Here is a 72089-nt window from a genome sequence, read left to right as displayed (position 1 = left end):
TTTCTCCACTTCATCGCTAAAACTTCTTTTCTTCTGTTCTTTTAAGAAAAGGTATCCTAATGCCTGGGAAATAATAGTTCACTGTGGCTTTGATTTGCATTTTTCTAAGTATTAATGTTGAGCACCTGATATATTAGAGTTATGGCTATTTTTTCATTTACTTTTAACTGCTCCTATCTAAATTTTTCTTTTAGAGCTTTACTGAAGTATAATTGACATACAATAAAGTGCATATATTTAAATTATGCAAACTGGTAAGTTTTGACATAAGCATGCACCTTTGAAGCTAGGTGCACACCAAGACAGTGAACATATCCATCAGCCCCAGAGTTTCTTCACATCCCTCAGAACCCCTTCCTCTTACATCTCTTGCCTTAACTCATTCTCAGGCAAGCACAGATCTGCTTTCTATCACAACAGATTGGTTGGCATATTCTACAATTTTATGTAAATGGAAGCATATAGTGTGTACTATTTTGTCTCTCTCTCTTCACTCCACTAATTAATTTAAGGTTCACCCATCCATGTCATGTGTGGCAATTGTTCACTCCTCTTTATTGGTGAGTAATATTCCATTTTATTTATTTATTTATTTATTTATTTTTATTTTAGTCTATTCAACTGTCAATGGGCATTTGGATTACTTTCATTTTTTGGCTATTACCCATAAACATTTTGTGAATAGTCATGTAAGAATCTTTAAATGGACATATGCTTCCATGTCTCTTGGGTAAATATATAGGAATAAAATAGTTGGATCATGCAGAAGGTGTATGTTTAACTTAAAAAAGAAAACTCCATACTGTTATCCAAAGTGTTTCCAAACTTTACTGCCATTTTATATCACATCAACAATATGCAAGAGTTCTTGCTCCTCCACATCCTTGTCAGCACTTCGTATGGTCTGGCTTTTAAATTTTAGCCATTTGATAATGAGTGTTATAATGTCTCACTGTGCTTTAATTTGAATTTCCCTATGACTAATAATGCTGAGTGTTTTTTCATGTGTTCTTTTTCTGTCTTCATATCTTCTTCAGGGAAGAATCTATTCAAATCTTTTGGCACATTTTTTTTGGTTCATTTATTTGTCTTATCATTAAGTTGTGAGATTAGTATGTGGTTTCATGGACATATTATATACATAACACAATGAAGCCAATTCAGTTCAGTTGCTCACTCCTGTTTGACTCTTTGCAACCCAATGGACTGCAGCATACCAGGCTTCCTTGTCCATCACCAACTCCCAAAACTTGCTCAAACTCATGTCCATCAAGTCAGTGATGCCATCTAACCATCCCATCCTCTGTCATCCCCTTCTCCTCCTGCCTTCAATCTTTCCCAGCATCAGGGTCTTTTCTGAGAAGTCAGTTATTCGCATCAGGTGCCAAAGTATTAGAGCTTCAACATCAGTCCTTCCAATAAATATTCAGGACAGATTTCCTTTAGGATTGACTGATTTGATCTTCTTTCTGTCCAACTGTGCCATATATTGTCAGATGTGCTTTGCAAATATTTTTCTCCCACTCCACAATTTTCCTTTTCAATCTTAAGTCTTTTGAAAAGCAAATATTTAACTTTGATACAGTCCAATTAACTGATTTTTTTTTCCTTCTGTAGCTTGTGCTTTTGTGTTTAAGAAGGCTTTATCAAACACAGGTTTTTAATAGCCCCCCCCATGTTTCCTTTATTCATAATTAATATCTTATTTCCAAAAAACACAAGCAAAAATAAAATACCAAAAAAGGAGAAAAAATTTGATTACTCAACCATAACTTGTGCTAGGTTTAACCACCAACTTGATCAAAAAGGAATTCTGAAGCTCAGAAAAAACGATGAGCTTTCACAAAATGAAAATATGATAGATGTGAAGCCCAATCAGTGAAGAAACAGTTAAGAATTAGTTTTTCCCAAAGTTGTCACCAGAAAACATGTTACAGAAACAATAGAGATATAACTGAATATTTTCCCAAGTTGAGAAAAGATCTTATAATTCAGTATAAAAGCCCAAGTATATTCCAAGTAAATGTCAACCAATAGACCAAACATATACATGTTCTGTTAAAGTGCCCAATTAACAGGCTAACATAAGTTCCATCCAGTCTCTAAGCAGGAAAAGCAAGTAAACTGGCTTCTCTACCAAGGAATAGCACTAGGCAGAAGCTTTTCCTTTGTAATACTTAATGACCACAAAATAGCATTTTTAGGGAGAAAAGGCTCTAACCAATAAATGTAACCCAGTTAGTCCTATTCTTTGCCCACATTCAGTTCTCAACAGCAGCCCCGGCCCCTACCCATGCCCTAAAGTTTGGTGGTGTATGCACAGAAACATTACCAGAGTCACAGCTCCCCACACTCCCTACAAGTGCTTCCATGAACACCCCCCTTACAGCCTCGTTTTCACAGCTGGACATCTTTGTCTTTGCATATTAACTGGTTGATGGCTTTTTTTCTGATATTTCAATTTCCTTTTTGACCTTCTCTCTTCCAGCTCTCCCCACAAGGGTGTAGGTTCTAATTCTTATAATAAATCCCTTATCTTATCACCCACAGTGATTCTGTTTCTATGACTGAAGTCCTACCAATAAAACAAGAATAACTTTTTAAATATAAACTTATTAAAGTTTTTAAATTTAATGTATTTTCAAAAAAAGGATAAAATGTGTAAATATTAGTCCTAATAAACAATCTTATGCTGCTAAGTAGCTTCAGTCATGTCCGACTCTGTGCGACCCCATAGATGGCAGCCCACCAGGCTCCCCCATCCCTGGGATTTCTTATAAGTAAATGCTAAGGAAAGTAAGTTTCTTGGTCTTTTGTTTAGATCAAAACACAAACTGAAAAATATTCTGACAATGCTGAAATTGGCTTTCTTTCAATAATGGGACATTTCTTCCCAAACAGAGAGAAGAAATGTCCTATTTTAATTAATGCAAGTGAAAGGGAAAGTCACTCAGTCATGTCCGACACTTTGCGACTCCATGGACTGTATAGTCCATGGAATTCTCCAGGCCAGAATACTGGAGTGGGTAGCCTTTCCCTTCTCCAGGGGATCTTCCAAACCCAGGGATCGAATCCAAGTCTCCTGCATTGCAGACGGATTCTTTACCAGCTGAGCCACAAAAGAAGCCCTTATTATTTTAATTAATAGAAACAAATGAATACTTATTCCTATCTTTATGGATCATTTCCTTAGTCCAAGTGGGTGTCCATAACAGTAATACCATAGATTGTGTGATTTAAATAGCAATCATCTACCATTAAGTATACATGTGTCTCCCCATCCTGAACCCACCTCCCTCCCCACCCTGTCCCTCTACGTTGTCATAGAGCACCAGCTTTGGGTGCCCTGATTTATGCATTGAACTTTATCTTCCAATTAAAATAAATTAATTAACTTAAAAAAAAAAAACAGAAATCATTTATTTCTCATATTTCTAGAAGCTGGAGAGTCCAAGATCAAGGTGTCAACAGACCCAGAGTTTGGTAAGGCCCACTTCCTGGTTCATAGACAACTGTCTTATCACTTTGTCCTCAGGAGGCAGAAAGGACAAAAGAGCTCTCTGGGGTCTCTCTTACAAGGGCATTAATCCCAGTCATGAGAGCTCCACCCTCGTGACCTCATCATCTCCCAAAGGCTCTGCCCCCTACATCATCATATAAAGGGTTAGGATTTCAACATAGGGATTTAGGAGAGACACAAACATTTAGTCCATAACACTAACTACCTACAAGGCTATGATGGACCCTAAGACAGGCCAAAAGAACATCCTGGTTTGGTCTGAGACCCCAAAATAAAGATTATACCTTATTTAATTTCTAACTAAATAAGAATATATACAGAACAGCTATGTTGGGATACTATTACCAAAGCTCTTTGTCCTTTTTCTAAACAAGAGGCCTACCCTAAATACTCAGATGAAATAATTTTTCTAAATAGAAACCAAGCAATGAAAAATATAGTCTTTGCAAAAGACCAGAATTGTGCAATTAATTAATCCTAAGTAGCTTTAATATGTAAGCCTATGTGTGACTCTGGTTGGGGAGAAGATAGGGATCAATTAAATTAAAAGTTATCTCATCAGATCAGTCAGCATGCTTTTGGTTGCAAGGAACAGAATGTCCAAATCAAATTGGTTTTTAAAAACCTAGGGTAGGGACATTTATTGGCTCATGGAGGATGAATTTAAACAGAGCTGGATCTAAGGGCTGAAACCATGTCCTAGGACCCAGCTTCTCCCCAGCCTTGGGTCAGTTTCCACCCATCGTGATGATGCAGAGAATACTCATGGTTGCCTCAAACTAATGATCTTCTTTTCTCAACCAAAGTAGAAGACATGGGCTCTCTCATCAGTTAGACTGAACAAAAGCCCTGGACCTTGATTCCAGGCCCATACTGGGTCCTGTACCAACTCCTAAATCAGTACCTGTGGCCAGGAGGATAGAAATTCTATTGATTGGTTCAGGCTGCACACCAAGCTCAGCCATATCCAAACAGCATTGAAAATAATGATGATGATGATGATAATGATGATAGGGAATGGAGGCCCAACAGACTCATGAGAATTTCCTTTACTGTCAGATTTCCCATGTCAACAATCATGGGAAATAGACTAAGATGAAGAAATGAACTTAGAAAAGCATCACCTCAGCTTAGATTTTTGTATCTTGCTAATTGCTAAATACTCTGCTTTTGCAGTGCAGGAAACCCAGGTTCAATCCCTGGGTTGGGAAGATCCCCTGGAGAAGGAAATGGCAACCCACTCCAGTATCCTTGCCTGGAAAATCTCATAGCCTGAAGATGGAGGAGCCTGGTGGGCTGCAAAGAACTGGGTCACAACTCTTTGGGTCACAAAGAGTTGGGCATGACTGAGTGACTAACGCTTACTTACTTACTTACTGCTTTTGCTCAGCCATGCAGCCCTCACTATAACTTTACCCTGGTATCTGTGAAGCTAAGGAACACAGGTACCAAATATTCAACAATTACTCAAGAACACTCACTAGATCTGGCCTTGCAGAATGCCCTTAAATTTTTCAGCTTTAGAAAATAAAACTGGTATTAACCCACAAATTTTCAATTATACTTCAAGACAGATCAGCTTTGTGGCAGAAACTGTTCTCAACCTTTATTAAAAATCTCATTTGCCAGCAGCCTCATATATTTTTTAAATGTCTGCCCTCATTTCTTCAAATCTGCACATAGCACATTTTTCTTGGCTATAATTAGTCTCTAAGACTTATTAGCACAAGAGTAGCACTGAGAAACTCTAAATGACAAGTCAACACTGATTCCTGTTTTTATGTTTTTCATGATTCTCAGGAAAAGTATTTGGTATTTTCCCCTGGAAGAAGCCACCCCATGAGCATTTCTCTCTACACTCCTTGAGAAAAGCTAATATTATTAGAAGGGAGTATTAGTATAAATTCTTCAACTAACACATCAGAAGGATTAGTCTGAGCATATCTGAGGATAGTCTAGGAAAACTTCCAGGCATCAGGAGAAAGCAAGTTAAAACCAACCCATTACCAGGTGCTGCACACAGAGTGGATCAATACCACTAACTGACAACTTTTCATATGAAACTCAAGCAGTCTGATCCTTCTTTTTTCTGTTCCCTGAATATCTGTTCTCTCCACTTCAAAGGGTATTGATGAAGAGCTAGGAGATGGGGTTCACACCCAGGATGCTTATCTTCTGTCCTGGGGCTGCCAGGCCATGATTAAAGGGTCAGGCTCTGACTGTTTACTCTTCAATAGTGAAAGCTAGAAGCCTGGAAACAAGGGTACCTGCTCAGGAATCCAGTCTGCTGGTTTCAACCATAGCAGTGCCACTGCTAACCTTGCATGCAACCTTGAGAACTCCTTAACTCTCTCCTTTCCTAATCTGTAAAATTAATATTATAACAACATTTCTCTCTTTTGGTTGGTAAGAGAATTAACTGAAGTATCCATTGTAAAGTGCTTAACATGAAAGTTGAACTTGAAGATGACACCTAATATTTACTGAGCATTTCTTATCTACCCAGTGTCGGAAGCAGTCAATTCATGCATTAATTGGTTCAAAGAATATCTGTGAGCACTTCCATGTTTTAGACAATTAGGATATGTTAGTAAAAAAAAAAAAAAAAGAGTCCTGCCTGGAACTTAATACTTCTGGGATAAATATGAAGACTATAATGTTAATACAAGTAACAAACATAATATATACCATATATAAAAGCAACAGAAACAACACTACAAAATTCAGGCTTAAATTGAAGAAAGTAGGAAAAACCACTAGGAAATTCAGGTATGACCTAAATCAAATTCCTTATGATTATACAGTGGAGGTGATAAATAGATTCAAAGGATTAGTTCTGGTAGACAGTGTAGGAAGAACTATACATGGAGATTCATAGCATTGTACAGAAGGCAGTGATCAAAACCAGGCAAAGTGGTTGTCTGAGGAGGCTTTACAAATAACTGAGAAAAGAAGAGAAGTAAAAGGCAAGGGAAGAGGGAGAGATAAACCCAGGAGAGTGTGGAGTTCCAGAGAATAGCAAGGAGAAGTTAGAAAGCCTTCGTAAGTGAACAGTCCAAAGAAATAGAGAAAAACAATAGAATGAATAAAACTAGAGATCCCTTCAAGAAAATTGGAGATACCAAGGGAGCATTTCATGCAAGGATAGGCACTGTCAAGGACAGAAACAGTAAGGACGTAACAGAAGCAGAAGAGATTAAGAAGAGGTGGCAAGAATACCCAGAAGAAATATACCAAAAAGGTCTTAAGGACCCAGATAACCATGATGGTGGGGTCAGTCACCTAGGGCCAGGTATCCTGGCATGTGAAGTCAAGTGGGCCTTAGGAAGTATTACTATGAGCAAAGCTAGTCAAGATGGTGGAATTCCTGCTGATCTATTTATAATTCTAAAATATAATGCTCTTAAAGTGCTGCACTTAATATGCCAGCATATTTGGAAAACGCAGCAGTGGCCAGAGAACTTGTAAAGGTCAGTTTTCATTTCAATCCCCAAGAAGGGCAAAACCAAAGAATGTTCAAACTACTGTACAATTGTGCTTATGTCACACACTAGCAAGGTTATGCTCAAAATCCTTCAAGCTAGGTTCCATCAGTATGTGAACTGAGAACTTCCAGATGTACAAGCTGGGTTTAGATAAGACAGAGGAACCAGAGGTCAAATTGCCAACATTCATTAAATCATGGAAAAATGAAAGGAGTTCCACAAAACACCTCCTTATGCTTCATGACTACACTAAAGTCTTTAACTGTGGATAACAACAAACTTTAGAAAATTCTTAAAGAGATAGGAATACCAAACCACCTTACCTGTATCCTGAGAAACCTGTAGGCAGGTCAAGAAGCAACAGTTAGAATCAGACATGGAACAACGAACTCGTTCAAAACTGGGAAAGGAGTACATCAAAGTCATACATTGTCACCCTGCTTATTTAACTTATATGCAGAATACATCATGCAAAATGCCAGGTTAGATGAATCACAAGTTGAAATCAAGATTGCTGAGAGAAATATCAACCTCAGATATGCAGATGATACCACTCTAATGGAAGAAAGTGAAGAGGAACTAAAGAACTTCTTGATGAGGTTGAAAGTGGAGTGAAAAAACTGGCTTAAAACTCAACATTCAATAAACTTAAGATTATGACATCTGGTCCCATCAATTCATGGCAAATAAATATGGGAAAAGTGGACCTAGTGAAAGATTTTATTTTCTTGGGCTCCAAAATCACTGCAGATGGTGACTGAAGCCATGAAATTAACAGGCACTTGCCTCTTGTAAGAAAAGCTCTTACAAACTTAGACAGTGTATAAAAAAGCAGAGACATCACTTTGCCAATAAAGGTCCATATAGTCAAAGCTATGATTTTTCCAGTAGTCATGTGTTTTGCCAGAAGTTTTTACTTTCATCTCAGGTTCAAAGGGCTTGTTAACAAAATAAGCCACTTGTTCTATGGTATTGGTGTGTCCAACTCTTGCGACCACATGGACTGTAGCCTGTCAGGCTTCTCTGTCCATGGCATTTTCCAGGCAAGAATATTAGAGTGGGTTGCCATTTCCTCTCCAGGGGATCTTCCTGACCCAGGAATTGAACCCTGGTCTCCTGCATCGCAGGCAGATTCTTTACCTACTGAGCTATGAGGGAAGCCCTTTTGTTCTATACAACTAAATAATATCAATATTTATTAGAGAATTATCTAGCTTAATTTCAATAAATTAACATTAAAAGAAAAGGAAATAGAAACAGCAGAGGATACATCACCAAATTTGGTTTCGATCAACATCCAGACTCAAAAAACCCTGGGAAGTCCCATGTCACAGCACATCTGGAGTCCCATTTGGGAAAAGGTCCCAGGCAGCATGTCTGCTCCATGGACAAGACTTCAAAAATTGCAGTTTGGGATTTCTGCTTATAATACCAAGATGCAAACAAATATCATCATCAGTCTGTGAGCAAACAGTAGCTCTGGTTTCATGTTAGTATTGTTAGCTTTGTCTTGTAAAACTTGAAATGTTGTTAAGTCTGGGGCTTGGTTGGCCAGGGACCCTCCAGGAGCTCAACAATTTCAAGACTTGTCCCCTATCTTGTCTATGGTGCTGCAAGTCTCACACTCACCGCAAGCATTCACTCACAGTCACTCTCAGTCAGGGCAGTGTCCAGGTAGGTTAGAAGCAAGGTCAGAGGCCTGCTCTGCTTTGTCTCTGAAGCCTAAATAAGACTATTTATTTAATTTCCCTAACATCAGGTAAGGATGTGAGAGTTGGACCTTACAGAAGACTGAGTGCCAAGAACTGATGCTTTTGAATTGTGGTGCTGAAGAGGATTCTTGAGAATTCCTTGCACTGAAAGGAGATCAAACCAGTCAATCCTAAAGGAAATCAACCCTGAATATTCACTGGAAGAATTAATGATGAAATTGAAGCTCCACCACCTGATGCGAAGAGCTGATTCATTGGAAAAGACCCTGAGGCTGGGAAAGATTGAATGGAATAGGAGAAGGAGTGGCAGAAGGTAAGGTGGTTACATAGCATCAGTAACTCAATGGACATGAATCTGAGCAAACTCAGGAGACTGTGAAGGACAGGGAGCCTGGTGTCCATGGAGCTGCAGAGTTGGACACGACTTAGCAACTGAACAACAACAACAACAAAAGATGAAGTTGAACTTCCTCCAAGTTAATGGATAAGATGGAGACTTGCCTAATGTGATCAGGGTCAACCTCAGGCCTAATGGCACAATGATATCAGCCAAGCAAATTTTGGGAAACAGAGACTCTCTTCCACAAGGGATTTTGGGACCACTTGCAACTGAATGCTTTTGACTAAAGATAAATGTAAATGAAAGAAATATGACTTTCTGCAGTGCTGAAATAATACTAATGTTTTGAAGAGCTAAGAAAATAAAATAGACTATTCATATTTCTCAGTTCCTACTGCATTTTAGGACAGCCATGACTCTACCCCATTTCAAATTACAGAAAGGCCATTCAGCGTCGTACAAGGTTGAAGGCTGTGTTAAGTTAAGCACAGCTTAACTTTTAGTTTCTGTTCATCGGCATCTGCTCTCACAACCAAAGTGTGGTTTTCATTTTCAAATAGTATTGTTCATGACCTGAAGAAATCCTGAACATCAATCTTCCAAATCAGGAATAGGATCAGTATCATTTAAACGGAAGCTGTCATCCACTATGTTAATTGCTGTGGTGGTCAGCTAGAAAAGGGAAACGAAAGAGATTTCACATGACAAGAACAACGGAAGCATGTTTGTCTTGTGGCTGGAGAAGAAGGTGCAGGAGTGTTTGGCAAGCCTTCAGGGAAATGCAAATCAAAACCACTGATGAAACACCCACCAGCATGGTTATATTCTAAAAGATTGGTAAAAACAAGTGTTGCAAGGATATGGAGTAATCAGAACCTTCACATGCCACTGGTGGGAACTTAAAATGGTACCACTACTTTGGAAAATGATCTAGCAGTTCCTGAAAAGGTTAATAAACATAAAATTACTGTAGGACCCAGCAATTTCTTTCCTAGGTATATACCTAAGAGAAATGAAGGCATATGTCCACACAAACTCTTGTACACAAATGTTCATAGCAATATGATTCAAAACAGTCAAAAGCTGGAAACAACCCACATGTCCACCAATGATTAATGAATAAACAAAATGTAGGATATCTATACAATTGAATATTATTTAACAATAAAAAGTAATGAAGTGCTCATAGATGCTACAACATGGATGAACTTGAAAACCTTTAGCTAAGGGAAAGAAGTGAGCCATGAAAATCACATATTGTATGATTCACTTATATGATATGGTCAGAACAGGAAAATCCATAGAGATAAATCAGACTGATGGTTGCCACAGGCTGGAGGGAGGAAGAATTTTGTGCTAATGGGCACAGGGTTTCCTTTTGTTCTAAAATTAGATAGCGGTGATGTTTGCAGACTCCTGTGAATCTATTAAAAACCATTCAAATGTACACTGTGAAAGGTTGAATGGTATGAATTATATCTCAGTAAAGCCATTTGTTAAAGCATTGGGAACTATGCTATGCTATGCTAAGGCACTTCAGTCGTGTCCAACTCTGTGTGACCCCATAGACAGCAGCCCACCAGGCTCCCCTGTCCCTGGGATTCTCCAGGCAAGAACACTGGAGTGGGTTGCCATTTCCTTCTCCAATACATGAAAGTGAAAAGTGAAAGTGAAGTTGCTCAGTCATGTCTGACTCTCAGCGACCCCATGGACTGCAGCCTACCAGGCTCCTCCATCCATGGGATTTTCCAGGTAAGAGTACTGGAGTGGGGTGCCATTGCCTTCTCCGAATTGGGAACTATAGGTAGAGTCAATTGTCTTTACAGTAAATATTTGTCATTATTCAGTGTTTCCCTCCCGGATATGATTTCACAGATGTAGGGAGGCCTCTGTGTCTTGCCCTTGTCCTGCTCCTGTCTCTAGCTGGTGAGATTCCACCTCTTTAATTTCATACCTTCTGGTTTAAGGGTTTGCTTTTAAAAAATATTCAAAGTAACTCAGGGGAAGATTTCTCACTGAATTTTATCAATCATGTGATGTGATATTTTGTATGAATGACTTGTCAGATCTCTCGGTGACAGCAGGGTTCAGTTGAGGGTAAACCGAACGAGGATGGATGGGCAGAGGATGCAGGAAGAGGGCCCAGAGTACAGGAGGTGGGGTCCCATTTCCATCTCAATATGTGAACTGCACTGGGCTGCTGCTGCCTGTCTTTGCTGATCCCCAGACATATCTCCTCTTTCCTTCCTTTTCCCATCCATCAGTCCTCCTGCAGGACTGATGCAAAAGCCACTTACACCAAAAATCACAGTGCATAAAACTTCCACTCATCCTTCTCTTCCCTTTGCTTTGGGTCCATATCCTTAATGATTTCATCCTTAAATTACATGGAATTTTCCTCATGATGCTTCTTTGTATAAAAATAGAGTTCTGTAACATGTCTGTATCATAGATGGTGGACAGGCTTCCTCTGAAAGATCAACTCCAGCTGACAATCAGGAGTGGTTTGAGAAGATCCCAGATCATGTTCACCCTCAATGAGGGGTGTGCTGTGATGGGTTAGCCATGTTTGCAATGAGCACAGGGTGGGGTGAAGAACATGCATGTCATCCCTGACAGCTGTTGCTGCTGTGGAACCCTTTGATATTTGATAGTCCCCTCTGCCTTATAATCGGATGTGATTTCTGCCTACACTGCAAAGGAACTTACTTCATTGTTACGTATACAGCATGGGCTGTCTTGCTAGTGATATCATTTGCTAATAATATCATTTCTAACACTGTATATTCTAAAGCATTATGTAATAGTACAATATCTCATCTTTCCACTATGACCTTGACCTCCATGAACAAGAAAAATAAGCTGGAATCAAGATCACTGGGAGAAATCTCAATAACCTCAGATATGCAGATAACACCACTCTTATGGCAGAAAGTGAAGAGGATCTAAATAGCCTCTTGATGAAAGTGAAAGAGGAGAGTGAAAATGTTGGCTTAAAGCTCAACATTCAGAAAACTAAGATCATGGCATCTGATCCCATCACTTCATGGGAAATTGATGGGGAAACAGTGGAAACAGTGTCAGACTTTATTTTTTTGGGCTCCAAAATCACTGCAGATGGTGATTGCAGCCATGAAATTAAAAGACACTTACTCCTTGGAAGGAAAGTTATGACCAACCTAGCTGGCATATTCAAAATCAGAGCTATTACCTTGCCAACAAAGGTCCATCTAGTCAAGGCTACGGTTTTTCCAGTGGTCATATATGGATGTGAGAGTTGGACTGAGAAGAAAGCTGAGTGCTGAGGAATTGATGCTTTCACATTGTGGTGTTGGAGAAGACTCTTGAGAGTCCCTTGGACTGCAAGGAGATCCAACCCATCCATCCTAAAGGAGATCAGTCCTGGATGTTCATTGGAAGGGCTGATGCTGAAGCTGAAACTCCAATACTTTGGCCACCTCATGTGAAGAGTTGACTCATTGGAAAAGACTCTGATGCTGGGAGGGACTGGGGGCAGGAGAAGGGGATAACAGAGGATGAGATGGCTGGATGGCATCACCGACTCAATGGACATGAGTCTGAGTGAACTCCGGGAGTTGGTGATGGACAGGGAGGCCTGGCATGCTGCGATTCATAGGGTCGCAAAGAGTCAGACACAACTGAGCAACTGAACTGAACTGATATATCCCTGAGTTGGGAGATCCCCTGGAGAAGAGAATGGATAGCACTCCAGTATTCTTGCCTGGAATTCCATGGACAGAAGAGCCTAACAGGCTATAGTCCATAGGGTTGTAGAGTCACACACGACTGAACAACCAACACTTTCACTTTCATATTTGACATCAGATCAGATCAGATCAGATTAGTCGCTCAGTCGTGTCCGACTTTTGCGACCCCATGAATCGCAGCACACCAGGCCTCCCTGTCCATCACCAACTCCCGGAGTTCACTCAGACTCACATCCATCAAGTCAGTGATGCCATCCACCCATCTCATCCTCTGTCATCCCCTTCTCCTCCTGCCCACAATCCCTCCCAGCATCATAGTCTTTTCCAATGAGTCAACTCTTCACATGAGGTGGCCAAAGTACTGGAGTTTCAGCTTTAGCATCATTCCTCCCAAAAAAATCCCAGGGCTGATCTCCTTCAGAATGGACTGGTTGGATCTCCTTGCAGTCCAAGGGACTCTCAAGAGTCTTCTCCAACACCACAATTCAAAAGCATCAATTCTTCGGTGCTCAGCCTTCTTCACTGTCCAACTCTCACATCCATACATGACCACTGGAAAAACCATAGCCTTGACTAGACGAAACGTTGTTGGCAAAGTAATGCCTCTGCTTTTCAATATGCTATCCAGGTTGGTCATAACTTTCCTTCCAAGGAGTAAGCGTCTTTTAATTTCACGGCTGCAGTCACCATCTCTAGTGATTTTGGAGCCCAGAAAAATAAAGTCTGACACTGTTTGCACTGTTTCCCCATCTATTTCCCATGAAGTGGTGGGACCGGATGCCATGATCTTCGTTTTCTGGATGTTGAGCTTTAAGCCAACTTTTTCACTCTCCACTTTCACTTTCATCAACAGGCTTTTGAGTTCCTCTTCACTTTCTGCCATAAGGGTGGTGTCATCTGCATATCTGAGGTTATTGATATTTCTCCCAGCAATCTTGATTCCAGCTTATGTTTCTTCTAGTCCAGTGTTTCTCATGATGTACTCTGCATAGAAGTTAAATAAACAGGGTGACAATATACAGCCTTGACGAACTCCTTTTCCTATTTGGAACCAGTCTGTTGTTCCATGTCCAGTTCTAACTGTTGCTTCCTGACCTGCATACAAATTTCTCAAGAGGCAGGTCAGGTGGTCTGGTATTCCCATCTCTTTCAGAATTTTCCACAGTTTATTGTGATCCACACAGTCAAAGGCTTTGGCATAGTCAATAAAGCAGAAATAGATGTTTTTCTGGAACTCTCTTGCTTTTTCTATGATCCAGCGGATGTTGGCAATTTGATCTCTGGTTCCTCTGTCTTTTCTAAAACCAGCTTGAACATCAGGAATTTCACGGTTCACATATTGCTGAAGCCTGGCTTGGAGAATTTTGAGCATTGCTTTACTAGAGTGTGAGATGAGTGCAATTGTGCAGTAGTTTGAGCATTCTTTGACATTGCCTTTCTTTGGGATTGGAATGAAAACTGACCTTTTCCAGTCCTGTGGCCACTGCTGAGTTTTCCAAATTTGCTGGCATATTGAGTGCAGCACTTTCACAGCATCATCTTTCAGGATTTGTAATAGCTCAACTGGAATTGACATAGGAGACACCATCAGTTGATTACCCCACATCTGCTCACTCATCCCTCCTTCCTCCTCCTGGAAACAATTGCAGTGCTTTTCTGTCATTCACACTTATCTGCAGGTTCATAAGATTCCCATAGTCTGGCACCACTACCAATCAGAGAGTTGAAGCCAAACATAATGGTCTTAGGCCCTGCCCAGGGTTGATTTAAGCCAGGAATGTGATGCAACTTTGACAAGAGAGGGAGTCTCCTGGTGGAGGGCATCTGGGGAAGTCTTCCCTCCTTTTAACAACTGACAGAAATACATGCTGTGTCTCTGCATGTCGTCATGTCTGTATAGTATGCCCAGAACTGCTACAGCAATTGTGCTATGAATCTGAAAACAAGATTTGATCACAGAGAAGGGGGAAACAGAGAATGACAAAGAAGCAAAGCTAAAGTCATGACAGTACCTGGAGCTTCCCCACCATTGAACTTCCCATTCAGAGAGATAAGAATCTTGGTATTTTTTAAAACAATTGGGTCCAGTTTACTAATATTTCACTCTGATATATATATATACTCATTTCAAAGTATAAATATACCTATGTATTTGATGGTACAGATATAAACATTTTTCATTAATCAAAATATTTTATTTGTGTGTTTGAAATTTCAAATGTTCCTTCTAACAATTCCACAAGGTAGCTGTTTTATAGGAATTATCATGCTCAATAAAAACAAAGTGACTGACACCCAAACATGCCAGAGAGAACACAGTTAGTGGCATTCTTCATTCACCCATTTCTCTAGGCCACCTGTCCTGGGTCTAAGAGTGGCATGGTTGAGCAACACAATTAACTGTTGCTCCATCCAAGAAAAACCAAGTGCATTCTCTGTGCCAGATGCCAATCTGAATGGTGATACACTTGAGAAAAACCCTGATCTCATGGAGCTGAGCTTTAAGCTAAGGTCTAAACATAAGAAGGAGTTAGGTCAGTGAAGTGGATGGGTCAAGTGGGGAGCATCTCAAGGAAAAGGACCAAAATGTACAGGACCCTAAGGCAGGAAGGAGGTTGGGCTTCTCCTGGAGTGGAGGGGACAATCTGCAGAAGCATAGTGATTCGGGGGAGGTGCAGGGGTATGTCTCAAGAGGTAAGTGACATGGGTAGGGGTGTTAGGAAAGCCTGAATTCATTGAGTAGCTTTATTGAGGTAAGTGATAGGACTATGTTTATACTTATAAGGATTTGTTGTTGTTATTCAGTTGCTAAGTCATGTCTGACTCTTGCGCCCCATGGACTGCAGTGTGCCAGGCTTCCCTGTCCTTCACTATCTCCCAGAGTTTGCACAAATTTGCATCCATCAATCTTTCCCAGCATCAAAGTCTTTTCCAATGAGTTGGCTCTTCCCATCAGGTGGCCAAAGTATTGGAGCTTCAGCTTCGGCACCAGTCCTTCCAATGAATATTCAGGGTTGATTTCCTTTAGGATTGACTGGTTTGATCTCCTTGCAGTCCAAGGGACTCTCAAGAGTCTTCCCCAGCACCAGAATTTGAAACCATCAATTCTTCAGCACTGAGCCTTCTTTATGGTCCAACTCTCACATCCATGCATGACTACTGGACAAAAGCCATAGCTTTGAGTGTATGAACCTTTGTTGGCAAAGTGATGTTTCTGCTTTTTAATACACTGTTTAGGTTTGTCATAGCTTTCCTTCCAAGGAGCAAATACCTTTTAATCTCATGGCTACAGTCACCATCCCAATAAAATAAAATCTGTCAGTTTCCACTTCCCCCCCTTACCTCCTTTCCTCTTTCATGCTCATCAAGATACTCTTTGGTTCCCCTTCACTTTCTGCCATTATAGTGGTGTCATCTGAATATCTGAGGTTATTAATATTTCTCCTGGCAATCCTGATTCCAGCTTGTGGTTCATCCAGCTCAGCATTTCCCATGATGTTCTCTGCATATAAGTTAGATAAACAGGGTGACAATATATGGCTTTGATGTACTCCTTTCCATATTTTGAATCAGTCCATTGTTCCATGTCCAAGACTAACTATTGTTTCTTGACATGCATAAAGATTTGTATCTGGATTAAACAGATGCAGAAGGGGAAGGGGAAGATGAGATGACTGAAGAGTAGTGAGGAAATGATGGCTTGGGCAAACTGATTAGCTTGTGTTTCTCTTCCTTAAGTGCTCCTGGTTTAGGATCCCACTGCTTTTCAACTCAATCCAATGGACAAGAGTCACAAAGAAGCCCTTCCCTAGGGCTAGAGTGTCATCACCTCCATGGATGGTGACAATACATGCAGGTGTCACTAGTTCTTGTGATTTCATCATAAAGACAAGTGTAAGACAACACAAGAGTGGCAGTTTTAAAACTTTGGAAGACCCTATAATTGAACATAATAGGTTGAGAGATAATTTGAAATTAAGTGAAAATATACTAAATATGTTAGAATATTCATGGAAGACATATTCCTCTTGCTAATGCACAGACATAGTAGTCAAATCAGCAGCCTGAAAGAAAGAATACCCACCTCAAGTCTAAACAGTTGAAATTAATCCCATAAAAAGTGGGCCCCAAGGTGTGGTAACTGTGATGAAGAAAATGAGAGTCCATCATGACTGAAGCTTGAAATTAAGAGGAAAGTACAATAGAAGTGTCACTACAGTACATTAGGCTCCTGTCTCCTGCTTCCAAAATCTGTTGGCCCAGAGGATTCAGTCTTTTTTTTTTTTTTTTTTTCCAGCAGTGATGATGACAATAGCAAGACTAATACAAGAAAACATATCTCCTGAACTGGATGATTTGGCAGTTTCTTCCCTAGCACCAGCCACTGGAGAAGTAGAAGCAGCACTGAATGAAGACAGCTGCAGAAGAGAGCATGCAGCAGATTGAGGGTTAAACGTCATCTGTCTACCAGGGAAAGCAAGCAGGGAATGACTGGGTAATTCCATCACCAACACACCTCTAAAGGATCATAAAACATCTCATGGAATTTCAGTCAGTCTTAAATATTTAAGCTAAAAGTCCCTTTGAAGGTGTCATTCTGAATTTTGGGATGTATCAATAGGAACACTCTTCTGGCTATTAATAGAGTCCATAATTTTTTTTGTTGTTATTGAACTTTTCATCAAGATACAGCTAAAAGAACCAGAAGGTGATCCTAAACTGTAGATATTTCTTTACATACTTCTGGCCTAACTAAATCTGTATGTTGTTAGGTCTGAAAATCACCTGTTGAGTTTCTGTAGATGGTTCCAGCAGTTTATCAAAGGCTGGGAATGAGCTTACAAAGAATAAGGAGGGAATTGGGAATAATTGTAAAGGAATGAGTAAGTTCACAAGTCTAGAAGAACAACATATTATTTTAATTTTTCAAACTGGCCTTGATCTTCTGGCAAATATTGCACTTGAAATAATTATTACTAACACTTATATAAGGAATAATGTTTCTAATTTTTCTGTGAAAATTCCCTTTGAACACACTAATAGCAAATGCATGGCCTGTGAAGGAAATATCAAAGGAAGGCATGTGTGAAAAGAAAACCAAACTTCAAAAATGTGTCTTTTGGAATCTAAGATATAACCTGGAAACAAACCAGAATCCCAGTGTTTTCATGAGGAAGAAATGTGAACGGGTCACACCATTTCCTACTGGTCCTGGGTAAAATCATGGCAGGCTTCTGCTATTACTGAGGACTTGCCCAGCCTCGTCATTTGTTTTTAAGACACAAGAATTTCTTAAAGATATTGTCATAGATTTTTATGTGATGTAAATTAATTTTCTGCTAAGCTTTTGGCAAGCCTTTAGCTTTCTTTCATATTGCTTACACAGTTGAGCCTTGAACAATGTGGGGATAGGGGTGTTGACCCCTGAGCAGTCAAAAGTAACTTTTCAGTCTGCCCTGCATATCACCAGTTTTGCAACTGTGGTTCAACCCCAATGGATCATGTGATACTGTAGTGCATATTTATTGAATTTAATCTACACATGGTTTTTCATAACTACCACTCTTAACACTACATTGCTACTAACATCACCACATGGATGTTACAGCCATCCCACCTGTGGGGCCTAAGCCAGCTTTGTAGTGGGGATGGGGGTGGAGAACCTTCTCTTTCTGTGTTTGATCCTCCTCCTTTCTTCTACTAGGTTAGTGAGCAAGACTTAGAATTCCTCCAAGTGGATCCCAGAGGTGAAAGGTTAAGGGAGGGGGCAAAGGCCATGGCAGACACCACAGTTGTCTGGTCAGGGGTCTTCTGGGCAAAGCGTTTAACTCAAACAATTACATGGGTGTACTGGGCACCCTGGAGGCGGCCTTCGCTGAGAACCACATGGACCTCTGCCCTTTCTGTCATTCCCAACTTCCACAGCCGCTCACTCAGTATGAACTCTCACTATTAAAAGACCACCCACCCTCCCAACTCTGAGGAAGATCCCCTTCGCACATGGAGTGCTGTGTCAACCCTCACATACCCACTGTCCACAAGGAGCATCAGGGGGGTCCTCACACTGCCCCAGTGCCTGCCGCCTCAGACAGGCCCATTCTCTGCTACCCAAGCGCAAGGAACACATTTCAAACTTTGTGAATGGTTCCTCCAAAGCCTCTCCCCCAAACTCAACTTGGAATGAAGGATGGAGAAACATCCCCTGACCCTCCACCCCCCAACACACACCTCTTCCCCTTCTCAAAATCCCCTTGGGTCCACTTTCTCTGTCTTTTTATAGTTTTGAGCCCTAAAAGAGAGGCCCGTGAGGTATAAAATCTGGTACTTTCCATTACTCTTGCAAATTTAGTAGATGGCAACCTAGCGCCAAATAGGAAAAGGAGTACTTCAAGGCTGTATATTGTCACTCTGCTTATTTAACTTATATGCAGAGTACATCATGAGAAACGCTGGGTTGGAAGAAACACAAGCTGGAATCAAGATTGCCGGGAGAAACATCAATAACCTCATATATGCAGATGACACCACCCTTATGGCAGAAAGTGAAGAGGAACTAAAAAGCCTCTTGATGAAAGTGAAAGTGGAGAGTGAAAAAGTTGGCTTAAAGCTCAACATTCAGAAAATGAAGATCATGGCATCTGGTCCCATCACTTCATGAGAAATAGATGGGGAAACAGTGTCAGACTTTATTTTTCGGGCTCCAAAATCACTGCAGATGGTGACTGCAGCCATGAAATTAAAAGATGCTTACTCCTTGGAAGGAAAGTTATGACCAACCTAGATAGCATATTCAAAAGCAGAGACATTACTTTGCCAACAAAGGTCCATCTAGTTAAGGCTATGGTTTTTCCAGTAGTCATGTATGGATGTGAGAGTTGGACTGTGAGGAAAGCTGAGTGCTGAAGAATTGATGCTTTTGAACTGTGGTGTTGGAGAAGACTCTTGAGAGTCCCTTGGACTGCAAGGAGATCCAACCAGTCCATTCTGAAGGAGATCAGCCCTGGGATTTCTTTGGAAGGACTGATGCTGAAGCTGAAACTCCAGTACTTTGGCCACCTCATGCAAAGAGCTGACTCATTGGAAAAGACTCTGATGCTGGGAGGGATTGGGGGCAGGAGGAGAAGGGGACGACAGAGGATGAGATGGCTGGATGGCATCACTGACTTGATAGATGTGAGTCTGAGTGAACTCCGGGAGTTGGTGATGGACAGGGAGGCCTGGCGTGCTGCGATTCATGGGGTCGCGAAGAGTCGGACACGACTGAGCGACTGAACTGAACTGAACTGAACTGAACTGAATCTAGCTCCTCCATTGGAATTTCAACTAGTGTGAGTCCCCAAATTCGGCTCTTGCCTTCCTGATACCCGTCTGACAGCCTTTCTCTGACCGTGGCACCCCTCAGCTGCTGTGCTGAGCTGAGGCACTGGCAGGAAGGCTGGCTGCCCTAACTCCTGCCATCCTCCTCCCCGGTACATCCAGAGCTTCAGCGTCCCCAGGCTGCTTCCCACAGCTCTCTGCCTGCTCCAAAGCAGCAGCTCCTCCACCAGGAAGGATAGAGGAGGAGGGAACTAGACCACCTGTTGACTGACTGTCTTGTCTCATTCTGACCAACTGCCCACCATCTACCAGGACCAGAGAGGGGGGTGCTCTCCCCCAGTTCTACTCCTGGGGCTCCATCTCCTCACACCCTCTCTTGGACTCTGCCAGGTTCCTGTCACCTGATATCAAAGTCCTTATAAAGTGTGTGTGCATGCATGCTAATTCTCTTCAGTCATGTCCGACTCCATGAGACCCTATTTATTGTAGCCCAACAAGCTCCTTTGTTCATGGGATTCTCCAGGTAAGAATACTGGAGTGGATTGCCATGCCTTCCTCTAGGGGATTTTCTCAGATCAAATTTGAGGCTCTTACATCTCCTGCATTGGCAGGCAGGTTCTTTACCACCAGCAGCTGGGATGCCCCCTTATAAAGTGTACTGATGCTGCAATTGCCTGAAATTCTGCCCTTCTAAAAAATGTGAAATCGTTATTCTTTTTTCCTTTCAATTACTAAGTAGGAAATCTAAAAGCCACCTTTGTATTTAAATCCAAATATGGCTTACTTGGAGAAGGAAATGGCAACACACTCCAGGATTCTTGCCTGGAGAATCCAACGGATGGAAGAGCCCGGCAGGCTGCAGTCTATGGGGTCACAAGGAGTCGCACACGACTGAGTGACTAACACACACACGCACACATGGCTTACTATTAGAATCACACAGGGAAGTTTTTAAATTACTGATTCCTACCCTCCCAGCAGGAATGGCCGAGTCAGAACACCTGAGGCTTGGTTGCGGTCTTGTTCCCCACCCTCTATGCTTGGCAACCACTTTTCTCACCATTAAAATGAAAAAGCCTCTACAGAGACCATAAACTACTCTACAGACAAATTCAGTTCAGTCAGTCAGTTCAGTCGCTCAGTCGTGTCCGACTCTGTGTGACCCCATGAATCGCAGCACGCCAGGCCTCCCTGTCCATCACCAACTCCTGGAGTTCACTTAGACTCACGTCCATCGAGTCAGTTATGCCATCCAGCCATCTCATCCTCTGTCGTCCCCTTCTCCTCTTGCCCCCAATCCCTCCCAGCATCAGAGTCTTTTTCCAATGAGTCAACTCTTCGCATGAGGTGGCCAAAGTACTGGAGTTTCAGCTTTAGCATCATTCCTTCCAAAGAAATCCCAGGGCTGATCTCCTTCAGAATGGACTGGTTGGATCTCCTTGCAGTCCAAGGGACGCTCAAGAGTCTTCTCCAACACCACAGTTCAAAAGCATCAGTTCTTCATCACTCAGCCTAGACAATACCTAGGTATAGACAATCTACTTTATTGTCTTAGGTAAAGACAATAAGAATCCTCTGTAAGACTTTTAATCTTCATTTTGTCCATATTCCAAGCAATTTCCAGAATATGAAGATTCATGGACATTTCTAAAGTTTTGCTACTGATCCATAATCAATATAAGCCTATTAATTCAGCTTTTGTTTCTGGAAAGTCAAACATATGCTCCTATTGTAAAGCAGATCACTCAAGTAGTTCATGGCAATAATTTGAATTGATTTGCGGGGGGACTTTCTGTTGCTTTTCTGTTGCTTCATCTGTGAGAAGGTCATAGAAAGCACAAATACATTTTGATACAAAATTTTGAAAATGCTCAAGCAACAAAAGCTGAATAAGGCTTTGGGGAAAAAAAAACAGATATGATTCTCACACAATAAGAGAATTCAAAATCTTCTTTATGTCCACAGGATATACAATATTGAGTGGAAAACAGCCAACATTTTAATGCCTTATCCTTACAACGTAAGTCAGGAAGAAGAGAACTCTATTATCAAAAAGCTTTTGAGGATGAGAAAGTGTTTTCATTGTATCTATTCCCAAATGTACTTGCTGATTTTACACAATGACACAAAAAGACTTAGGGTAAAAATTTAACAGACTTCTAGCTTAAGAAGTTACATCTCCTGCTAGCCTCTTTTGTGCAAATAAACTTGAATAGTTTAGATACATCTCAAAAATTCTGAATCATAATCTGCAGGTAATTTTAACATCCATTGTCCATGCAAAAAGCACCGGGGAAAGGGAGGATAAGGTTGGTGTTCCTATAACATACAGCTACTGCTTCTGCTATGGCTTATGGCTCAAAAATTAGAAGGCAGGAACAAAATATTTAGAGTAAAAAATAGAGAAAATAGACTCTTATATTTATCCCTAGATTCAGTTCAGTTCAGTCGCTCAGTCGAGTCTGACTCTTTGCAACCCCATGAATTGCAGCACGCCAGGCCTCCCTGTCCATCACCAACTCCCAGAGTTCACCCAAACCCACGTTCATCGAGTCTGTGATGCCATCCAGCCATCTCATCCTCTGTCATCCCCTTCTCCTCCTGCCCCCAATCCCTCCCAGCATCAGAGTCTTTTCCAATGAGTCAACTCTTCCATGAGGTGGCCAAAGTACTGTAGTTTCAGCTTCAGCATCATTCCTTCCAAAAAACACCCAGTACTGATCTCCTTTAGAATGGACTGGTTGGATCTCCTTGCAGTCCAAGGGATTCTCAAGAGTCTTCTCCAACACCACAGTTCAAAAGCATCAATTCTTCGGCTCTCAGCTTTCTTCACAGTCCAACTCTCATATCCATACATGACCCTGGCAAAATCATAGCCTTGACTAGACGGACCTCTGTTGGCAAAGTAACGTCTCTGCTTTTGAATATGCTATCTAGGTTGGTCATAACTTTCCTTCCAAGGAGTAAGCGTCTTTTAATTTCATGGCTGCAATCACCATCTGCAGTGATTTTGGACCCCCAAAAAATAAAGTCTGACACTGTTTCCACTGTTTTCCCATCTATTTCCCATGAAGTGATGGGACCAGATGCCATGATTAGGGGAAGCTATTTCTATCTTTCCTAGAGTTAAATATATAACACCCTAAGATTTTAAGAAAGTGTTTACAAAGAAATGAATTCTATCTGTATAGCTACATAGAACAGTGATTTCCAAATTTATATAAAAAATCAATATTTTGAGCAGTCAAAAAGCAAGAAGTAATCAGCAGTTTTGCTTCAGATGTTCTCTCTCCAAAATAACATCCTTTCTCTCTTTTATGCTCATTTTTCTGGAACCTGTCTTCTAAGATCAGTTATGTTAGTGAACATTTCTGCTCTCCAACAGTCTCAGAGCACTTGTAGCTGTATCTTCATTAGAACCATCTAACTGCTCACAAGCTCAGTTCTGGGATATTTATTTCATTTGGACACATTACATCCACAAGGGATTCATTTCTCATAGATGTTACTATGTGTTAACAGGTTTACATTCTATCTCAGCAAATGCATATTTGAACTGACTTGTGCTTTGAACAGCTTAATTATTAATAGAACTTAATTGCTGGACTTATCTTCCCTAGAAAGTTGTCCTTAATGGAATTCATAGCATAGCAGAGTTAAATGAGGTGATTCTGAGCAGTCATCAGGAGTCGTAGCTAACTTAGTGAGGACCTCCTGGGATTTGACGATGACATGCATCTTTGCTCAATGTTCATTATCATAAAATAAAATCTGACTCATCTTAAAAGACAGGTTTTTAGATTATCAACACATGTTATCACAAGTAGCCATCTCCAAGATGGGAGGCCCTCACCCCCTCAGAAAGTACATAAGGCAATCCATAGAAGTTGAGAAAAAGTACTAAAATTTCTATTTATTTTTTCATAAAAAAGAAAATCTGGCTCTATCAATTGTCTAACACCTAGTATTCAGATGAACCCTCACTCTCATCCACCTATGTATCAGACTGTCATTATCACATATAGAATACAGGGTCCTTGAGGGCAGAGAGCTGTTCCCCAGTGTAGACGGGTTGTAAGTGGTGCCTCACCTTTTTGCCTGCTTGTAGTGCAGTGGACAAAGTGAATCTGAAGTGTGACTGTGTAGCTCTATGGATTTTTTTCTAGTTTTAGCTAAATGACTCTTGTAGCCTAGACAAGTAGTTTAAAAACACTCCTGCAGAGATGACAGATCAAACATAGTGCTAACGATGTAAACATGGGTGAAGAGTAAAGGGCAAAGCTAACAATTCTCCTCCTCTTTACATGAGATTTTCCCTATAAAGTGAAAACAATGATAATCTGGCTACCAAAAATAAATTGAGTGTATAAAAAAGATCATTTGAAATGTGGATATACTTTTACTAAGATTAACAACTACCCTTGTCTTACTCTCTGTAGTGTCACAAGCTATTAACAAGACACTATATTGATTGGCAAGATATTTGAAATAATTTATTTTTAGCTTTAATTGAAATTTATTTCTCTGTGTATTTTTAATGTACATGAGATATTAGTATAATGACAAATGTATTCAATATGTAAGCAAATAAATCTATATAAAGATACATGAGAAATGCTCACTAAAATTATTTTACCAATGGATTCATTATTAAAATATTGTATAGATCTTTAACCTACAAAAATGTTAGAAAATAGAGATATATTAGAAATATCAAGTAACCACATAGAGTACACATACTGTTTGGGATGTATTTTCTTATTTTCATGCTTATCCTGAATACAAGTGTGCTTGATGTTTGTGGAACCTAAAGAAAGCAAAAAATAATAATAAAACCCACATTGAAGATAGGACTTAGAGATTAACATATATATGTGCAGTCTAGAAAAGTGGTACAGATAAGCCTGTTTGCAGTGCAGAAATAGAGGCGCAGACATAGAGAACAGACGCTTGGACACAGTGGTGTAAGCGGAGGGTGAGGTGAAACGGGAGGTTAGATTTGACTAGTACGCTACGAAGTGTGAAACAGACAGCTAGCGGGAAGCTGCTGCATAGCACAGGGAGCTCAGTTCGGTGCTCTGTGGTGACCTAGGGGGTGGGATGGGGGTTGATGGAAGGAGGTTGAAGAGGGAGGGGATACATGTATACTTATGGCTGATTCGCTTCGTTGTAAAGCAGAAACTAACACAACATTGTGTACAGCAACTATATCCCAATTTAGGGGGGAAAAAGAGAGCTTAAAAATTCTAAATATCCCTTTTTCCTTCCCATCTCTAACACATTTCTTCACTGCCCAATTCAGATTGAGTAAAGAATTGCTCTGGAGATGGAAGAAAAACAGCAACGTGAGTTGCAGTACAATCAGTTTCTTCTGTCTGTTTCTGCTTTAAAGGAAGCCAGGGTTATTTATTACCAGATTAAAACATGCCCTTAAGAACTAAGGAAGTATTAGCGGGAAAATTCTTCTGCACTAGTTTTACTGGCCATGCTTGAAATTATGGCCCTGCCCACAGTGCAGGCAGGGTGGGTGAAGAAGTTTTCACTAATATTAGCGCCTCCAAGGAAGACTGAGGTAATGTGCACCATCACCTGCAAGCAGAAGAAAGGAGAGACTTGTTTAACAAAAAGACCAAACACTGAACTCTAGAAACAGCAGAAAAAAGCTCCTTGTGACTATAATGAAGTCCAAAAGCAAGCCACCTATGAGCCGCTTACCTGTCTCCTCCTTTTATAGAGGCTTAAATATTCTCAGTGAGTTGACCTTTTCACTTTACTATGAGTTTCCCTAAGGGTAAATCTTTAGTGGAAATAATTTTATTGAGAGTTTCTACTCAAAAACCTAGGAGAAGTTCCCTTGCTATCTTTTCTTGTCTCTTCCAATTTTAAAAAGTATTTTTAAAATGTTCCTGAGATAGGACTTTATGTGCAATGTGTCACGAGAGAGTGAATATTTATGATCAAACTGCTCTTCTAAAATGTATCATAAAATCAAGTTTATAGTAATGTTCTTCAGACCATTAGCTACCATAATTCTCTAGTTCTTTTCTTGGCTGTTTTATTAATAGTGTACAATCCTCATTACTGCTAACTGTTACTTGTTAAATACAGGCTCATCCACCATAAGCCAGATTCTCCTTCTGCTGCCTGCTTTACAAGATATGTATAAATGGCCTCAAAACCCATCTGTTTGGGAGTCATGAGGTTCCTCCCTCCTAGAAATAGAGGGAAGGGGCTGAATGGCCTCTTCTGGACTTCTCCTTCATTAGAATTATTAAGCTTTAAAATTCAGCTTGGAATTATCACCCACCTGGTGATTTTTTTTTTAATTAACTAATTTCCTGATGACATGCTGTGCTTAGAAGGAAGAAAGGAAAGTGGCATTCAGAAGGAGCATAGGAAGAGAGGAAGAGGGAAATTCCAAGAGCAAGAAGTCCTTTTCTTATTCAATTATCACTCTGATGTCAGTGTCACCTCACCTTATAAAATTCACTTAGTAAAACTGGCAGCAGGGAGAATGTTTTGCCTTCAGACCATGTCAAGTGCTCCCCAGAGTGATGGAGACGCCTTCCAGAGGTCTCTGACCATCCCTGAGGAAATCTTCCCACTTCCTCACTGAAGTCCAGCAGGGAAGGTGGGTGGCAACCACTGGACCGACCGCTTCTGTGATGAGGGCCGACAGTGGGAGGGGGTGAAGCTGTTCTGCAGTGTAGATGGCAAGTCATTAAAGAGAAGACGGCAGGAGTTTCAAGGACCCAGGGGACAGCATTGGAAGCAAAGTGACATTGGTATCAAAATCTCAGAAACAGTAGAGGCAGATAAATTGCAAGAATAGAGTTATGGGTTGGCCTAGTTTAGGAAAAAGCAATTTGCTAATCACAAAGCAAAGAAAGAACCCCGTGAGCTCTCTCTCCTCACATACCACAGGTAGGGCCATTACCAGGGAGAGCGGTGGGAGGAAAGGAGACCCCCGTGTGCAGACCGCAGAACAAGAGCTCGCCCCAAAGGGAAACCGGCAGCCAGTGCCACCTGCAGAGGAGAGATGTATCTCCTGTGGGCACAGCTCTCCACAGCTGACAGGCTGATATATTCTGCTGAATAAATGGAAAAACTTTCAAGTGGTCTAAAAAAGGTAGTCTGAAGTAGACTGCACTGCAGGGATCCAATCAGGCGAAGAATGTCAGGAGCATCCACATCAAGAGTAAAAGCTCCCAAACTCTGAGTTAAGTGCAAATGAGAAAATATCATGGTGGGTTTTGCTTCTTGCTTCATGTTGGGAATATTTTCCAGTGCTTGGATGTTATTTTTCGAAAGACACAAAACTGCAAACTGCTATTTTAATATATGGAGAAAGGCAAGAGTAGAGCATGCCTCTTTCTGGAACACATAGCAAGTGCCTAAGTTTCTTCTTGAATTTTTCCCTTCAGGTTTTGATGCCACCTGGGGCTGACTTTCCCTCCCCCAGACCCTGGCTCCTCTGTGAATCTCTCCCAAATGAATCCAGCTCTCACCAAAACCTTCTCTTTCAACTGGTAGTTTTCTTATTGCTTGAATTCAATGTGGAGCTTAATTAAATGCCGTCTTACCTTCTAATTGCATCCTATGGGTCAATTTCAGCTCACAAGACTACAAGACCCCTGAGAGTAGGGATTATGTCCAACATCTTCTATTCCCCTCAGCCAGGCTAAGTATAGAGTATTCGTTCTTATCACCTGATTTGTTGAATGTGAGTGAGGCCTCCTTACCCCAAAAAGCCTCCCTTCCCCTGTGTTTATTCTCTTTAAAGCATTAATTCATTCATCTCAGTTAAGAAATGGACCCAGTTGCAGTACTATCTTTTCCTAGGATGATTTATACATGAAGACATTCTGCAGTGACATGCCAAGGTCATCCTCGGGACTCCAAAGACCTGGTTTGACTCTGGACTCCTGATGATGTGATCTTGGCATTTTATCTATGTCAATGAAGATAATCAATAAACAATCTATACTAGGAATAGAAAGAGCTTTATCTGAGCCAAACTGACTATAGTCTGGAATACTGCCTCTCAGATTACTCAGGAGAAACAGGGCTTTCAGAAATTTTATGTCTTGTCAGAGCAAAAAGCATCAGACAAGTCAGGGATACATTTTTCTAAGGTTTCAAAAAAACCAGATCAGCACATTCACAGCAAGTCAGCATAGCCTTGACACCTGGGAAGGGAGTCTTAACATCAGAGGAGGACCAGCAATGGGGTCCCAGGAATGGAAGGATTTAGTCTTTGTTTTTAACATGGACATTCTTTACTTCCAGTTAATGTGCACATTTCTTTAATACTTAAAAAGCAGATATACAGTGAAGGTTTGATAGGCCACAGATGGTTCTAGTTAGCAAAAATTTCAAGTTAACTCATGTATAAGCCAGAATGATATCCCCACACTTCAGCATGTGAACATTTCTTTCACCATTTCGATCTCCATGTGATTTGCTTATCTACAAAATGGGGAAATAGCGTTCTACTAATGATTGTGTGACAACTGAAAGAAAAATACATGTAATATTTAGACCATAGTAAAGTAAAGGGGCTCAGCAGTAAAGAATCTGCCCAAAATCTGCCTGCCAATGCAGGAGACATGAGTTCAATCCCTGGGTTGGGAAGATACCCGGAGAAGGAAATGGCAACCCACCCCAGTAGTCAGGCCTGGAAAATCCCATGGACAGAGAACCATAGCAGTTTGCAGTCCATGGGTTGCAAAGAGTCAGACATGACTTAGTGACTAAACAACAGCAACAACAAATTTTAGCAGGTATTAATGGCACCCCACTCCAGTACTCTTGCCTGGAAAATCCCATGGACGGAGGAGCCTGGTCGGCTGCAGTCCATGGGGTCGCTAAGAGTCAGATACGACTGAGCGTCTTCACTTTCACTTTTCACTTTCATGCATTGGAGAAGGAAATGGTAACCCACTCCAGTGTTCTTGCCTGGAGAATCCCAGGGACGGGGGATCCTCATGGGCTGCCATCTATGGGGTGGCACAGAGTTGGACACTACTGAAGCGACTTAGCAGCAGCAGCTTTATTAACAATAACAGTATCAGTAAGAACTAACAGAAAAACTGTGACAGATCTGAGATATGATCCTACTTGCAAGCTGACAGCTGATTTTGCCATGGTTTCATGCATGCTGGCAGAGACCAGGAGGCCAGAGTTGGAGATGCTGGACCTTGTTGCTCACAGGACAGCAGGCAGCCCAAGCTTTCTACTTTCATCAGTTCCAGTCACTCCCCAACTTCCATTAGACTTGGGTCACAACCAAGAAACTCTGAACCTCAGAAACCCAAACCTCTTATAATGAGCTGCAAACAAGCCTGCCTGACTTGCAGTGAGGGGAACATTGTTATCATTTGCAGCAGTGATCAGGCCTGCCCTCTGCTCCAGAATGAGCCACTCTACCTTCCAATGCTGTTTGCTGTGCAAGCATCCTTTAAAGAGACATTTCGGGATGAAGTGTGTGCAATGTGTGCAAAAAACAGAAATCCACAAGAAATTGGAAGAAACTCCCAATAAAGATTAACCACTACCAGCAAGGACCCATGGAGAAGGCAATGGCACCCCACTCCAGTACTCTTGCCTGGAAAATCCCATGGACGGAGGAGACTGGAAGGCTGCAGTCCATGGGGTCGCTGAGGGTCGGACACAACTGAGCGACTTCACTTTCACTTTTCACTTTCATGCATTGGAGAAGGCAATGGCAACCCATTCCAGTGTTCTTGCCTGGAGAATCCCAGGGACAGGGGAGCCTGTTGGGTTGCCGTCTATGGGGTTGCACAGAGTCGGACACGACTGAAGTGACTTAGCAGCAAGTATCCAACAACTTGTAGGAAAAGATGGAGAAGTAAATTTCAATATTGAAAGACAGGGAAATAAGTAGCATTCAAGAAACCATTGAATATAACAAACGCTCACAATATGCAAAATACCACGTAGCTGTATAGAAGAGTGAAGCCAAAAAATTCGTTTGGGTTCTTGTATTTTTGCTAGGGAAAAACCTCAAATAACCTTTGGCCAACCAATATTTACTGATATGGATGATGCTTATGATATATTGTTTTTAAAGAAAATAGGTCTAAAAAATAAGTATAATATACTTCCACTAATATCTACAGGTAAATCATTTACATGGGCTGCACGATACTGGATGCTTGGGGCTGGTACACTGGGACGACCCAGAGGGATGGTCTGGGGAGGGAGGAGGGAGGAGGGTGCAGGATGGGGAACACATGTATACCTGTGGTGGATTCATTTCGATGTTTGGCAAAACCAATACAATATTGTAAAGTTTAAAAATAAAATAAAATTTAAAAAATTTTGATTTACATAAAGTATCAAATTTATAGCATGTAATATTTAGAAATACTGTCCTGGAATGATATAGTCAGCCTTGCCTTCCACTCAAGAACTGTGCATAAAAACTTATCTAAAAAAAAAAATGTAGAATCCAAGCAGGCTTCTGAGAGGAGGTGGTGATTGAGTATAATTTCAATTAGATGTAAAAAGTAAGAAGAGAGTTCAGAAAAGACATGTGTGAACACACTAAACTTAGAATAGCACGATGTTTTCATGAAATGTTATAAACTACCCAAAACTACACATTGTTTGATGTAACTGGCATAAAAGCTGAATGTTAAAACATAGTAGAAGATGAGGGTAAAAAGGTAGACATGGGTCAGATAAAAATAGGAGCTGATTATGTGCAGTAAAGATCAGCTGATGAACATACCTTTCCTATTACAGTTCTGCCAGAAGCAGTTGCCAGGTTCAGTGCCACATGTGTGAGCTGTTTGCCGAAAAGCTGTTTGGACTGAGGCTGTCCAGCCCTGAACCACATTCCTCATCCTGCTGGACAGGACCTGCACCTGGACCAGCCTTGGCCCATCAGACCCCTCGCTGACGTCTGAAATGATACCAGCATCGCTTCTTCTGCCACATACCTACTCCTCTTTGTACGTTACTGCCTCAGGATGGTCACTGCCATGCTCCACACCCCAAACCAGAACCCAGGGGCCCCTGAAGAGTTCTTCCTCCAGTATCTTCACACCTCCCCCCAGAACAGCCAGACGTAATTTCTCACCTCTATATCCACAGCCACTATCTTCACTCAGCCTCTGATCAAGCTCCTCTGGACCCTTGCAGTTGCCTCTGCCAGATCTCTCCAGTCTACCTGCCTCACTGCCACCACTAATCTGATCGTGTTTTTCTCTGTTAAAAAGTCCTTCATTGTTCACCCACACCTACAATGATAAGCTCACCTTCTTTCTCACGGCACGTGTGCTCTTTTATGATCTGGCTGTCCCACTCTCCAGCCTCACCCTGGCTGCCGCCTCCAAGCTTCTGCAGTCCTGACATTCATTCCAAACAAGGGCATCTTCTTGGAATATCCCACGTTCCTTCATTCTTTCTTGCCTCCCCACAGGCTACAGCCTCTGCCCAGAAAGTCCTGTGTCTTCATTAGCCATCTGGAAACTATGCTTCACCTTCAAAGACCCAGATGAAGCCTCAGTCCCTCAGAAAGCCTACCCTGGAGAGTTACGTGCTTATTCCTACATAAGCACCTCCTTTGGGATGAAGCTCAGCCCAGATATGTTACAAATACAGCAACTGACATGCTGCTTTAAATCTTCTGTTTGTATTTCTCTTTGATAGAAATCTTCACTCACTTGTGAAACCATGGAAGGCAGGGGCAATATCTCATTCTTCACGTTTTTAGGCTTAGCACATAATGGACACTTTATAAATGGGTAAATGACTTGCTGTGCTGAGTAGTTAAATGGATAGATGGATGACTGAGTTATTGGCTTGCATTTAACACAACTCAAACTGTTAAATTTTCCAACAGAAGAGACCATCTAAAAGGAAACACATTTTCTTAATCCTAGTTCATCTTGTGCTGTAATCTCTTCTTTTAAAACCAGAAACACCTACAGGAATATACACTTTACACACAACTTTGCCTTAAAGGAAAGATCATATTATAGGAAACAAACAGCATTCAAGCACTCACCAGAGCCATTTATCCTAAAAGGATGTAAAAGCATCAAGGTAATAATAGCTCCATTTATTGGGTGTTTACTATGAGTCTATGTACCTTGTATCAGAGAAGGCAATGGCAACCCACTCCAGTACTCTTGCCTGGAAAATCCCATGGACGGAGGAGCCTGGTGGGCTGCCGTCTATGGGGTGACACACAACATAGTGTTGTGTAGTGTTTGTCCCAAATTATAGGTGAGCATGTAAAGACACACAACTAGGTCTGAAACCCTCAATCCTGGAACCAAAGGAAATTTTTTATCCACTGAGAGAATCAAATCATCAAAAGTTACAGTGGGAAACATTGATACAGAATGTGACTTTCTCTGCAATAATTGTGAGAACAGTATCAGTATTTTCTTAGACATGTTAAAGGCAGGATTTACCCAAGAGCTCTACCATGAGTACAGCAGGAAAACTCTACCATAACTGGTCGATATGAAAATTCATTTCATACTACACAATTTACACTGCCCCATTTATCATTGTTTTTAAGACATTTGCAGCAATAAACTGTAATTATTTCTGCAACGAGTATGAATGAGACAGCCATGTTTCTGTTTCAGGCCACGTTCTCTAAATTGTTTTCAAACAATCCAAAAACCCTCTTAGCAGGTTAGAAAACAGAATTCTCAGTAAATATTGTCATAACTCTTTCTACTTTTAAGAAATTATTTCTTTTATGTTTGTTTTTTTTTTCCCCTAATGAGGCTGAAGAATACAAATAAACTGGAGCTTGGCTACACTGTGGAGAATATTCTGTGCAGAATTAGTTTGCTCAGTGTTGTCTCACATGACTGCTTAGAATATTGAGGAATTTTAGAAGCTCAAAACAAGAAGGAACACACACACTTTTCCTCTAAGGCACTGTGGTCCACAGCCCCAAGGTGGCTGCAAGTGACTCCTGCCTCCTGGTGGACATGCCCTTGTGTGCACCCCTGCACCCTCAGGGTTGATCTGTGGGACCCACTGAGGAGAGAAGTTATGACTTGTAATTGACAAGGGTTGATCATAAAAGACTCTTTGATTCATCTATGTTTCTTGCTGTCATTCATTTTGGGGATGTTAACTTCCAGGACATGAGGCTAGCCAGTGACCTCCCAGGAAGCCCTGAGAAAGGTGCACATGGGAAAGAGCCGAGGCTTCCCTCAGCAAACCAAGTGCAGAAGCCATGCAGACTGGATGCTCCTCCAGTCCAAGCTGACTCCCATAGGTCGCGGTCCTTCTTGACACCTTGACTGCAACCACAAGAGGGACTCTGAGCCATCCAGCTTAGCTGCTTCTCAATTCTGACTCTTAGAATCTGTGTGAGAAAAGGAATGTTTTGTGGCTTCCATCTGTTACATTTGAAAGATTTATTTCACAACTAGAGATGTATGATAAAGACAGCATCCTGAGGCCACACACTGAAATCCCACGGCCCAAAAGTGTAGCTTCTCAATCACAAGCTGATGAGCTAAAGTAGCAACAGGAGTCTTTATTCTAGGGGGCTGTGCACCTAGACTCTTGTTACTGGGGGAAGAGGCGGAGATGGACAGGAACCAGATGATAAACAGCAGCCTATGCTGCTGCTGCTAAGTCGTTTCAGTCGTGTCCATCTCTGTGCGACCCCATAGACAGCAGCCCACCAGGCTCCCCCATCCCTGGGATTCTCCAGGCATGAACACTGGGGTGGGTTGCCATTTCCTTCTCCAATGCATGAAAGTGAAATGTGAAAGTGAAGTCACTCAGTCGTGTCCGACTCTTTGCGACCCCATGGACTGTAGCCTACCAGGCGCCTCTGTCCATGGGATCTCCCAGGCAAGAGTACTGGAGTGGAGTGCCATTGATGATAAAAAGCAGCCTATAGGCAGGCTGAAATTGCAGCCCCCAGTGAGCTTCACTTCCCAGAAGGCCCAGCGTATAAATTGCACTTGGCCAAGTGACTCACCATGACCCGTGGGGTATCAGCAAGCTTGCTGCAGGCAGAAGCTCCCACTCCAGGTGTCACCGTCCTCCTCTCCCTTCTAAGAGCCTGGAGGGGTCCCAGCAATGCTGCCTGGGAGATTGGGAAAGATCAGAGTGCAGCAAAACATCACTGCAGTATTCCCCAAAAGATTCAGTGTTGTTTAAATCTATCAAATGTGTGCATGTTTTGTTATACAGAAGAGATTACTGAAACACAGCCTTAGCAAGTACAGAATATCCTGGAAACTCACTGCAAACTGTACTCTATTGTCTAAAATAAAGAGTTTTTTGTGCATTTTTTAAAAATTAATTTTATTGGATTGTAGTTGCTTTGTAATGTTGGGTTAGTTTCTATTGTACAGCAAGGTGAATCAGCTCTACATATGCCTATATCCTCCTTTTTTTAACTCCTTCCTATTTAGGTCACCACAGAGCATCAAAAAGACTTCCCTGTGCTACACAGTAGGTTCTTTTTAGTTATCTATTTTATCAGATCAAATCAGATCAGTCGCTCAGTCGTGTCTGACTCTTTGCAACCCCATGAATCGTAGCACACCAGGCCTCCCTGTCCATCACCAACTCCCAGAGTTCACTCAGACTCACGTCCATCGAGTCAGTGATGCCATCTAGCCATCTCATCCTCTGCCGTCCCCTTCTCCTCTTGCCCTCAATCCCTCCCAGCATCAGAGTCTTTTCCAATGAGTCAACTCTTCACATAAGGTGGCCAAAGTACTGGAGTTTCAGCTTTAGCATCATTCCTTCCAAAGAAATCCTAGAGCTGATCTCCTTCAGAATGGACTGGTTGGATCTCCTTGCAGTCCGAGGGACTCTCAAGAGTCTTCCTCAACACCACAGTTCAAAAGCATCAATTCTTCGGCGCTCAGCCTTCTTCACAGTCCAACTCTCACATCCATATATGACCACTGGAAAAACCATAGCCTTGACTAGACGAACATTTGTTGGCAAAGTAATGTCTCTGCTTTTGAATATGCTATCTAGGCTGGTCATAACTTTCCTTCCAAGGAGTAAGCGTCTTTTAATTTCATGGCTGCAGTCACCATCTGTAGTGATTTTGGAGCCCAGAAAAATAAAGTCTGACACTGTTTCCACTGTTTCCCATCTATTTCCCATAAAGTGATGGAACCGGATGCCATGATCTTCGTTTTCTGAATGTTGAGCTTTAAGCCAACTTTTTCACTCTCCACTTTCACTTTCATCAAGAGGCTTTTGACTTCCTGTTCACTTTCTGCCATAAGGGTGGTGTCATCTGCATATCTCAGGTTATTGATATTTCTCCCGGCAATCTTGATTCCAGCTTGTGTTTCTTCCAGTCTAGCGTTTCTCATGATGTACTCTGCATATAAGTTAAATAAACAGGGTGACAATATACAGCCTTGATGAACTCCTTTTCCTATTTGGAAGCAGTCTGTTGTTCCATGTCCAGTTCTAACTGTTGCTTCCTGACCTGCAACAAATTTCTCAAGAGGCAGGTCAGGTGGTCTGGTATTCCCATCTCTTTCAGAATTTTCCACAGTTTATTGTGATCCACACAGTCAAAAGCTTTGGCATAGTCAATAAAGCAGAAATAGATGTTTTTCTGGAACTCTCTTGCTTTTTCCATGATCCAGCAGATGTTGGCAATTTGATCTCTGGTTCCTCTGCCTTTTCTAAAACCAGCTTGAACATCCGGAAGTTCACAGTTCACGTATTGCTGAAGCCTGGCTTGGAGAATTTTGAGCATTACTTTACTAGCCTGTGAGATGAGTGCAATTGTGCAGTAGTTTGAGCATTCTTTGACAGGGCCTTTCTTTGGGATTGGAATGAAAACTGACCTTTTCCAGTCCTGTGGCCACTGCTGAGTTTTCCAAATTTGCTGGCATATTGAGTGCAGTACTTTCACAGTATCATCTTTCATGATTTGTAATAGCTCAACTGGAATTCTATCACCTCCACTAGCTTTGTTCGTAGTGATGCTTTCTAAGGCTCACTTGACTTCACATTCCAGGATGTCTATTTTATACAGAGTATCAATAGTGTATATGTGTCAATCCCAATCTCCCAATTCAACCCACCCCTCTTTTCCCCCTTGCTGTTCATAATTTCTTCTCACATCTGTGCCTCTACTTCTGCTTTGCAAATAAGTTCATCTGTACCATTTTTCTAGATTTCATATTTATGCATTAATATACAATATTTGTTTTTCTGTTTCTGACTTCACTGTGTAGGACACTCCCTAGGTCCATTCACGTCACTACAAATGACCCAAATAAATAAATAAAATAAAAATAAAGTCATTTCTCATGCTCTTATAGAGTAGAGAAGCTGCTTTTCTTGATTACAGTCAGATAAGGCAGTTGACTTACCCAACCAAATAATACAGTTAAGGGTTCTTACAGTAGAAAGGGTCTATCTTACAGATCATGGAAATTAACTTTTCTTATAATAAATCAAATTTTTGGTTTTAATCTAAAACATCATTTCTTAAACTGTGGTGTGAGGTCCATGAATTGACCTCAGGGGCCACATAAAAGAGATGCCAAAACTTGTTTGTTTGTTTTTTTTTTTTTTTGGAGGCTAATTACTTTACAATATTGTAGTGGTTTTTGCCAAACATTGACACGAGTCAGCCACGGGCACACATGTGTTCCCCATCCTGAACACCACCCCCCACCTCCCTCCCCATCCCATCCCTCAGGGTCATCCCAGTGCACCAGCCCTGAGCACCCTGTCTCATGCGTCGAACTTGGACTGGCAATCTATTTCACATATGATAATATACATGTTTCAGTGCTAAAACTTTTAAATTAATATCTTCTAGGTATTTTGAAACAATTTTGAAATGGATGTTCCATTTATAACAAATTAAGTTATTAAAGCATTGTTGATTTCAGATAATATAGGGTAGCCGAACACACTCTGTACTATATATGGTTGGTCAATTTATACTCAGTATTGTTTCCTTGCTAAAATATACAGAATAATTTTCCTTAGAAAAGAATTACTGAGACCGAGGTGGCCTTAGTGGTAAACAACCCACTTGCCAATGCAGGAGACACAAGAGACAGGGGTTGGATCCCTGGGTCAGAGAAGATCCCCTGAAGGATGGCATGGAAACCCACTCCAGTATTCTTGCCTGGAAAATCCCATAGTCAGAGGAGCCTGGTGGGCTACAGTCCATAGAGTAAAAGTCATTTATGACTCCAGCAAAAAGTCAGACATGACTGAAGCAACTTAGCATGCACACAGCAACTATCATTATATGTATGAACACACAATTTTTATAAATTCATTTTAAAGAAGTAAGCTATAAAATGCCAAAGAAAATAAAGTATGATAAAATGTCCTTATTTTTGGATTTTACTACTATATCTGGAGGCTTTCCAGGTGGCTTAGTGGTAAAGAATCCACCTGCTAATACAAGAGTCACAGGAGACTCAGTTTCTATCCCTGGGTCAGGAAGCTCCTCTGGAGGATGAAATGGCAACCCACTCAAGCATTCTTGCCTAGAAAACTCCCATGGACAGAGGAGCCTGGCAGGCTACAGTACAAGGGTTTACAAACAGTTGGATGTGACTGAGAGACTGAGCATGCACTATAACTGAAGATAAATTAAAAATAAGCATCTCTGTGCTTTAGGTGCTAAACAGATTTTTTTCCAATAAAAATATGAAGCCAAAAAAAATTGAAAACTGTACCTTGTGTCTATCCCTGCTGTGAATCTTCATGAAAAGAAAACTAGATCTGGAAAGGTGGGATTTTTACTAACTCTTGGATTTGCCCCAATACAAAAATATTATCTGGAAGCATTTGAAATGAAGCCACACAAGACTGAAGGGATCTTATTGACCTCATGAGCTCTGTTTTGTGACTTGGAACAGAAAGACAATGATGAGCAGCATCCTTGTCAAACCACATCCCTGAGTCCACAGAGCAGGTCGTGAATTACAGGCGATGATGCCAGTTTCCTCCATCTGAATGAAACCACACAAGATCTTAGTGAAGCCAAAAATCTCAGCTTCTTATATTAATACACACTAAAAGGTGGGTGAACTGAAAGGTTATTGGAGTATTGAAAGTCTATGTTCAAAATAACAAAATATTTATTTATCAATAAAATATGGGACTTCCAAAAATCACAATAATCTCTCAAAGACACTGAGTCACAAATCTCAGTGTCCTTTGTTAAAGGAAGCAGATCACAGGTCCACACATAGCTGGGATGCACCCCTCCCAAAAACATCACACCAGGTATTCTGCCAACACCCTGGGAAAGGCCCACAGGTGTGTCTCTGGCCAGAGTCAAGGCCTTTGATACACAAAAGCTTACTGGAACTCAAGAGGATGTAGGATAAAGGAACCACAGAACTGTATTTCAAGCCCAGATAGTTCACCTATTAGTAGGATGATCTTGAACAACTTTTCTAACTTCTCTGAGTCTAAAGTTTCCCCATTTGCAAAATGATAATACCTACCTTGGAAGGAAAGTTATGACCAACCTAGATAGCATATTAAAAAGCAGAGATATTACTCTGACAACAAAGGTCCGTCTAGTCAAGGCTATGGTTTTTCCTGTGGTCATGTATGGATGTGAGAGTTGGACTGTGAAGAAGGCTGAGTGCTGAAGAATTGATAATTTGAACTGTGGTGTTGGAGACGACTCTTGAGAGTCCCCTGAACTGCAAGGAGATCCAACCAGTCCATCCTAAAGGAGATCAGTCCTGGGTGTTCATTGGAAGGACTAATGCTGAAGCTGAAACTCCAATACTTTGGCCACCTCATGCAAAGAGTGGACTCATTGGAAAAGACCCTGATGCTGGGAGGGATTGGGGGCAGGAGGAGAAGGGGACGACAGAGGATGAGACGGCTGGATGGCATCACTGACTCAATGGACATGAGTCTGAGTGAACTCCGGGAGTTGGTGATGGACAGGGAGGCCTTGCATGCTGCAATTCATGGGGTCGCAAAGAATCAGACACGACTGAGCAACTGAACTGAACTGAATACCTACCTAAAAATGCATGCTTAAAGATCAAATGAACTTATCTACAAAACAGAAATAGAGTTACTGATATAAAAAATAAACTTATGGTTACCAGGGGGGTAGGTCAGGGAGGGATAAATTTGAAGATTGGGATTTGCACATATATACAACTATATAAAATATAGATAACTAACAAGGACTACTGTATAGCACAGGGAACTCTACTCAATATTCTGTAGTAACCTATATGCAAAAAGAATCTAAAAAGGAGTGGACATATGTATAGCAGATTCACTTTGCTATACACCTGAAACTAACACAACATTGTAAATCAATTATACCCCAGAAAAAGTTCTTTTTTTTTTTCCTTTTTTTTTTTATTTTTATTTGTTTTATTTATAAAAGAAAATCCATCCTGAACCTTCCTCCCTCCTCCCTCCCCATACCATCCCTCTGGGTCGTCCCAGTGCACCAGTCCCAAGCATCCAGCATCGTGCATTGAACCTGGACTGGCATCTCGTTTCATACATGACATTTCACATGTTTCAATGCCATTCTCCCAAATCTTGCCACCCTCTCCCTCTCCCACAGAGTCCATAAGCCTGTTCTATACATCAGTGTCTCTTTTGCTGTCTCGTATACAGGGTTAAGATCAAGTATGATAAAATGTAAATGTAGCTAGCCTTGTGCTGGTACTCAGTGAAATTTTGGTTGCCTTAACCTGAATAAGCAAAACCCAAAACTTATCTTGTTCCTTCTTCTGAGTCTCCAACTCAGAAGAAGACTGAGAACTTTTCCTGGAGACTGAGAACTTTTTCCTTAGTTATCATCACCATTACCAGCAGTCTTCCAAGACCGCCTACCGTGTCTGTAAGACCCTCTGAATACAGCGCCTTTCACTCAAGGTGACCCTGAAATAGAGCAGGACCATAGTCTGGTCGTTTCACCCACACCTTCTGCCTGCCTTTTGTCTGTGGAATACCTTTGTGTGCTCAGGGGCTCAATAGTGTCAGACTCTCTGTGACCCTATGGCCTATAGCCACCAGACTTTTCTGTCCATGGAATTTTCCAGATAAGAATACTGGAGTGGGTTAGCCAAAGAATAATTTTAATCAAAGAAGTGAGAAAATGTAAAAATAAAGCAAAACAGCCCAGCAAGAATAAATAATAATAGTTTAGTCATTAAGCATAGTCAAGGACCTTTAGTTCCTCTTCAAGGGCTATAGATAATACTCTGAACCATATCCTATGAGCTGTCTTGTAGATATTGAAACCCCCATCAAGTGGAAGAAGTTAACTATGTTATGATCAGACTATAGTCATGATATAAGCTGCCACAATTCTGAGAACTGGCCTCCAAGAAATGGGAATGAATTGACCCTCTAACTAAAGACTAACTGTGCTTAATAAAAATGATGTTTGTCAAACCACCAGTGACCAATTTCAACATAACTGTCAGAGTTGACTGTGCTCTTTCTGCATGTAGTCCCTTTCCTCAGCCTATGAAAGTTCTTGCCCTCTGATTGTAAGTGGGAAGGAGCCAGATTTTGGACAGGAGTCACTCCTGGATGCCAGAATGCAAAATAAAGCACACTTTCCTTTCCACTAACTTGCCTCTTTATTCACTTTTGATTGGCAAACAGCCAGACCTCTACTTTTGGTAGCAAATTCACAGCTGCCCTGTGGAGGCTACAAGTGCAACAATTTCTCTCCCCACTCACTTCTGGGCAGTATTTCTGCCCACCTCCACCTGTGCTCTTATCAGCTCTCGCCAGGTGTATGAGAAGTCTCATAGATGGACCCAGGCAGGCATCTCTGAGTTTCATATGGCTCTCTCCCTCGAAGAGCAGGGCAGCTCCAGGTCTACCTCTACCATTTCCATCTTTATTCAGTAAGCACCTGATACCCACTAATCTAAGCCTCCTCTGTGCGTATGGATATTGGATTAAGATAGCATATGACAAATAAAATACTCAGTAGAACCCTTAATTCATTTTAATGAGTGTCCTAAGACAATTCATCACTCCATCTGTAGATTTTACCATTCACCATGTGATGATTGTGTAATTCCATTATTTTTAACTAACTTCACCAAACACTTTCGTATATCAACTTGATCTTCACAAAAATCCTGTGTGCTAGGGAGGCTAGATAGTTTTAGTCCCAATTTATTTTTATGATGAGGGACAGAAAACTTAAGTCAACAAGCTACAGCTACTCAGCTAATCTGTTTTCCAATAAACTAGACTCTAAGTATTATGGTTTCAAAATCTACACCTTTTTCAGTATAATCTGCTGTCTCCTGGTGTGCTGTCTCTTATCCAACTGGTAATAGAAGTAGTCAAAACACAAGGCAGCCTCTGAAATTACCATCAGATTATGTGTATCAAATCAAGTGATTAAAGAAAGCAAAGCTGTACCAAGAAGGCTTTCTTCAATTTGTATTCAAAATGTTATATTCCTTATACAAGCAAAGATAAAACCAAATTATTTTTCAGGTTATAAAAATTGCACATGGTGATTATAGTAAGTGTAAATGAGAAAACATCGCCTGGATGCTATTTTGAGCACTTTGGATATTTATTGCACATTTTGAGAATGTGAAAGATGTGAGGTGATTTTGTTTCCAACATAGCCCTGTGGCTGCCCTGAGGAGAGTACTTAGGATCCCAGAGGCAGGAGAAAACCAAACCACGTGGTAGGTGCTGAGACGTGATGTCTGGAATGAGGTACATGGTAAAGGTGCAACAGATGGGGTGGTTACGGGCTGGAAGCAAAAGAGAGGTGGTAGGAAGTACTTGGCCTGAGAAATGGGTGGCTGATGGGTGTCACTTGGTGTGTGAGGAAAAAGGGGGCAAGAGCAGGTTTTGCAGGAAGATGTCAAGGATTCTGATTTGCATATGTTAAGCTTGAAGTAGCATGTGGATGATCTGGTCAGATACATGAGTCTGTGAAACAGAGGGGAGTGGGGGTACAAGACAGCAACGTGCTATATCATTATGACACAACGTTGTTTCATGCACTGATGCAGCTTGAGATAGGTCACAGCAGTGCCTCTAGGACTGGTGCAGCCGATCAGTCAGCAGTTACTCCACTCATCCAAGAAGGTCAGCTTAGATCAATGCCTTTAAACTGGAAAACCACGTGGCTGAGAGGGTGAAATTGGCAATGTTACACCTGACCAACCTGCTACAGTGCATATGAAGCCATTTGCTTCCCTATATAGATTTGTTTATTGGTTATTGTAGGACACCTTCCCAAACAACCCTTGCTTCCACTTGCTTTGTAAGGGTTTTTTGTTTTGTTGGTTTCTGTTTTGTTTTGAGTCAATCCTTATTTCTTTGTATTTATGAGGCAGACAGTTGTTCAGACACATAAAACAATTTTATTTTATTTTTAAATTATTCATTCTAAATAGCAGCCATTACACTAATCTTCATTTAGCTGTCTGGCTTGATATTAATTGAATAATCATTTCTGAATAACAAATTACTTTTATCCTTTCAAGCCTATAGCAATGATGGCTGAGTCAAATAGCTGTGTATGTTTGAGGTGGGGGAGGAGTCATGTCTCTTAACACTAATTCCTGGATCACCAAGCAGCCTTCTATGAAAACTTGGCTTTTATCATTCATCAGTAAAAGTACACTGTTCTGCGTGAGTTATAAGTCTCATTGAAAACAGATCTTCTAAAATACAGTATGTACATAGATACATACATACACTTCACATGAGGAGCCAAGAAGCAAAATATGTAATCAGATTTAAAAGACACATAACAAAAGGAAAAGCTTGCAAAAATAGACTCAATGAGCAGCTTCACATCACCAGTGAACAATGACAACAGGGATTCAGCAACTAATGGTGGTACCTGGGATGAAGAGAACAGCAGGGTTGCACAGCAGACAATAAAGAGAAAACTACATAACTTTAAAGGCTGAAGGGGTGCTGCCCACACAGATACCTGCACCCAACTTAGGTGAATGCCTTTGAAGAAATGACACATTGCTGCTATGGATTAATAGCTATCTCCCCCAATGATGCTGGTCCTTAACAGCCTCAGGGTATCTTGAGAAGGGTGAGCTTAGTGATGTGGCAATATTGGGGTCACAGGGAGAAACTGCTGTACAGAGCACAACCTGGGAGCAAGCCAGGTTCTCATGCTGCCACGTTTGAAAGGGACCACTCCCCACTTACTCCTCAAACAGTCTTAAGATAAGTTCCACCACTCTGTCACAGCTGTAGCTGGAATTCTTAGGAGAGTTACTGTCTAACTGCGATAAACAAAAAGCAACACAATAGAGATGCTCCAGGTAGGCTTCTACTGGCCAACTGCAAAATACATGTCAATACAGTCAATAACTATAATATCTTTGTATGGTGATGGATGGTAACTAAACATATCATGGTAAAAAGTTTGAAATGTGTGCAAATATCAAATCACTATGTGAGTAAAAGGAACTAACATAGTGTTTCAGGTCAGTTATAGTTCAAACAGCAAACTCAGAAAAAAGATATCAGATCTGTGGTTACCAGAGACAGGAGTGGATGGGGAAGGCCGTCTATGGGGTCACACAGAGTCGGACACGATTGAAGCAACTTAGCAGCAGCCAAAACGTACAAACTTGGGAATTCCCTGGTGAGCCAGTGGTTAAGACTCCATACTTTCATTGCCAAGGGCATGTATGAAGCAGCCAAAAAAAAAAAACTTCCAATAATATAAATAGATACTAGGGATGTAATGTACAACATGATAAATATAATTAACACTGCAGTACATTATAAGAGAAAGTTAAGAGAATAAATTCTAAGGGTACTCAAGGAAAAATAATTTTTTACTAATTTTGTGTCTCTCTGAGTTAGTCATTCAGTCATGTCTGACTCTGTGCCCCACCAGGCTCTTCTGTCCATAGACCTCTCCAAGCAAGAGTACTGGAGTGGGTTGCCATTTCCTCCAACAGGGGATCTTCCCGACCCAGGGATCAAGCTTGGGTCTCCTTCTTTGCAGGTGGACTCTTTACCATCTGAGCCACCAGGGATGGATGTTCACTAAACTTACTGTGATCATCATTTAATGGTGTATGCAAGTCAAGTCATCATGCTGTACACCTTAAAGTTGTACAAATAGCTGAGAAAAGAGAAGCTAAAGGCAAAGGATAAAAGTAAAGATATACCCATCTGAATGCAGAGTTCCAAAGAACAGCACAGAGAGATAAGAAAGCCTTCATAAGTTATCAGTGCAAAGAAATAGAAGAAAATTATAGAATGGGAAAGACTAGAGATCTTTTCAAGAAAATTAGAGATACCAAGGAAACATTTCATGCAGAGATAGGCACAATAAAGGCCACAAAAGTCGTGGACCTAACAGATGCAGAAGAGATTAAGAAGAGGTGGCAGGAAAACACAGAAGAGCTATACAAAACAGACCTTCATTTCATGACCCAGATAAGCACAATGGTGTGATCACTCACCTAGAGCCAGACATCCTGGAGTGCGAAGTCAAGTGGGCCTTAGGAAGCATCACTACAAACAAAGCTAGTGGAGCTAATGTAATTCCAGCTGAGTTATTTCAAATCCTCAAAGACAATGCTGTGAAAGTGCTGCACTCAATATGCCAGCAAATTTTGAAAACTCAGCAGGGGCCACAGGACTGGAAAAGGTCAGTTTTCATTTTAATCCCAAAGAAAGGCAATGGCAAAGAACGTTCAAACTACCACACAATAGAACTCATCTTACACGCTAGCAAAGTAATATTCAAAATTCTCCAAGCCAGGCTTCAACAGTACATGAACTGTGAAATTCCAGATGTTCAAGCTGGAATGAGAAAAGGCAGAGGAACCAGAGTTCAAATTGCCAACATCAGTTGTATCATCGAGAAAGCAAGAGAGTTCCAGAAAAACATCTACTTCCGCATTATTGACTATGCCAAAGCCTTTGACTGTGTGGAACACAACAAACTGTAGAAAATTCTGAAAGAGATGGAAATACCAGACCACCTTACCTGCCTCCTGAGAAATCTGTATGCAGGTCAAGAAGCAGCAACTAGAACCCGATATGAAACAACAGACTGGTTCCAAATTGGGAATGGAGTATGTCAAGGCTGTATATTGTCACTTATTTAACTTATATGCAGAGTACATCATGCAAAATGCCAAGCTGGATGAAGCATGAGCTGAAATCAAGATTGCAGGAGAAATATCAATAGCTCCAGATATACAGATGACACCACCTTAATGGCATAAAGCAAAGAAAAACTAAAGAGGCTCTTGAAGAAAGTGAAAGAGGAGAGTGAAAAAGTTGGCTTAAAACACAACATTCATAAAACTAAGATCGTGGCATCTAATCCCATCACTTTATGGCAAATAGGTGGGGAAACAATAGAAACAATGACAAACTTTATTTTCTTGGGCTCCATAATTACTGCAGATAGCAACTGCAGTCATGAAATTAAATGATGCTTGTTCTTTGGAAGAAAAGTTTTGACCAACCTAGACAGTATATTAAAAAGCAGAGACATTACTTTGCTGACAAAGGTCCATCTAGTCAAAGCTATGGTAAGTAGTCATGTATGGATGTGAGAATTGGACTATAAAGAAAGCTGAGCACCAAAGAATTGATGCTTTTGAACTGTGGTGTTGGAGAAGACTCTTGAGATTAAGTAGATACTAAGGACTCCAGTACTCTTACCTGGAAAATCCCGTGGATGGAGGAGCCTGGTGGGCTGCAGTCCCTGGGGTCACCAGGAGTCCAACACAACTGAATGACTTCACTTTCACTTTTCACTTTCATGCATTGGAGAAGGCAATGGCACCCCACTCCAGTGTTCTTGCCTGGAGAATCCCAGGGACGGGGGAACCTGGTAGGCTGCCATCTATGGGGTCGCACAGAGTCGGACACAACTGAATCGACTTGGCAGCAGCAGTAGCAGAGACTATACTTGAAGAAGGCAATGGCACCCCACTCCAGTACTCTTGCCTGCAGAATCCCATGGATGGAGGAGCCCGGTGGGCTGCAGTCCACGGGGTCGCTAAGAGTCGGAGACGACTGAGCTACTTCATTTTCTCTTTTCACTTTCATGCATTGGAGAAGGAGACGGCAACCCACTCCAGTGTTCTTGCCTGGAGAATCCCAGGGACGGGGGAGCCTGGTGGGCTGCCGTCTCTGGGGTCGCACAGAGTCGGACACGATTGAAGTGACTTAGCAGCAGCAGCAGCAGCAGGGACTATACTTGGTCTGTAAGGGGATCCAACCAGTCCATTCTAAAGGAAATCAGTCCTGAATATTCATTGGAAGAACTGATGCTCAAGCTGAAGCTCCAATACTTTGGTCACCTGATGCAAAGACCTGACTCATTGGAAAAGACCCTGATGCTGGGAAAGATTGAAGGCTGGAGGAGAAGGGTGTGACAGAGGACAAAATGATTGGATGGCATTACCGACTCAGTGGACGTGAGTTTGACCAAGCACCAGAAGTTGGTGATGGACAGGGAGGCCTGGCATGCTGCAGTCCATCAGTGCAGTCCAGAGACTGAACTGATTCCTGGCTGATATGTCAATTATATCTCAATAAAACTGGAAGAAAAGAAAGAAAGAAAGAAAGTCCTAACCATCTATCTGTCCATCCATCAACAAATCCACCCACCTTTGCCAGACTACAAAGCCATTTTTCTGCTTTGCCCGCTGAGCAAAGCACCAATAGGGGGTGCTCCAGAGAGACCCAACATGGGAAAATCAAGAGGGGTCTTGCTTCATCCCATCAGACTTCAGATCCCCTGAGCACCTCCCAAGGATGCTTTTCACCCCAGAGAGAACAGTTTGCTTCCAAAGCTGCAGTTGAATACAGTAATTCCAACCTTCTCCCAACCAGTGGCGGCACCCCTCAGAGACCCTCCACTGCCATTTCGTCTCCCCTGAGAGGTCGGGGTCCCAACATCCTGGGCTGCAGCTTCTCCACTATCTGAGATTCAGGTTCTAAGTGCTAATGATTCCAGCCCCTTTCCTTTCTGTGCCCAACTCAGGAGCAGCCACAGCCTCCTGCAATTGCTGTCTCTGTGATAACTTTGAATTTTCTTTTTGCCTTTTCATTTCCCTTGTTAATAATTTTACACTTAGTTAACAGTTCTTTGTATTAAATCCTCTCTAGTAAAATAGCTGGTATGATTTCTCTCCCCCAAGTAGGTAATACCCCAGAAATATGTATGTGTCACATTCATATATTCCATTTTGCATAAAAATCACAATGTATTCACTGATATACTAAAACTCAGCTATAGGCACTTATGAAATGTGTATACTCAAGATTAAAAATCTAGAGATCTGGGATTGCTGGATTATAAGGCAGTTCTATTTCCAGTTTTTTAAGGAATCTCCACACTGTTCTCCATAGTGGCTGTACTAGTTTGCATTCCCACCAACAGTGTAAGAGGGTTCCCTTTTCTCCACACCCTCTCCAGCATTTATTGCTTGTAGACTTTTGGATCGCAGCCATTCTGACTGGCGTGAAATGGTACCTCATAGTGGTTTTGATTTGCATTTCTCTGATAATGAGTGATGTTGAGCATCTTTTCATGTGTTTGTTAGCCATCTGTATGTCTTCTTTGGAGAAATGTCTATTTAATTCTTTGGCCCATTTTTTGATTGGGTCATTTATTTTTCTGGAGTTGAGCTGTAGGAGTTGCTTGTATATTTTTGAGATTAGTTGTTTGTCAGTTGCTTCATTTGCTATTATTTTCTCCCATTCTGAAGGCTGCCTTTTCACCTTGCTAATAGTTTCCTTTGTTGTGCAGAAGCTTTTAATTTTAATTAGGTCCCATTTGTTTATTTTTGCTTTTATTTCCAATATTCTGGGAGATGGGTCATAGAGGATCCTGCTGTGATGTATGTCAGAGAGTGTTTTGCCTATGTTCTCCTCTAGGAGTTTTATAGTTTCTGGTCTTACGTTTAGATCTTTAATCCATTTTGAGTTTATTTTTGTGTATGGTGTTAGCAAGTGGTCTAGTTTCATTCTTTTACAAGTGGTTGACCAGATTTCCCAGCACCACTTGTTAAAGAGATTGTCTTTAATCCATTGTATATTCTTGCCTCCTTTGTCAAAGATAAAGTGTCCATATGTGCGTGATTTATCTCTGGGCTTTCTATTTTGTTCCATTGATCTATATTTCTGTCTTTGTGCCAGTACCATACTGTCTTGATAACTGTGGCTTTGTAGTAGAGCCTGAAGTCAGGTAGGTTGAGGAAACCAGAAGGGAAAGAGACACGAGTACCCCAATGTTCATCGCAGCACTGTTTATAACAGCCAGGACATGGAAGCAACCTAGATGTTCATCAGCAGATGAATGGATAAGAAAGCTATGGTACATATACACAATGGAGTATTACTCAGCCGTTAAAAAGAATACATTTGAATCAGTTCTAATGAGGTGGATGAAACTGGAGCCTATTATACAGAGTGAAGTAAGCCAGAAAGAAAAACACCAATACAGTATACTAACGCATATATATGGAATTTAGAAAGATGGTAACAATAACCCTATGTACAAGACAGCAAAAGAGACACTGATGTATAGAACAGACTTATGGACTCTGTTGGAGAGGGAGAGGGTGGGAAGATTTGGGAGAATGGCATTGAAACATGTATAATATCGTGTATGAAACGAGTTGCCAGTCCAGGTTCGATGCATGATACTGGATGCTTGGGGCTGGTGCACTGCGACGACCCAGAGGGATGGTATGGGGAGGGAGGAGGGAGGTGGGTTCAGGATGGGGAACACATGTATACCTGTGGCGGATTCATTTTGATATTTGGCAAAACTAATACAATATTGTAAAGTTTAAAAATAAAATAAAATTTAAAAAAAAAATCTAGAGATCTGATGTAAGAATCATTAGATGATGGTTTTTAGAAAACTATTTGCAAGTGCCATCAGTCCCAGGCTACTGCTCACAGAAAAGGCCAAGCAGTCTTATGAGTAAATGCTGTGTTGCCTGTGTTGTGTGCTATTTCCTCAAAGGTGGCCCTGGCATTTCAAGTGAGGTATCACATTATAAGAAGATAAATGGTTAATAACCATGAGAATTTCATGGTCTTCTTTTTTATCACAGTCTGTTCTCTGAACTGTTTTAGAGAACTGATTTTTTTTCTCAGTCTATTCTTGTAATGTTTTTCAACGTTTATTTTGACAGGTCCCAATGAACTGAGTTCCCTTGAGTTTAAGTAGACTCAAGGTAGAAGCTGATATTAAGATTTCTAGAAAACTGTAGGGCTGGTGTCATGTGGGAAGTGTCATCTTTTTCCTCTAATAGAGAGAACTCTGAGAGGCCATGCAGTTTCCACAAGAAGTAGGCAAGATTGTCCCTGGGGAAAAGAAAGACCTTCTAGAGTGTCTATGTATATTCACCTTTTACCTCCTGCTTTTTAAATTTCTATTTCTGTGTGTTTTACAATATAGGTAAAATACCAATTTGATTTTAAAATGTAATTATTTTAGAAATAGAAATAAATACCTATAGCTTGAGTATATTCTCAAAGGTGTTTTACTGTTAGGAGTCCACGTTTAGATAATTTTGGGGACCACTGCTCTATTTTTTTCTATGTTTTTCCATTTTAGATTATTACAAGGCATTGAATATTGTTCCCTATGCAAAATAGTAGGATCTTGTTATCTGTTTAATATATCATAGTGTGTGTATGTTAATCCCCAAATGAAGTGAAGTGAAGTGAAGTCATGTCCGACTCTTTGCGACCCCATGGACTGTAGCCTACCAGGTTCCACCATCCATAGGATTTTCCGGGCAAGAATACTGGAGTGGGGTGTCATTTCCTTCTCCAGGAGATCTTCCCGACCCAGGGATTGAACCTGGGTCTCCCACATGGTAGGCATTGTAGGCAGATGCTTTACCATCTGAGCCACCAGGGAAGATCATATATTAATCCCCAACTCTTGCTTTATCCCTCATCTCCCTTTCCTCTTTGGTAACTATACATTTATTTTCTTTGAGAGACCACTGCTCTAATGATAAGGCACTGTGTGTCTGGAGCGAGGATCAGCAAGCTTGAGCTGCAGCTCACTGCCACCCCAGATGCACTCTTGCAGGACTCCCCAAGCTCAGGCTGAGAGAAGAGGAAGGTGAGAATGTGTGGCAGTGACGATGTGGCCACAAAGCCTGAAGAGTTTACCAACTGCTCTTCACAGGAAGCTTCTGCCAACTGCTACTTTGGAGGGAGTCCACTCAAACCAATTCCAAAATTCTTGGGAAAAGTGAAAGGGCTTCCCTTCTCACTTCATTAATGAGATGAGGACAAATGGAGGGCAGGGTAGGTTCAGAGGCTGGTGCTCGAGGTACAACCGTGGATGTGACTGACATCACAGCAGTCAGTGCACCGGGGGCAAGGGAGTCAAGGACAGAGGGACCAACCATGCAGGCCCTGATGACTTCCTGGAGGATGATGACAAACCTCGAAGGGGCCTGTTACACTGGCCTGAGGGTGTCACAATTAAACAAGCTTCATCCCATGAGCAGGAGGTAAGTAAGAAGAGAGTAAATTGAAAACAAAAGTTTTAGATCAACATCTATGACTATGAAATGTAATAATGACTAATGCTCAAAAGGAGACGCTGAATCATTAAAATCTGAACCAATTATTTTCAACACTCTCTTATTAAGGAGTGAGAAATACATTTTAGAAGCATTTACACCAGAGGAAATGCTGAAATAAATAATCCTGAATTAAATAGCTTAATTTGCATCCAAGAAACTAGGCTACACAGAATGAGATGATACCCAGCTGACCGACTCTTGATCATACAAAGATGGAACAGAAGCTGAAAGCCAAAATTCTGAGAGCTAATTCATTGATGAGGCCCCTCAGTACCTGTTCATGAGGAAGAGGAAATTAAAATATAAGGTAATTAGGCTGCCTATGTAAGCGGCAATAGGCTTTCCAGAGAGCCTAATTAACTGTAATGTGTTCATTCTGCTCCATTTTAGAGTTCCCCAAATATGCTATTCAGTGTCTAAAATCTGGAAGCTGGGAATAGATCTGTCCTTTGACCACTGGATTAAGTAGAATTAGCCTTTTCAAATTTAGATATAAATGTCTAATAAAGAGCATCCAGCAGCTCCTGTCTGTGCCTGCCAGGGTTGGAAGTTTCTGTTGCTCATAGAAGGACCAAATTATAGCATGAATGGCTTGAACACAGGCACAGACACTGCCAGATGACACCAGCATCTGTTCCACCTTCTTAGTGTCCAAGAGAAATTCTATTTTGTCTGCAAGTACTAGTGCTTTAAATACACTATGGAATTTAATTTTCTCAATAGCTCTACCATATTCCCAATTTCTCGGGAAGGTTAGATAACTCACCCAAGATGATACAACTAGGAAGTGCCTGTGCGTATCCTTAGTTGCTCAGTCATGTCCAACTTTCTGTGACCCCATGGACTGTAGCCCGCCAGACTCCTCTGTCCATGGGATTCTCCAGGCAAGAATACTGGAGTTGTTAACTGTTCTCTGCTCCAAGAGATCTTCCCAACCCAGGGATCAAACTTGGAAGAAGGCAATGGCACCCCACTCCAGTACTCTTGCCTGGAGAATCCCATGGATGGAGGAGCCTGGTAGGCTTCAGTCCATGGGGTCGCTAAGAGTCGGACACGACTGAGTGACTTCACTTTCACGTTTCACTTTCATGCATTGGAGAAGGAAATGGCAACCCACTCCAGTGTTCTTGCCTGGAGAATCCCAGGGACAGAGGAGCCTGTTGGGCTGCCGTCTATGGGGTCGCACAGAGTTGGACACAACTGACGCGACTTAGCAGCATCCTGCATTGCAGACAGATTCTTTATCATCTGAGCCACCAGGTAAGCCACTAGGAAGTAGTGACCTCAAACTCAAATCCAGATCTGATGGCCTCTGTTGCTTCTTCCTTAATGCTAGGACAGTTTTGTTGAAAGATATTTCCATAACAAACAGCCAAGAAAACTAGGTAAAGTGTCACTTTCTTGGTCAGAGAACAGATTCATTTACTCAGTCCAGGATAATAATATCTTCTTGATTTTTTCAGAGGAAATATGCTTGCATTCCAAAGTAAGAAAAATGTCTTCCCTGAAAGTAAAGATTGGGCAGGATTGCCAGCATCTCTGTGTAAGTTTAGTGTTTCCTAAACTCAGAACACCCCAGTTGTGACACACCCCCCACATGCATACAACATCCATCTAGTCTCGCACCTGCACCTTCCCCATGGGACTGGAGGAAAAGGTAACTGATACAAACATTACACTCTGTTGCATGAACTGTCTACCTGCATTTGGCCATGTTCTCTCTTTAAGTAAGAAAACTGTGAGAATGAGCAAGGACACCCAGCCACTGCAGTGGTCACTGCCAGGTAGGGTCTGCCAGACCACTTGACTATAGTCAGGGTTTGTTTAGGAAACCAGATGAGACATCTCTTTCTGATCCAACAGGATGATGTTAAAAGAATCGATAACCTACCATTCAAGCATATCACAATGTTTTTAAAATATATAATCATCTCAGAGCAGTAGTTCTCAACTTTTCAGATTTGTCACCCTCTTGAATTCTAAAAGTTTGGCAGCATTCTTAAAAGAATTAAATACCAAAATCATCATCATCAAAATCACTAGTAACACAGAAATCACTGTCACAGTTTCCATTAAAACTCCACTGATTCATGTTGAGGTTTGACAGCAAAATTCTGTAAAGCAATTATCCTTCAATTAAAAAAAATAAAAATTTTAAATGTAAATAAATAATTATACAAAAAAAAAATTCTGGTTATGGCTCCATTCACTCCCTTTCTATGCTGCTTTTCTAAGGGCTAAATGTCTCCTGCCCTGACCTGATCCTCTTACGTCCTCCTGGTGCAAAATATCTCACATGATCCCAAAAGCACATGTTCTTTCCAGGGGATCTTCCCAACCCAGGGATCAAAACACCGTCTCTTATGTCTCCTGCATTGGCAGGAGGATTCTTTACCACTAGCACCAACTGTGGAGAAGGCAATGGCACCCCACTCCAGTACTCTTGCCTGGAAAAATCCCATGGATGGAGGAGCCTGGTAGGCTGCAGTCCATGGGGTCGTGAAGAGTCGGACACAACTGAGTGACTTCACTTTCACTTTTCACTTTCATGCATTGGAGAAGGAAATGGCAACCCACTCCAGTGTTCTTGCCTGGAGAATCCCAGGGACGGGAGAGCCTGGTGGGCTGCCATCTATGGGGTCACAGAGAGTTGGACATGACTGAAGTGACTTAGCAGCACCACCACCACCACCTTGGAAGCCTCTGACTGACAGTGCAGAGAGAGCACACAAAGCATGATACTCTGATAAAATTGTCACGATACATAATTTGGTGAAGGAATCTGGTCTACCTCTGTGCCCCATACACCAAGGGCTCTCCTGGGCCTTGAGCAGCACATTCATATTCACTAAACACTCACTATTCCCAGAGCACAATATTCCAAGCCCAATGGAGGATGTCAATAGAGAGTTTGGAATGGTCTCTGCCATCAAAGATATAATATACTTTGAAAAACAGTATATATACATATTAATCAAAGAACACAGCTTCCCTGATGGCTCAGCAGTAAAAAAATCCAGCTATAATGCAGGAGACCCAGGAGACATGCGTCCAATCTCTGAGTTGGAAAGATCCTCTAGAGTAGAAAATGACCGTCCACTCCAGTATTCTTGGCTGGAGAATTCCATGGACAGAGGAGCCTGGTGGGCTACAGTCCATGGGGTAGCAAAGAGTTGGACATGACTGAGCATGCATGCATGCAAATCAAAGAACACATCTCTAAATAATATCTTTACAAGAAACAATTATACCTGTGGTGGATTCATTTTGATGTTTGGCAAAACTAATACAATTTTCTAAAGTTTAAAAATAAAATAAAATTAGAAAAAAATAAATAAATAAAGCCAATCTCTTTAACAAGTGGTGCTGGGAAATCTGGTCAACCACTTGTAAAAGAATGAAACTGGACCACTTTCTAACACCATACACAAAAATAAACTCAAAATGGATTAAAGATCTAAACGTAAGACCAGAAACTATAAAACTCCTAGAGGAGAACATAGGCAAAACACTCTCCGACATACATCACAGCAGGATCCTCTATGACCCACCTCCCAGAATATTGGAAATAAAAGCAAAAAATAAACAAATGGGACCTAATTAACCTTAAAAGCTTCTGCACATCAAAGGAAACTATTAGCAAGGTGAAAAGACAGCCTTCAGAATGGGAGAAAATAATAGCAAATGAAGCAACTGACAAACAACTAATCTCAAAAAATATACAAGCAACTCCTACAGCTCAACTCCAGAAAAATAAACGACCCAATCAAAAAATGGGCCAAAGAACTAAATAGACATTTCTCCAAAGAAGACATACAGATGGCTAACAAACACATGAAAAGATGCTCAACATCACTCGTTATCAGAGAAATGCAAATCAAAACCACTATGAGGTACCATTTCACACCAGTCAGAATGGCTGCGATCCAAAAGTCTACAAATAATAAATGCTGGAGAGGGTGTGGAGAAAAGGGAACCCTCTTACACTGTTGGTGGGAATGCAAACTAGTACAGCCACTATGGAGAACAGTGTGGAGATTCCTTAAAAAACTGGAAATAGAACTGCCTTATGATCCAGAAATCCCACTGCTGGGCATACACACTGAGGAAACCAGAAGGGAAAGAGACACGTGTACCCCAATGTTCATCGCAGCACTGTTTATAATAGCCAAGACATGGAAGCAACCTAGATGCCCATCAGCAGATGAATGGATAAGAAAGCTGTGGTACATATACACAATGGAGTATTACTCAGCCATTAAAAAGAATACATTTGAATCAGTTCTAATGAGGTGGATGAAACTGGAGCCTATTATACAGAGTGAAGTAAGCCAGAAGGAAAAACATAAATACAGTATACTAACGCATATATATGGAATTTAGAAAGATGGTAACAATAACCCAGTGTACGAGACAGCAAAAGAGACACAGATGTATAGAACAGTCTTATGGACTCTGTGGGAGAGGGAGAGGGTGGGAAGATTTGGGAGAATGGCAATGAAACATGTAAAATATCATGTAGGAAACGAGTTGCCAGTCCAGGTTCGATGCACGATGCTGGATGCTTGGGGCTGGTGCACTGGGACGACCCAGAGGGATGGTGTGGGGAGGGAGGAGGGAGGAGGGTTCAGGATGGGGAACACATGTATACCTGTGGCGGATTCATTTTGATATTTGGCAAAACTAATACAATTATGTAAAGTTTAAAAATAAAATAAAATTAGAAAAAAAAACTCAACATTCAGAAAACGAAAAAAAAAATTAAAATAAAATAAATAAATAAAAATAAAAAAATAAACAATTAATACTGTAAGTATAAAGTTCAGTCCATAATCCAGGTGCTCAGAAAATATTGAATTTTTCAATTATATTTAAATATACCCAAATTGCCAAAATCTGTTGGATCATATAAAAGCAAGGGAATCCAAGAAAAACATCTACTTCTGCTTCATTGATGATGCTAAAGCTTTTGACTATGTGGATCACAACAAAGGAAAAATTTTAAAGCAATGGGAATACCAGTCCACCTTACCTGCCTCCTGAGAAAACTGCATGTTATTTAACTTATATACAGAGCACATTATGCAAGATGCCAGACTGGATGAAGCACAAGCTAGAATCAAGGTTGCCAGGAGAAATATCAATAACCTCAGATACGCAGATGACACTAAACTAGTGGCATAAAGTGAAGAAGAACTACAGAGCCTCTTGATGAAGGTGAAAGAGAGTGAAAAAGTTGGCTTAAAACTCAACATTCAAAAAACTAAGATCATGGCATCTGGTCCCATTACTTCATGGCAAATAGATGGAGAAAAAGTGGAAACAGTAAACAAACTTTATTTTCTGGGGCTCCAAAATTACTGCAGATGGTGACTGCAGCCATGAAATCAAAAGATGCTTGTTCCTTGGAAGAAAAGCTATGACAAACCTAGACAGCATATTAAAAGCCAGAGACATTACTTTGCAGACAAAGGTCCATATAGTCAAAGCTGTGGTTTTTCCAGTAGTCATGTACTGGTGACACGATGAGTTGCACCACAAAGAAGGCTGAGAGTTGAAGAATTGATGCTTTTGAACTGTGGTGTTGGAGAAGACTCTTGAGAGTCCCTCAGACAGCAAGGAGATCAAACTAGGCAATCCTAAAGGAAATTGACCCTGAATACTCATTGTAAGGACTGACACTGAAACTAAAGCTCCAATACTTTGGCCACCTGATGCAAAGAGCCAGCTCATTAGAAAAGACCCTGATGCTAGGAAAGAATGAGGGCAGTAGGAAAAGGGAGAGATGGTTGGATGGTATCATCCACTCAGTGGGCATGAGTTTGAGCAAAGCTTTGGGAGATAGTGAAGGGCTGGGAAGCCTAGCATGCTGCAGTCCATGGGGTCACAAAGAATCAGACTGAGAAACTGAACAACAGCAAAATACATTTCCAAATACCCAGCCTACTGAATTTTTCCTCCCTCCAGAGTGCACTGAGGTTGTGTGTGTTACAGCCCCCAGAGAATAATGGGACTCCCTGGCCCCCAATCCGAGTTCATCCATCTTCATTAACCACTGCTGAGACGTCAATGACCTCACCACTAACTGGACACAGGCATCTTCAGGAAGGCTGGGGGTCCTGTGCCCAAGGTGTTCTCCCCTTGTGAACCATACACTCTTCCCCTTAACTGTCCACCACTCAGAGAGTTCGTGTTCTGGAAGATGCAGGGAACAGCCCACTGTGGCCCAGCCTGAGCTATATAGCAAATTCCCATTGGCTATTTATTTTACATATGGTAATGTAAGTTTCCATGTTACTCTTTCCACACATCTGACCCTCTCCTTCCCTCTCCACATGTCCATAAGTCTATTCTCTGTGTCTGTTTCTCCACTGCTGTCCTATAAGTAAATTCTTCAGTACTATTATTCTATATTCCATATCTATGCATTAGAATATGATATTTATCTTTCTCTTTCTGACTTATTTCATTCTGTATAATAGGTTCTAGGTTCATCCACCTCATTAGAACTGACTCAAAGGCATTCTTTTTTATGACTGAGTAATAGTCCTCTATGTATATGTACCACAACCTCTCTATCCATTTACCTGTTGTTGGACATCCAGGTTGCCTCCATGTTCTAGCTATTGTAAACAGTGAAGCGATGAGCAATGGGATACATGTGTCTTTTTCAATTTTAGTTTCCTCAGGGTATATGCCTAAGAGTGGGACTGCTGCGTCATATGGCGGCCCCATTCCCAGCCCTTTAAGGAATCTCCACATCATTCTCCACTGTGGCTGTATCAATCTACATTCCCACCAACAGTGCAAGAGCATTACCCCCTCTCCACACACTCTCCAGCACTTCTCTTTCATAGACTTTTTGACAATGGCCATTCTGATTGGCACAAAGTGACATCCCCTTGTAGTTTTGATTTGCATTTCTCTAATAATGAGTGATAGATACAGTGCCTGATGAACGATGGACTGAGGACCATGACATTGTACAGGAGACAGGGATCAAGACCATCCCCATGGAAAAGAAATGCAAAAAAGCAAAATGGCTATCTGGGGAGGCCTTACAAATAGCTGTGAAAAGAAGAGAAGCAAAAAGCAAAGGAGAAAAGGAAAGATATAAGCATCTGCATGCAGAGTTCCAAAGAATAGCAAGAAGAGATAAGAAAGCCTTCCTCAGCAAGCAATGCAAAGAAATAGAGGAAAACAACAGAATGGGAAAGACTAAAGATCTCTTCAAGAAAATTAGAGATACCAAGGGAATATTTCATGCAAAGATGGGTTTGATAAAGGACAGAAATGGTATGGACCTAACAGAAGCACAAGATATTAAGAAGAGGTGGCAAGAATACAGGAAGAACTGTACAAAAAAGATCTTCAAGACCCAGATAATCACGATGGTGTGGTCACCGACCTAGAGCCAAACATCCTGGAATGTGAAGTCAAGTGGGCCTTAGAAAGCATCACTACAAACAAAGCTAGTGGGGTGATGGAATTCCAGTGGAGCTATTTCAAATCCTGAAAGATGATGCTGTGAAAGGGCTGCATTCAATATGCCAGCAAATTTGGAAAACTCAGCAGTGGCCGCAGGACTGGAAAAGGTCAGTTTTCATTCTAATCCCAAAGAGAGGCAATGCCAAAGAATGCTCAAACTACTGCACAATTGCACTGATCTCACATGCTAGTAAAGTAATGTTCAAAATTCTCCAAGCCAGGCTTCAGCAATACGTGAACCGTGAACTTCCCGATGTTCAAGCTGGTTTTAGAAAAGGCAGAGGAACCAGAGATCAAATTGTCAACATCCTTGGATCATGGAAAAAGCAAGAGAGTTCCAGGAAAACATCTATTTCTGCTTTATAGACTGTGCCAAAGCCTTTGACTGTGTGGATCACAATAAACTGTGGAAAATTCTGAAAGAGATGGGAATACCAGACCACCTGACCTGCTTCTTGAGAAATTTGTATGCAGGTCAGGAAGCAACAGTTAGAACTGGACATGGAGCAACAGACTGGTTCCAAATAGGAAAAGGAGTATGTCAAGGCTGTATATTGTCACCCTGCTCATTTAACTTATATGCAGAGTACATCATGAGAAACGCTGGACTGGAAGAAACACAAGCTGAAATCAAGATTGCCAGGAGAAATATCAATAACCTGAGATATGCAGATGACACCACCCTTATGGCAGAAAGTGAACAGGAAGTCAAAAGCCTCTTGATGAAAGTGAAAGTGGAGAGTGAAAAAGTTGGCTTAAAGCTCAACATTCGGAAAACGAAGATCATGGCATCCAGTCCCATCACTTCATGGGAAATAGATGGGGAAACAGTGGAAACAGTGTCAGACTTTATTTTTCTGGGCTCCAAAATCACTGCAGATGGTGACTGAAGCCATGAAATTAAAAGACACTTACTCCTTGGAAGAAAAGTTATGACCAACCTAGATAGCATATTCAAAAGCAGAGACATTACTTTGCCAACAAAAGTCCGTCTAGTCAAGGCTATGGTTTTTCCTGTGGTCATGTATGGATGTGAGAGTTGGACTGTGAAGAAGGCTGAGTGCCGAAGAATTGATGCTTTTGAACTGTGGTGTTGGAGAAGACTCTTGAGAGTCCCTTGAACTGCAAGGAGATCCAACCAGTCCATTCTGAAGGAGATCAGCCCTGGGGTTTCTTTGGAAGGAATGATGCTAAAACTGAAACTCCAGTACTTTGGCCACCTCATGCGAAGTGTTGACTCATTGGAAAAGACTCTGATGCTGGGAGGGATTGGGGGCAGGAGGAGAAGGGGACAATAGAGGATGAGATGGCTGGATGGCATCACTGACTCGATGGACGTGAGTCTGAGTGAACTCCGGGAGTTGGTGATGGACAGGGAGGCCTGGCGTGCAGGGATTCATGGGGTCGCAAAGAGTCGGACATGACTGAGCAACTGAACTGAACTGAATAATGAGTGATGTTGAGCATCTTTGCATGTGTCTGTTAGCCATCTGCATGTCTTCTTTGGAGAAATGTCCAGGTTTTTCCCCCACTTTTTGATTCAGTTGTTTGTTTTTCTGGTAGTGAGTTGCATGAGCTGCTTGTATTTTTGGAAGTTAATCTTATGTCAGTTTTTTCATTTACTATTATTTTCTCACATTCTGAGCATTGTGTTTTCACCCTGCCTATAGTTTCCTTTGCTGTGCAAAGCTGTTAAGTTTAAACAAGTCCCACTTGTTTACTTTTGTTTTTATTTTTCTTACTCTATGAGGTGGGTCATAGAGGATCTTGCTTTGATTTATGTCATCAAGTATTCTGCCTATGTTTTCCTCTAAGAGTTTTATAATTTATGGTCTTACATTTAGATTTTTAATCCATTTTGAGTTTATCTTTGTGTATGGTGTTAGGAAGTGTTCTAATTTCATTCTTTTACATGTAGCTGTCCAGTTTTCCAAGCACCACTCATTGAAGAAGCTGTCTTTGCCCCATTGTATATTCTTGCCTCCTTTGGGAAATATAAGGTACCCATAGGTGCATGGGTTTATTTCTGGGCTTTCTATCTTGTTCCAATGGCCTATGATTTTGTGCCAGTACCCTACTGTCTTGATGACTGTAGCTTTGTAGTATAATCTGAAGTCAGCAGGTTGATTCCTCCAACTCCATTTTTCTTTCTCAAGATTGCTTTGGCTATTTGGGTCTTCTGTGCTTCCATATGAACTGTGAAATTTTTTGCTCTAGCTCCTTGAAAAATCCCATTGATAATTTCATGGGATCACATTGAATGTGTAAATTGTATTTGGTAGTAGAGTCATTTTCACAATATTGATTCTTTCCACCCAGGAACATGGAATATCTGTCCATCTGTTTATGTCATCTTTGATTTCTTTCTTTAGTGTCTTATAATTTTCTGAGTAAAGTTCTTTTGTCTCCTTCAGATCAGATCAGTCGTTCAGTCATGTCTGACTTTTTCAACCCCATGAATCGCAGCACCCCAGGCCTCCCTGTCCATCACCAACTCCCAGAGTTCACTCAGACTCACGTCTATCGAGTCAGTGATGCCATCCAGCCATCTTATCCTCTGTCGTCCCCTTCTCCTCCTGCCCCCAATCCCTCCCAGCATCAGAGTCTTTTCCAATGAGTCAACTCTTCACATGAGGTGGCCAAAGTACTGGAGTTTCAGCTTTAGCATCATTCCTTCCAAAGAAATCCCAGGGCTGATCTCCTTCAGAATGGACTGGTTGGATCTCCTTGCAGTTCAAGGGACTCTCACGAGTCTTCTCCAACACCACAGTTCAAAAGCATCAATTCTTCAGTGCTCAGCCTTCTTCACAGACCAACTCTCACATCCATACATGACTACTGGAAAAGCCATAGCCTTGACTAGACAGACTTTTGTTGGCAAAGTAATGTCTCTGCTTTTGAATATGCTATCTAGGTTGGTCATAACTTTTCTTCCAAGGAATAAGCGTCTTTTAATTTCATGGCTTCACTCACCATCTGCAGTGATTTTGGAGCCCAGAAAAATAAAGTCTGACACTGTTTCCACTGTTTCCCCATCTATTTCCCATGAAGTGGTGGGACCAGATGCCATCATCTTCGTTTTCTGAATGTTGAGCTTTAAGCCAACTTTTTCACTCTCCATTTTCACCTTCTTCAAGAGGCTTTTTAGTTCCTGTTCACTTTCTGCCATAAGGGTGGTGTCATCTGCATATCTCAGGTTATTGATATTTCTCCTGGCAATCTTGATTTCAGCTTGTACTTCTTCCAATCCAGCATTTCTCATGATGTACTCTGCATATAAGTTAAATGAGCAGGGTTACAATATACAGCGTTGACGTTCTCCTTTTCCTATTTGGAACCAGTCTGTTGTTCCATGTCCAGTTCTAACTGTTGCTTCCTGACCTGCATACAAATTTCTCAAGAGGCAGATCAGGTGGTCTGGTATTCCCATCTCTTTCAGAATTTTCCACAGTTTACGGTGATCCACACAGCCAAAGGTTTTGGCATAGTCAATAAAGCAGAAATAGATGTTTTCCTGGAACTCTCTTGCTTTTTCCGTGATCCAAGGATGTTGGCAATTTGATCTCTGGTTCCTCTGCCTTTTCTAAAACCTTAGGTAAGTTTATTCCTAGATATTTTATTATTTCTGTTGCAATGGTGAATAGGATTGATTCCTTAATTTCTCTTTCTGATTTTTCATTGTTAGTATATAGAAATGCAAGTGATTTCTGTGTATTGATTTTGCATCCTGAAACTTTGAGAAATTCACTGATTAGCTCTAGTAATATTCTGATACTATCCTTAGGGTTTTCTATGTACACGATCATGTCATCTGCAAACAGTGAGAGCTTTACTTCTTTTCCATTCTGGATTCCTCTTATTTCTGTTCCTCCTCTGATTGCTGTAGCTAGACTTCCAGAACGATGTTGAATAACAGTGGGAAATTTGGGCACCCTTGTCTTATTCCTGATCTTAGGGGGCATGCTTTCAGTTTTTCACTATTGAGATAATGCTTGCTGTAGATTTATCATATATGGCCTTTACTATGTTGAGGTAGACTCCTTCTATGCCCATTTTTTGAAGTTTTAATCATAAATAGGTGGTGGATTTTGTCAAAGTCTTTTTCTGCATGTATTGACATGACCATATGGTTTTTATCTTTCAATTTGCTAATATGGAGTATTACTTTGATTGATTTGTATATATTGATGAATCCTTGCATCCCTAGAATAAATCAAACTTGATTATGGTTTATGAGCTTTTTGATGTGTTGCTGAATTCTATGAGCTGAAATTTTTTTGAGGATTTTTGCATCAATGTTCATAAGTGATGTTGGTCTGTTGTTTTCTTTGTCTATGTTATCTTTGATTTTGGTATTAGGGTGATGGTGGCCTCATAGAATGAGTTTGGAAGTGTTCCTTCCTCTACAATTTTTTGAAACAATTTTAGAAGGATAGGCATTAGCTCTTCTATAAATATTTGATAGAATTCTCCTGTGAATCCATCTGGTCCTGGGCTTTTGTTTTGGGGGAGACTTTTTATCACAGCTTCAATTTCAGTGCTTGTTTTGAGTTGTTCATAATTTCTATTTCTTCCTGGTTCAGTCTTGGAAGGTTGAACTTTTCTAAGAATCTGTCCATTTCTTCCAGGTTATCCATTTTATTGCCATTTAGTTGTTCATAATAGTGTCTTATAATCCTCTATGTTTCTGCATTGTTTGTTGTCTCCTTTTTCATTTCTAATTATGTTGATTTGATTCTCCTTTTTCTTGATGAGTCTGGCTAAAGGTTTGTAAATTTTATCTTCTCAAAGAACCAGCTTTTAGTTTTATTAATCTTTACTATTGTTTCTTTCATTTCTTTTTCACTTATTTCTGCTTGGATCTTTATGATTTCTTTACTTCTACTAATTTTGGGATTTTTTTGTTCTTCTTTTTCCTTTCTTTTCCTTCTTTTTCTTTTGTTGTTTTAGGTATAAAGTTAGGTTGTCTATTTGATGTTTTTCTTGTTTCTTGAGGTACGATTGCATTGCTATAAACTTCCCTCTTAGAACTGCTTTTTCTGTATCCCATAGGTATTGAGTTGTTGTGTTTTCATAGTCATTTGTTTCTAGAAATTTTTTAATTTCCCTTTTGATTTCTTCAGTAACCTGTTGGTTATTTAGAAATGTATTGTTTAATCCCCCTGTGTTTATATTTCTTTCAGGTTTTTTTCTTGTAACTGATATCCAGTCTCATAGCACTGTGGTTGGAGAAGATGCTTGATATGACTTCAACTTTCTTAAAGTTACTGAGGTTTGATTTGTGACCCAGGATGTTGTCTATCCCAGAGAATGTTCCATGTGCACATCAGAAGGTGTCTTCTTCTGCATTTGGATGGAATTTCCTGAAGATATCAATGAGAACCATCTCATCTAATATATCATTTAAGACTTGTCTTTCCTTATTAATTTTCTGTTTTGATGATCTGTCCATTGGTGTGAGTGGGGTGTTAAAGGCTCCTACTATTACTGTGTTACTGTCAGTTTCCCCTTTTATGTGTTTATGTTTACCTTATGTATTGAGGTACTCCTATGTTGGGTGCATAGATATTTATAATTGTTATGTCTTCCTCTTGGATTGATCCCTTGATCATTATGTAGTGTCCTTCCTTAACTCTTGTAATTTTTATTTTAAGGTCTATTTTGTCTAATATGAGGATTGCTACTCCAGCTTTCTTTTGCTTCCTATTTGCAAAGAATATATTTTTCAGTCCTCTCACTTCCAGTCTATATGTGTCTTGAGACATGAAGTGGTTTTCTTGAGGACAGCATATATATGGGTCTTGTTTTTGTATCCATTTAGCCAGTCTGTGTCTTTTGGTTGGAGCATTTAATCTGTCTACATTTAAAGTAATTACCATGAAGATCTTTTTTTGTACAGTTCTTCTATGTATTCTTGCTACCTCTTCTTAATATCTTCTGCTTCTCTTAGGTACCTACCATTTCTGTCCTTTATTGAGCCCATCTTTGCATGAAATGTTCCCTTGCTATCTCTAATTTTCTTGAAGAGATCTCTAGTGTTTCCCATTCTATTGTTTTCCTTTTATTTCTTTGCATTGATCGCTGAGGAAGACTTTCTTATCTCTCCTTGCTATTCTTTGGAACTCTGCATTCAAATGGGTATATCTTTCTTTTTCTCATTTGCTTTTCACTTCCCTTCTTTTCAAGAATACACAGAAGAACTGTACAAAAAAGACCTTCATGACCCAGGTAATCACCATGGTGTGATCACTCACCTAGAGCCAGACATCCTGGAATGTGAAGTCAAGTGGGCCTTAAGAAGCATCAATACGGACAAAGCTAGTGGAGGTGATGGATTCCAGTTGAGCTATTTCAAATCCTGAAAGATGATGCTGTGAAAGTGCTTCACTCAATATGTCAGCAAATTTGGACAACTCAGCAGTGACCACAGGACTATAAAAGGTCAGTTTTCATTCTAATCCCAAAGAAAGGCAATGCCAAAGAATGCTCAAACTACCACACAATTGCACTCATCTCACATGCTAGTAAAGTAATGTTCAAAATTCTCCAAGCCAGGCTTCAGCAATACGTGAACCGTGAACTTCCCGATGTTCAAGCTGGTTTTAGAAAAGGCAGAGGAACCAGAGATCAAAATGCCAACATCTGATGGATTATTGAAAAAGCAAGAAAGTTCCAGAAAAACATCTATTTCTGCTTCATTGACTATATCAAAGTCTTTGACTGTGTGGATCACAATAACTGTGGAAAATTCTGAAAGAGATGGGAATACCAGACCACCTGATCTGCCTCTTGAGAAATCTGTATGCAATGCAGGTCAGGAAGCAACAGTTAGAACTGGACATGGAACAACAGACTGCTTCCAAATAGGAAAAGGAGTATGTCAAGGCTCTATATTGTCACCCTGCTTATTTAACTTATATGCAGAGTACATCATGAGAAACATTGGACTGGAAGAAACACAAGCTGAAATCAAGATTGCCAGGAGAAATATCAATAACCTCAGATGTGCAGATGACACCACCCTTATGGCAGAAAGTGAAGAAGAACTAAACAGCCTCCTGATGAAAGTGAAAGAGGAGGGTGAAAAAGTTGGCTTAAAGCTCAGCATTCAGAAAGCTAAGATTATGGCAGCCAGTCTCATCACTTCATAGGAAATAGATGGGGAAACAATGGAAACAGTGGCTGACTTTATTTTTCTGGGCTCCAAAATCACTGTAGATCATGATTGCAGCCATAAAATTAAAAAACGCTTACTCCTTGGAAGGAAAGTTATGACAAACCTAGACAGTATATTGAAAAGCAGAGACATTACTTTGCCAAGGCTATGGTTTTTCCAGTGGTCATGTATGGATGTGAGAGTTGGACTATAAAGAAAGCTGAGTGCTGAAGAATTGATGCCTTTGAACTGTTGTGTTGGAGAGCAATCTTGAGAGTCCCTTGGACTGCAAGGACATATAAGCAGTCCATCCTAAAAGAGATCAGTCCTGGGTGTTCATTGGAAGGACTGGTGTTAAAGCTAAAACTCCAATACTTTGGTCACCTGAAGCAAAGAAGTGACTCATTTGAAAAGACCCTGATGCTGGGAGGGATTGGGGGCAGGATAAGAAGGGGACAACAGAGGATGAGATGGCTGGATGGCATCACTGACTCAATGGACATGGGTTTGAGTGAACTCTGGGAGTTGGTGATGGACAGGGAGGCCTGGTGTGCTGTGGTTCGGGTTGCCAAGGGTCAGACACAACTGGGTGACTGAACTGAACTGAACTGAAGATTTCTGGGACATCTAAAATTTGTTACCATCTCAATGAGCACTGAAAAGTCAAAACATTTTCCTCCTGATAATTTACCCAAAATGATCAAATGTGAAATGAGATCAATTTCTTGTGTAACATTTTTCTTATTCTCAATAGTAACTATTATGGAGCAGCCTTCATTTTTAAAAGAGAAGTACAAAGTCTGATAGGCTTTTAAAGAAGAAAACAACAAGAAATGATTCAGTCTATCAAAGCCTGTCATGTAACAGCTGAGTCCTGGCACCACCACCAACAAAAAATAAATGTGCCAAAGACAGCAAGATGCATGAGAGAGATAAAGCCCAATGCTTCAAGTCAAAGCACCCAACTGGACAGATAAAGAATGACCTGAATCGTGTGTGAAGAAGGGGATGTTGGGAAGGGAGCATGACCAGGCAGCACTGGGCAGTAACTAGACTCACTCCAGACCTCCAGACAGGGCAGCCACCACGTGTCCTCTGACTTCGCCACTTGGAGCCAAGATATGTTCTTCACTGGGCTCTTTAAGTGCTACCTGGCCATGCTGAGAAATTATCTGTAACAAAAAAGGATTTCAGTGATTGCCAAAGAAGGCTGCAGTGTAAAGCTAAACAAAGACAACTACATTAACACAAGGCAAAACTCTAACCTGTCACTGACACACCATATTTCAGTATTGTCACAAATTATGCAAATTCAATCTAAAAACCTAATGCAAGTTACAGATTAGCATGGCAGTTTCCCCTTCTGCCATTGCTGTGTGAGGTTCATGGCTGAAGAGAACTACCCCACAACTAAACTCTGAATATCACCTTTTAAATGTAAATCAAGATTTGGTGGCCAGATTCTCAGTTCTGAGATCTAGGACAGCCAGAATATGTTTGAATCTATCTCCAATCTATCACCACGAAGTATCCAGAAAACTTCCCCAAAAAGCTGCTCAGAGTTTTGTGAATTTCCTAGGTCATGGAAGGTTAATTATCACAAAGCTTCCATCTCTTTCTCCACCACTGCCTTATATCTCATGGTTCTAGATAAGGAAGCATAGAATGAAAAAAAAAAAAATGAAAGCTAAAATAAGGAAGTGATATATGTATAACAATGGCCAATTAGGATTGTTGTACAGCAGAAAACAACACATTTTATACCAATTAAAAATAAATTTGAAGAAATACAATAAGGATGAAGTGATTACTGTTAACGCATCCTCCAACACTGAAACGCAAAAAACTACTAGGTATTTAGCAATTAACAATGCTGTCCCCTTAATTAAAAGTGTAGCACATTTAGGAGAAACTTGACAAATTAATTTCCAACTTGGTTGAAATGTTTACCAACCCTAGAAGTAAGAACTGCTGGGGCAAACCTAATACAGTCAGCCCTTTGTATCCTTGAGATCCACATCTATGGATTCAACCAACCATGGAGAGAAAATAGTCAGAAAAAGTTCTAGAAATTTCCAAAAGGAAAAACTTGAATTTGCCATGCCCAGGCAACTATTTGCATAGCATTTACATTGTGTTTACAACTGCTTACATAGCATTTACATTGAATTTACAGCTATTTATGTAGTATGTATACAGTAATAAGTAGTATAGTCTAGGGATGATTTAAAGTAATGTGGGTAGGCTACATGCAAATACTACACCATTGTCTATAAGGGATTGAACATCCTCAGATTCTGTTATGGGTGGGGCAGATCCCAGAACTAATCCCTTTCATACCAAGGGACAACTGAACTAGGGAGATATGTAAACACTCTCTGCTGCTGCTGCTGCTAAGTCGCTTCAGTCGTGTCCGACTCTGTGCGACCCCATAGACGGCAGCCCACCAGGCTCCTCCATCCCTGGAATTCTCCAGGCAAAAATACCGGAGTGGGTTGCCATTTCCTTCTCCAAAACACTCTCTAGGCTTATTATTAGAGCTTCTGTAACTTTATATCACTTAGGACAGCAGTTCTCAAAAGCATAGTCCACAGACCTTCTAGGAGTCCTTAAGGTCCTATCAGAGGGAACATCGAGTCCCTATTTTCATAATAATATGAAGCTGCTCTTTGCCTTTCTCACTGAGCTGACATCATGACCTCAGGGTGGCCATAACTGCAGCAGTCTGAAGCAGGATTTCAGTTCTCCAACAGGGATTGAACGCAGGGTGTGGAGGTGAAAACATCAAATCTTAACATTTAGACCACAAGGGCTGGTGACTATATGGCCCTGGCTCTTGTCTGCTTCGAAGAAAGAAATTCAGCAAAGAGATAGAAAGTAGTGAAACAAGTATATTGTTTATTAAAAAATACATGTGGATAAACACCTGGGTGGGTTCAGAGAAAATGTCACAAGCTTTTGAGGTGAATTAGACCACTTATATGGGGACAGTTGTTCTGGGTTTCTTCCAGCTGATCATTTTGCTTTGTCTGGATTTGAGTCCATATTTCTTCTGACTCAGGGACCTCTCCTGTGTGCTCATGTATCTTTTAGCCAAGGTGGATTTCAGTGTGAGGGTCTCTGGGAAGTAGCAAAACTTGTTATGGTCTGGCACCCCCTCCCTTTCTGCAGGTACCTTTCTGCACATGTGCAGTTTGCGTGGGGTGGGGTGGGGGGGTTCTCCTCGACCTTAAGAAAGAGAAATATGTGGCCTCCTTATCTTTTATGCAAGCAGGACTCAGCCCCTCTCTGCTACTAGCATTATTATTATCTTGTAGTGCCCACAGGAGATGAAATCCTTATCCTGTTCCTGTTACTTACTTTTATTTTGAAAGAGTAAATAAGAGGCTAGTTGTACATGTCTAACCTGGCATCCGTCTATCTCCTGCTTCAATTGCACTTACAGTACAAAGCAGTATGAGTTAGTGAGTACAACTTCTGGTGCTGCAGCCTGAATCAGTCATTTATTCCTCTGAACCTCATAGTTGGGGTACAGACGTTGTTTCACTTAGGGATGTCCTTGATGAATTAGTGAAAAGTATTCATATTGTTAACTGTAAATCCTTAAGTTCACTCCTTTTTTTAGTATTTCATATGACAAAATATACAAGTCCTTCTTTTCTGTATCAAAGTGCAGTGTCTGTCTCAAGCAAAACCACTTTTGTGATTCTTTGAGCTATGAGGTGAACTAGCTGGCCAGACATTTCAATCACTGGAGAATGATAAATCATTCACTCATTCAGGTGATATTTCATGAGCTCCATGTTCTTCCAGGTCTAGACTCGGGATAGGGGGCACTGGACTCCATCCCGCAGCTCCTCCGGGGATGGCGGTCCCCAGCCATCCTCCAGAGACTCAGACCACTGAATGCGGAGGGACACCAATTTAGTGGTTTTAAGCTGCTCTTCCACAGACTCTTGAATAGAAAATGGAAAGAGGCTGACAGAAAATGACGTTTCTAAAAGTAAAACAAAAGAATTAAAAAAGTAAAATTTCAGGAGACAGCCTCTTACAGGGCAAGAAAAACAGAATAAAAATGGTTTCCTGGCCATTTTCCAGCTCTCATCACACATCCCAATCTGTGCCATACACAAGCTTAAACAACACACTGGTTTATCAAATCATGAGTCAGAAAATGCAAAATGCATGTTGTGGTGCTGGCTTTAAATATTTTAGGGTGGTGGGAAAAACTCTAGTTTACAGTTTATTAGCTTAGAAAATTCTGATAACTTTTCCTGGTGTAAACTAGAAAGCAACATGCTGCTAATCATCACGAGGGAATTAGCTTATGGACTGATCAATAATACATAGAAACCGAGATCTCTACTACCAAGAAAACAGGTGTCTGCTTGATAGAAAGGCAAAGTTAGACAATATAACACTTGTAATTTCACAGTCTGTGATTCTTCATAAAACTTTTAAAGACCAATTATGTCCTATCAATGTTAGATCCAAACCAACTAAGTGATTTATGTACAAATATCCTCACACATGAGGTAATTGTTGACTCAGTAACTTATCTTTATTAAATATGAACTTGAGATTATATTGGGAAGCAATTTACACTTGTGACTTTATGCTTTTTAATTCAGCTTCACTTTCTGTTTTAAAAATATACCCTTTAAATAACTAGAGGACAAGAGATATTGCTTTTATTTTAGAAGGAAATTAAACACAGTAGTTTAGTGCAGTGATTCAGATATGTCATAAAATTCAGTTGATATTCTCTTTAATGCAATCTTTCAAAGTAATAGCTTTCAGTGGTGCTGTACTGAAATGAAAATTTCAACCCCTAAGAGTTGGCTTCATTTATTTATTATACTAACATCCCCACATTATCCCCTACTGCACTGAAGACTCAGAGCTGGGCACAAATGATAAAGAGCAACCTCTGGTCTCAAGGAGCACAGAGTCTAAGGGCAGAAACTGACACATGAGCAGATGAGCAAATCATTATTTAAATGATATTTAAAAATACAGTGGCAGAAATATCCAATAGACAGACACTAACTCAGCCCAAGGATAATAGGGAAGTATCTTGGAGTCAGGAACACTTGCTATGAGCCTTAACGACTGAGCAGGAATTATATAGACTCCAGCAGATGGGACTAGGTCAGTAAAGACAAAGAGGGAATAAAACCACCTCATGTGTGCAGCAAGCTGCTAGGTGGTGGAGCATTTCCCTGACAGCTACAGATCTAGATTTGAGTCGAGTAATAGCTGAAGTGCCAGAAAATAGAAAAAGATATTTAAAACTCATTTGTTTTAATAGTACCTTTTTTATTTTTTATTTTTTTTTTTAGAAAAAACCCTCTGTATCACCCAATCCACTAAAAACAGTGTTTGGAGTCAGTTTAACACTTTTCTCAATTTTTTTTTTTTTTTTTTTGCTGGTGTTTTTTTGTTTTGTTTCATTTTGTTTCACTGTATCCTGGGTGGTTCTATATTTAAATGTTTAGTTTAAGAGAATCCTAAGTATTCTCTTGCTACGCTTCTTAATAATCTTAGACTAAACACTGCAAAAGAAAAATCCCTTGGAAATAATATTAAATCTCTAGAAGAATTGTAAAAATAGCCACATGCAGCCTAACCCAGCAATAACATCACTAAATCCTTATTGTTCCCCAGCTCACATGTCATCCTGAGCTGTAAATGAGTTGAAGTATATCTGCAAAACCCACCCTGTAGAGAGAATCAGATTACCAGGAATGATCTCCTGGAGCAGACTCTGTAGCAATATAAACTCATCTGCCACCACCCTAAATTACCTAGAACTAAAGGGAAACCCAAAGCTTCACATAATAACTGGACTCAATAATCCTACCATGAGAAATAGTGATAATGGGTTATACAACCAGCTTATGAATAAATATATAAATAGAATAAGTGACATTAACTGTATGTCTTCCTATCATTTATATTCCCAATAACCAGTGAAAGAAGTAAACCCTACACTATTCAGTATTTACTTCATTAGAGTGTAAAACACAATATTAAGAAAAAATGTAGACACAGAATATAAGGCAAATATGCTTTGCAAAACCTCAGAATGCCTTCATTTTCTTCAGCCCCTTTGCTGAAAATACATGAGGCAAACTAGATTATCTTAATTTCTCAGGTGCACCTCATTTATCAGAATATATTATAAATAAAAGCCTAAAGATTTTTTTAATTAATTATCTGTTTGTACTAAAATGTAATTCCCAGCTAAATGTGAATCCACAAGTTAATGCTTACATTTCACATTTCAAGTTGCATTTTCATCAATTAAATGTATCAACTATTCAATGATCCAGTCTAAATTGCTAAAGTGAAAATAGGTTGGTAAGGGTCACAGAGATAAAAATGGGCCTTAGACATAAAAATGCAAAAAAATTCACTTTGCTTATTCAGCATTTACCAGGAAAAAAAATCATCCTCTCCTCTACCAGACATTGAACAAGTTTCTGGGAATAGAAAATACTACATGAAACATGTTGTAAGAGAAATATGGACAAATAACTGAGAGGAGTGGAGACATCTTCACAGATGAAGGCTCTTCAACAGAGGCACCCAGACATGGCAGACACAGGAGTGGTGGGGGTGGGGGGGAGCGGGGGGTCCTGTCTAGTCTGAGGCCACCAGGACATGATTGCATGAGTGAAGATAACAGGAGATGGGGGAGCAGTCAGGAAGACACAGTGGGAATGATTGTGGGCTGCACTTGAAAGTAAGCAG

This window comes from Bos mutus, chromosome 23 (genome assembly GCF_027580195.1).
Source record: "Bos mutus isolate GX-2022 chromosome 23, NWIPB_WYAK_1.1, whole genome shotgun sequence".
Lineage (NCBI taxonomy): Eukaryota > Metazoa > Chordata > Mammalia > Artiodactyla > Bovidae > Bos > Bos mutus.
This window is presented reverse-complemented; position numbering follows the sequence as displayed.